This window comes from Chenopodium quinoa, unplaced genomic scaffold (assembly GCF_001683475.1).
Source record: "Chenopodium quinoa cultivar QQ74 unplaced genomic scaffold, ASM168347v1, whole genome shotgun sequence".
NCBI lineage: Eukaryota > Viridiplantae > Streptophyta > Magnoliopsida > Caryophyllales > Amaranthaceae > Chenopodium > Chenopodium quinoa.
Genome location: NW_018744093.1, coordinates 1,604,788 through 1,676,876, shown reverse-complemented (window position 1 = coordinate 1,676,876; position 72,089 = coordinate 1,604,788). Strand labels below are relative to the sequence as shown.

At 41.7% G+C, this 72,089-nt stretch overlaps 4 protein-coding genes across 5 annotated transcripts in view; 3 read left to right on the top strand and 1 right to left on the bottom strand.

The window, feature by feature from the left end:
- Window positions 1-32,014: 32,014 nt before the first annotated feature.
- On the bottom strand, window positions 32,015-32,371 carry LOC110692197. Its single transcript, XM_021869197.1, has one exon. It carries the CDS (start codon window positions 32,369-32,371, stop codon window positions 32,015-32,017), a length of 357 nt encoding a protein of 118 aa, XP_021724889.1.
- Window positions 32,372-42,816: 10,445 nt separating this feature from the next.
- Window positions 42,817-46,311, top strand: LOC110692196 (uncharacterized mitochondrial protein AtMg00820-like). The gene is made up of 2 exons (XM_021869196.1): window positions 42,817-43,023; window positions 45,946-46,311. The coding sequence occupies exons 1-2, from the start codon at window positions 42,817-42,819 to the stop codon at window positions 46,309-46,311; spliced, it is 573 nt and encodes a 190-aa protein (XP_021724888.1).
- Window positions 46,312-59,703: 13,392 nt separating this feature from the next.
- LOC110692195 lies at window positions 59,704-60,642 on the top strand. The gene has a single exon (XM_021869195.1). The coding sequence runs from the start codon at window positions 59,704-59,706 to the stop codon at window positions 60,640-60,642; it is 939 nt and encodes a 312-aa protein (XP_021724887.1).
- An 8,152-nt stretch (window positions 60,643-68,794) lies between these two features.
- The window catches only part of LOC110692124 (NADH dehydrogenase [ubiquinone] 1 alpha subcomplex assembly factor 3-like), an 11,672-nt gene continuing 8,377 nt past the window's right edge, over window positions 68,795-72,089 (top strand). Inside the window, exons 1-3 of one of the 2 annotated variants that reach the window (XM_021869115.1) lie at window positions 68,795-69,062; window positions 69,335-69,620; window positions 70,050-70,166. In XM_021869115.1, the coding sequence (XP_021724807.1) occupies window positions 69,436-69,620; window positions 70,050-70,166 (302 nt within the window). In that variant the 5' untranslated portion in view covers window positions 68,795-69,062; window positions 69,335-69,435. The remainder of the gene's footprint in view (window positions 69,063-69,334; window positions 69,621-70,049; window positions 70,167-72,089) is intronic. The other variant, XM_021869114.1, reaches the window with a different exon arrangement.

Sequence of the window (72,089 nt, the reverse complement as noted above, 5' to 3'; positions counted from 1 at the left end):
GAAATTTTAGGTTTTGATGGAGATTTGATAGATTTATAAAGAGTTGGGTTAGAGAATTTAGGGGTTTTTAGAGAGAGAAAGAGTGGAAGATGTATGAGGATGAATGAGAAAATGAGGAAGGAAAAGGGAAAATCGGTTTTTTAAAAACTGAAATTCGTTGGAAACTTCATCGCGCCCGATCGGGCGGGTTCAGCCCGGTGAGATCGGGCGGAGGAAGCTAAAGCTGGCCTGTTGTTGTTCCTTGCGCTGCGTACCTACTTCTATTCGCGCCCGATCGGGCTGGTAACGCCTTGTCTGATCGGGCAGAGTATTGTTCTCTCTCTTTTTTTTTCTTTTTTTTTTAAAAAATTAACCCCATGTGCCCGATCGGGCGACAACTGCCCGGTCTGATCGGGCATAAAGGGCGAAAATACTTTGCAACAGTTCAAAAAAAAAAACGCAGCTTTTCCTCCAGGTTGCTCTCGCGCCCGATTGGTCTGGCTTTGCCCTGTCTGACCGGGCAGAGAAAATTTCCCAATCTTCACTTGCTTCCTCAAACGTTGCTGCTCGCGCCCGATCGGTCTGGATTCGCCCGGTCAGACCGGGCGGCAAGCACAACGCTTTGTTTTCCACTTTTGATGAATTTCCTTGATACCTTGCTCTCCGAAGCATCGACGTTCTCTGTAAAAAAAAAAAGCAAAAATTTTCTTGCCAAGCTGATTTTCCACTTCACTCTGAAACTCTATGAATTTCTCAAAAGATTCAGATTCGTTCGACATAAGGTAGACATAGCCATATCTACTATATTCGTCGGTGAAGGTGATGAAATATCGATAACCAATCCTTGCAGCTGTACTCATTGGTCCACATACATCCGTATGTATTAGACCTAATAAGTAACTAGCCCTTTCTCCCAATTTGGAGAATGGTTGTTTTATCATCTTACCTAATAGACATTCTTCGCAATTTTCAAACGACACCAAGTCGAATGAGGATACCTTCATGAAGAAGTTTCCTGATGCGTTTGATGTTAATGTGGCCAAGACGACAATGCCACAAGTAGGTTTAATTTGACTCGATGGTCTTAGCTCTTTTAGCGGTATCATTAATGTTATAAACTTATTAGTCTAGAGAAATCACATAAAGACCATTTTCTAAATATTCCTTACCATATAAAACATTATCGAAATAAAACGAACAACTATTGTTCTTAATTCGAAGTTCAAATCCCTTAGCGTTCAATGCCGAAATTGAAATAATGGTTTTGGTAACTCTTGGAACATGATAACAACTGTCAAGTTTTAAAACAAGCCCAGAGGATAAAGATAAACTGAGAGTTCTAACGGATACGGCAGACATCCTGGCTCCATTGCCGACCCAAAGCACGACCTCTCCATTCTCTAGCCTTCAATTTATCCTTAGTCTCTGATCATTGGAACAAAGGTGTGAGCCACATCCGGTATCTAATACCCATGATCACTACTAGAAATATGCTTATTTCCAAGGGAAAGCTTCCGACGGACTTTAATTCCCTCGGAAAATTCAAAAATTCCGAGGGAAATTGACTTTGTAGGAAAAACTCGTTGGAACTGTTCCTTTCCGACGGAATATTCCGTCGAAATTATTGCGACGGATTTGATTTCCCTCGGAATATTGATGTTTCTACGGAATATTCCCTCGGAGCAGTTTCCGACGAAAATATTTCCGTCGGAAGCTGCGATTAATTAAAAAAAGAAGTAACGTTCTGCAGTCTGCACAGAAGCGAAATTAAAAAAAAAAAAATGAAAGAAGAGAGAAAAGGCGACAGGAAGAGGATGAAGAGAGAGAAAGAGGAAGAGGGAGAAGGAGGAAGAGGGAGAAATAGGAAGAGGGAGAAAGGGGAAGAGAGAGGAAGCGAAAGAGAGAGAAAGGGAGGAGGAAGAGAAAGAGAAAGGAAGAAGGAGAACGAGGAAGAGTGAGAGAGGCCTCCACCGCCGCCGCCGCAGGCCCCCTCCGCTGCCGCCTCGCCACCGGTAAGGGTTTGTTTATATTGTTTTTAATTTTTTTACTTCAAACCCTAACCACCACCTTTGAACTAGGGTGTACGGGAGTGTTTTTCCAAGTGGTGAAGTTGCCGGCGAGTCAACCACGACCAGCCACCGCCGCCGTCGCCGCCACCAGCAGGTTGTTTGCTTTTTTCTTTGCTTTTCTGTTTTTTTTGTTTTTTTTTTTGTTTTTTTTAGTTAATCATTCAAGCTTAAATCATAAATGTAGTTCATGCTTTTATTTGGTGTTAATTATTTTTGTTAAATTTGAATATTTGTAGGTTTTGTGTGTTGAATTGTTTTTTTGGCAATTACAAACTCAGATCTACAAGTTAGACATTATTTTAAAGCTAAATTTATAAATATAGTACATACTTGGCATGTTAAATCCTAATGGTGTGTAGATATGTGGTAGGTTATTATTGTTTTTAGTTATTGTATTTACAATTTGTTATATTTATATTTCAATTTGTTGAAATTTTTTAAATGAATGTGTTTGTGTTATAATATGTTGGATTAGTGTAGTTAATTTAAGTATAGTTTAGGGTAATATGTTAGTTTAGTGTAGTTGTATTATAATAGGTTAGTTTATTTTAGGTTAGTTAAATATAATAATGTATGTTGGTTTAGTTTAGTTTAGCTTAATATGATGTATGTTAGCTTACTTTATTTTAATATAATGTTGTTTAGTTTTGTTTAATTTATTATAATGTAGGTTGTTTTGGTTTAGTTTAATATAATGTATGTTACATTACTTTAGTTTAATATATTGTAGCTTAGTTTAGTTTAATTTATATAATGTATCCTATTTTGGTTTAATATAATGAAATTTTAGTGTAGTTTGGTTTTGTTTGATTGGTTTATTTGAATATTATGATATTATGATATGTTAGTTATCTTTAGATAAATTATGATATATTTGTTGGTTTAATTTTGCTAGCGAAGTTTAAGTCCATAACAAAAAAACCTGATACAGAAGCAACAATGTCGTTCTTCTTATCTTCCTTGAATTTGAGGCAATCTCGCTTCCAATGTCCTTCTTGCAGTAGAAACATTCGGAATCGAATTTAGAAGAGGCTACCTTCTTATCCTTGCCGCTCTTAGCAGCACTTGAGTTAGGCGGAAAATTTCTTCTTTTTCCCTATAAAGCTTCTCTTCTTGCCCGAGCTCTTAAATGGCTTGCCTTTTCTCACCATGAGCATGTCATGCTTTCCCTCATCCTTGAGGGTTTGCTCGGCCTGCTTCAACATACCATGAAGCTCGGTGAGGGTTTTCCCCATGTTATACATATTATAGTTCATCTTGAACTAATCATAGCCTTTGTGCAGTGAATGGAGAATGATGTTAATTGCCATCTCGGTTGAATACCCAGCATCAAGCCTTTCCATGTTCTCAAATAATCCAATCATTTTAAGAACATGAGGGCTGAATGGCTCTCCTTTCTTGAGCTTTCTCTCAAGGATCTACCTGTGGGTTTCAAACCAATCAGTTCGGGCCTGCTCTTGGAACATGTTTTTAAGTTCAGAAATTATCTTAAAAGTTGTCTCCTTTTCAAAGAAAGTCTTTTGAAGGTCTAGAGACATAGTGGCTAGCATGATGCACTTAACATCCCGATTGGCACTTTGCCATCGGTTAAGGGCAGCCTGAGTGATCTCTTCATTGGGAGTGTCGGGTATTTCCTCATCAAGGACGTATTTCTTTTGCTCTTGCATGAGAAAAATACGCAAGTTCCTTTGCCAATCAAGAAAATTTTGCTCACTCAACCTCTCCTTGTCGAGAATTGAGCGTAATGAAAACTGGTTGTTTGAGTTATTTGCAGACATGTTTCTACAATTGAAAGAATTTGAAATGAAAAACCAGTCATAAACCAATAAGTTTGAAATTAAAATCATTCATGCAAATTTTCAATATTATTGAGCATTTTATCCACGCATTAACATTAGTCCCTTTTCGGCGAGAATAAAATGATTCCAAGATCCCAAAAATCAAAAAGTGATTAAGCATGCTTTGGCTTGTGTTAACACTTAATATCTTAAGGTAAGCAATCTAATTGCTAATAGCTTCAAGCTACTCTTGGTTCGATAAAATGTCGCATCTAATGCTTTCTTGACACTTTATCTCCATTTCCACGACATCTAAGGACTCCTTACTGATATCGTTGAGCTTAACCAAGACGACTTGTATACCTAGTATACCTTAGGTTCCTAGGGAAGCAGAGATGCCTCGCTTTGGCGTAGCCCATCACTGTTGGGTTTCGTAGTGACCCACACTACGCGGAAAGAAACCCGCCAAGACCCGCCCCCATAGTAAATGCAATTAACAAGCAAAACATAATTAAACACAAGAAAGAATAAAAGATTATACCTTTGACGCGTGCTTCGCTCAACAATGAGCTCTTACTTGAATCCCGAAAATACGAGGTCTCCAACGGGATCGTACCTTCAAACCCGACCCAAGCGTCCTAAGTCTCGATGGTTAGTCGAGACCCGGACAAATAAAACTATGAGTTTTACAAATCAAGGTTTACTCAAATCAAGAGTTGCCTTTTAATTCCACTCAAGGTTGTTAAATTATTTCCCAAATACCCAAAATTTGGTATTTATAGGGAAATGAACCTTGAACTTCATTTCCCAACCAATGTGGGAGAATGAATAATTTTGATAATTAATTTAATTCCAAAATAAATTAATAATCAAATCAATCACAATGCAACAAGTGTCAAGGAGAGAGAGTTAGGTGAGGACCAAAGGCCTGGGGGGGACAATTGCCTTGATCCCCAAGCCATTGCTCCAAGCAATGGTCCCCTCATCCAAAACCGGCATAGGAGGGATGCTGGGCTGGCAGCCAGCTAGTGCTGCCAGCTAGCACCAGCTTGCAAGCCCCGCATCACCCCAGCCAGCATATGCGTGCTGTGCTGGGCGATGCTTGTGCTGCTGCTGCATGCTAGTGCTAGTGCTAGGCGCTGCTAGCTGCCAGCGCTGGCCCTTGCCTCTCTCGCCATCGCACACGCACACGCAGGGAAATCGCACTCATAGCCCCTCGCACTCCTAGTCCCACGCACATGCACAGGCCTTCTCGCACAGCCAGCACACCCAGGCTAGCTAGCCCCTCACGCACGCAAGGCCTGGCATGCATGCTGCTAGCGAGCCACGCATGCTGGGCTTGGTGTTGGGCAATGGTGCACACGCACACGCACAGAGCGAGGCTCGTGTTGCTGCTGCGATGGTGCGAGGCACACACGCACACGCACATACGCAAGTGCCCAGCACTACGATGGCTGTGCTTGGTGCATGTGGCCTGCGATGGCTTGCGATGGCCCCTAGGCACATGCACACGCACACACGCATATGCCTAGCCATGCGATAGTGCTGTGCATGGTGCGTGTGGCCTGCTATGGTGCTGCCATGCCATGCGAAGGCTGCGATGGGCTGCTTTGTGCACCTAGCACGCATGGCGCGCCTAGCACACCATGGTGCGCCTAGGCTTGCGATGATCTACCCTAGCCTAGCTACGGCTATGCTCGTACTTGTTGCTTGTGATTTTGCGACGCTCGGTCTCGACACCCTAGGCTCGATATCCGACGTCCATATTCGTAAAAATCCGTCGACTCATTAGATCCTTCGGATTAATTCGTCATCTCGGATCGGTTGTTCGATTGGGTTCGACCCGAAGGGTTCAGTTAAGATTAAGCTGTAATATTAATTATAACTTAATACTACTGATCGGAAGAGGCCTCCACCTAGGCATTCCGATCACTTGACCTTACTGAAGAATTAGCTCTGTAATAATTCTGAACCCTCTATCAGAATAATACACTTGTTGGAAGGACACCATTCCTTTCAATCACCACGCGCATTAGTCATGTAAGTTTCGTACTTGGAATGGCAAGTTTGACTCAATATTATAGGGACCTAGGGTTTCTATGTTAGTAGATTCAAGTGAACTTAATTAATCATCGCAACATTTGAAATCCTAAACATGCATCTATCATACAATTCGATCATATATAAACACAATATATATATATAATGCATTTGGCAACTAACATGACCCCTTGAGTCTTCAAATATTCAAGGGCCTTCGATGCAACTTCTTGGCTTGTCTTCTTAGAAATGCCATCTTCGAGACATCTCCGCTAATCTATGCAACTACTAGCTGCTACAACTAGGAATAATCTAAATATTAAATAAAAAATTCGCAAAACACAAAGACCAACTAAAGAAAAAAAAGCCCACAAAAAACTGAGTGCTAGCATCCAAGCCATGGGGCTAGGCTTGCTAGGCAACAAGGCTACGACTATGCGTGCTTGGGCGCAGGCATGCCTGCCTAGCACAACATGCTACGCCTTCTGGCACCAGCAGCATCACAGCATGCTACGTATGCTTGCGTGCATGCTGGCACTGGCAGCGAGTGGTTGGGCTTGCTGGGGCTCACATGCCTTGCTGCCTAGCTGCATTTGCGAGCATCTTCCAGCACCATGCACCACACAACAAGCACGCACATAGCGTGCACCCAACCCGCCACACTACAGCGCATCTACAAGACAAGGCAGCCCACTACGCACCTTGGCAGCTACATGTGGGCTGCTTAAGCAGCCTGGCTAGCTTAAGGGTGCATTTTGGGCGGTTTTGCCTCGATTTGCATGCACTTGTCTCGAGATTTTAATTCCCTATTTATGTGTGACATAAAATTAATTCTAAATTTATTTTAGAACCAATTTAGAGCAAAAGTTAAAATAAATCAAGTCCAACTTTTTTAAATTCAACTTTAGTAGTGCACAAGCCTAAATTATTTAAGAACCATTCTTAAATCAATTTAGGTTCATCTTGATGCTACAAAATTGAAGGGCTATGCTCATAATTAATGTAACCAAATATAAATTAATAATGAGATTTGACAAAAATTAAAGAGGTTGGAAAATTAAACCCTTTCATCCAATGAAAAATTTCCAGCACTAACTTGTGTGAAATTGAAAAATTACATCTTCCAATATGAAGATTAATTAAATTTCAATAACAAGTTTTGAACTTTTAGGACTTTAATCAACTAAAAATTGATTAAATCCAAAAATTAGTTCAACATGGAATTTAGCAATCAAAGTTCCAACAAAATAAACAATTAAAGATTGGATCTTTAACATATTAAGGACTTCAAAATTACAAGTTCACCATAAACATTCACACTTGAAGCAATTTATTTGCAAAAATGTGAAAATTTCAAGTTTACGTGAAAAATGAACTCACCAAATTAAGCACCAATTATGACTTCATAAACATGCTTAATAAGGTTTATAATTGCAATAGATTAGTGATGCAACCATACATTTAATCTACCTTTAACATGCCATAATTAATCAAGGTTTAAGATTTAAAACTTTTCATTAAAACGAAAAACCCCTCGAAAAACATGTTTCTGGGTGGATTTTGGCTTCTGGACATTTCTCAAAGAAGGTCAAAAACGATTTAGAACATCGATTCCACCCAAAAATCACTATTTTTGAGTAGAAATCTAGGTTCTTTGGCCAAAATTAGTAAACTACGAGATAAAACTAATTAAAACGGGCTTGTAATCTAATTAAAAAGCAAAACAAGAATTTATATCCATTTTAAATCACCTCAATTAACTATTAAATACAATAATTAAAATGAGCGTGGCTCCGATACTGCTGTTGGGTTTCGTAGCGTCCAACACTACGCGGAAGAGAAACCCGCCCAAGACCCGCCCACTAATTAAAGCAACTAAACATGCAATCACATAATTAACAACATAAGAGAGAGAAAGAGAAAATACATTCTTACCCTTGACGCGTGCTTCGCTCGATTCACGAGCTCTTACTTCAAAGCTCGAGCCACGCAAGTGCTACGGCCTCCTACGGCTCGCACCCTCGACCCGATCTGAATGGTCTTAATCCCGAAGGTTAGTTGAGACTTGACCAAATAAAACTAGAGTATTACGAACTTAAAGGTTTTCTCACTGATGATAAGATGCCATATTGAGTTCAACTCAAGTGGTTTTTCCATAACCCAAAACTTGGGTATTTAAATGGAGACTTGATCTCCCTTCTCCCATCAATGTGGGAGATTTACATTTTCCTCTATTTTATTTTAATCAAAAACAAAATAAAAATGCAAGATCAATCAACAAGCTCCAAGTGTCACATGGAGGGATAGAGTAGGTGAGGACCATTCAAGGGGGGGGGGGGACCAAATCCCCTTGCTCACCAAGCAAGCCCTTGAAATCGGTCCCCACAACAAACCGGCAACGCTAGCACGCACAGCTATGCACACGTACACACAACACGCTACTGCGATGCGTGTGTTGTACGAGTGTGCTGCTTGGTGCGAGGCTACGAAGAGCTGGGACCTAGGCCCTAGCATGCTAGCAAGCACGCATAGCATGCATACGCAACGCACCATGCTTGCTTGGTAAGCGCAGCCTAGCTGCGGCTATGCGTGTGGCTGGGTGCGATGCCCACCATGCTAGCATGCATGCGGTTGGTGCCCTCGCCTAACCTAGCACTCACATGGCTAGGCCAGGCTACGGCTTGGCTCGTACTTGTCGCTTGTTTAATTCTACGTCTCGTCGAATTCTAAATTCGACTTGACTTGCGACGCTCTAAGCTCGACATCCGACGTCTTTGTTCGTAATACTCTAATGACTCATCTAACCCGTCAGATTAATTCGTCATCTCCGATCGGTTATTTGATAAGGGTGCAACCCGAAGGGTTCAGTCAACATTAATTCGTAATATTAATCATGCATTAATATTACTGATTAGAAGCAGCCTCCACCTAGGCATTCCGATCACTTGACCTCACTGAAGAATTAGCTTTCTAATAATTATGAACCCTCTATTGGAATAATACACTTGTTGGAAGGACACCATTCCATTCGTCATCTCCGATCGGTTATTTGATAAGGGTGCAACCCGAAGGGTTCAGTCAACATTAATTCGTAATATTAATCATGCATTAATATTACTGATTAGAAGCAGCCTCCACCTAGGCATTCCGATCACTTGACCTCACTGAAGAATTAGCTTTCTAATAATTATGAACCCTCTATTGGAATAATACACTTGTTGGAAGGACACCATTCCTTTCTGAATTTATGTTGCGTCTTATCCGGAACAGCCCTCAGCATGCCTCCCTGACAGCTTTGCGTTCGACTCCTATCAGCGAAGAGCTAGGAAGTCGAACGTCCATCTTCTTGACAATATCTGTGAAAAGAACAAGTTAGAAAGATGGAAATAAAGTTAAACTGTCAAAGTTACCAAAAATGGCAGGACGAGTACCTTCCGAGAGAGATGGTGGTGCTTGTGGACGCCTCTCCGGTGTAGGATTAGGTGTAGGCTGCTGCTTAGCCATCTTAAGTACTCAACATGCGGAGTCGAGTCATTGCCGACCATTTGGTTAAGGGACAACTTTCCCTCTTCGCCCATCTGGACAGTCTCTTCTCGGGCCACTTCAATTGCTGGTGGCACTGAGGGCTTGGAGGCCCCACTAGGTGTCAGCTGGGGTTCTTCTCCTTTAGGTTACTCTTTGGCAACCCGCGACCTTGCCCTGGTCGCCTGTGTCCCTAAGGGGGTCTTGGACGCAAATACTTTGCGAGTTTTGGACAACCCCTCGTCCTTTGAAGCGGACGCCGACCGCTTCCTCGCTGCTTCTCGGTGGCTGACTGAAAAACAAGGAAAAGTAGTTAGAAGTGCTGGCCAAGTAAAATGGGAAAGCATAACTCTCCTAACATACCAGCTTGGCGAAGGCATCAGCCTATTCACCCCGTCTGAGTAAAAGAGGGAAGTATAATCTTCCCAACATATAACCTCCACCAGGATGAAACAAGCCAGAACGTTCGATTAAAAAAGAGAAGGATATCCTTCAATACATAGCAGATTGGACGCAAAAAAAAAAAAAAAAAAAAAAAAAAAAAAAAAAAAAAGAACTAAAAAGAGTTTGTATCTCCCTAGCCACCTCGTAGCTCTACCTAAGGAGCCGGTAACGCTCCAAATTGAAGTCATTCATATCAACTTTCCCCTTCTACTCTGGATCAAGCTAAGACATGGCTTGTTCTGTTAAAAAAAAGAACAAGGAATTAAATTATATTTCCATTTAAAATTCATTTGGACGATCATGGTATGAAAGTCCACCTAGGGCATAGTTTCGGAGCAGGCCGAATGACGACATGAAGAGTGAATCCCTAAGCCCAGTCGGTCAGGGGAATCCACTTAGGACTGATGGGCACTTGCTTCTCTCCCCGATACACCTTCTTAACCTTAAAGTAGTCAAGCTGGTGGGCATGGTGTGGCTGGACAAGAGGCCTATACCGCCGATGATCCCCCTGTCCGAGCTGAACAAGCTTAGAATTGAACCTATTCATCTTGCGGTTGAAGCTCCTGTCCTTAGTCTTGAGGCGATAGAAGCGCTGCTTCCAATCACGCCACTTAGTTGGCTTATGTAGTACCACTAGGTAGTCCGGACGAGTGTTTAGAACAAACCATCCGTCTAAATCCGCCTTCAGCCGCACCATGTTGTGCATTGCGCGAAAGACTGGGAAGTTGGGGGTGAAGCCCTTCCTAAGGCAAGTCACCAAGTACCCAAAGATGTTGGCCCAGTTGTTCGGTGCCAGCAGGAACAGAGCAATTTGATATTCGTCTAGCAGCTCCTGGACAAATGGATAGAGGGGAAAGCGGAGGCTGACCTCTAAGGCGGCCTTGTAAACATTGAAGCCCCGACGTTGGGCTCCAGGATCTTCAGGATCAACCTCCGAATTAGAATGACTAGGTGGTCGGATCTAGAACTCTTCCCCAAGCTTGAGTAACCTCTCAAAGTCCTCAAATTTATCGTTTAGGAATACAAGGGTCGTATCATGATAAGGGAAGGTGTACGGGTCGTCATAGTTTATTCCAAGCTTACCCTCGCCCGCTCCCTCGATGTTAGGGTTTTCAGCTCCCTGCTCGGCCGGATGTGGTTCAAGAACTCTTGCCGAACCAAAATCAGAGGACAGTACCCTATCCAATTCAGCCGCCTCAGTCGAACTACCACCAGCCGAGCCTTGCCCCGGATCGACCATCACTAGACCCTCAGGTACCATAGGGCCTTTGCCCTAATCTTTCTTTCCTCCAGCATCCGCCTAATTTCCAGAAGGAGGAGCGCTGCGAGGGGGCAGGTCGGCCAGCTCAGCAATGTGAATGCCAGTCCTACGCCTGGCCTACCAGGTATGTTGAGGAGGAGGTTGTTGCAGATTTTGTACAGACGCCCTAGCGTCCGTCCGAAATGTTGAAGGGTGAGAAGGGGACTGTGTTACGCGGATCGTAGGGAACTAAGGGATCCACCAGACTTCCGTCCGGGTTCCTTGGGGCGTCTTTCTCATACGTTTATCTCATACACACCATGTTCGACTGTAGGGACCGAGAAGAATAAGTGGGGGTGAGTTGGTAAGCACTAGAAATGGACCCACTCCATAGAGAAGAGGACTCGTCCCCGTCCACACTAAACTCCTCATGAAGAGAAAATGGACGAAGCCGAGTGTTGTGCCAGTTCGTGTTTAAAAAATAAAACAAGTATGGAAAAGAAAAGTAAAAAGAAAAAAGGAAGTAGTCGGTTACCTCTGTCCGAGTAGAAAACTTAAAGTTTTGAAGATCTTGGATGAAGTTGACCTGAAAACTCAAACTCTAGACCAGAAACCCTAAATACTTGGTGGAGCTCTTGAAGATTAAGGAAGAAAAATACTTTCTCTCTCTAGAAGCACTGACTTCTCTCTAGAAAGTGGAAAAATCCAAAGTAACAAAATGAAGTAAAAAAAGCCCAATTTATAGGCAAAAATTTATGAGGGTAGGACGGTAAAATTACCTTTCCCGCCTAGAAGCTCAAATGGTAAACTTTTGAAAAGTTTAACCTAGAAGCTAGACGGTTAAAAAAACTGTTCCGTCATTTAAGACAGCGCGTCAAAATAGACGGTTAGGTTATTAGAATTCGAGCCATTATTCCGGAAAATACGGATGACAGCTTTCCCTTAAAGCCATTTGGCACATCTCGTCCGCCCGATTTTAAGATTCAAAGTCCACTAATGAAATCAGGTGGACAAGACAAGGTAGCCAGCCCAAAGGAGAAATCCCTTGGGTAGAATTGTCCGTTCCGTACTAATGATAAATGCTCAAAACACCCAAGTACTCTAATGCATCCGGACAAGTAGAATGATTAGAGGAGGCGGCCTGTATGGTATGAGTGACCCCCTCTGAGGGGAAAGTGTTTAGGGTCAAAATACCCCAGACACGTGGTCCAATCCCATAGTTACACGTGGCTCAATTAAAGGGCGACACATGTCCCTATAGGAAGATGACACGTGTTAAACATAAGAGCACCTAAAATGAGATATAATCCTCCCAACGTAAGCAGGCCCAAATCCCGAGAATGCCACAAATCAGCGCCATCTTTGGACACATGCCCTCACCTGATTATGCCACCAATTAGTGCACGTTATTCTAGGTCATTAACCCTAAAGGGGCACACTTTCCCACCCCTATATATACCCTAATAATTTATGATGGAAGGGGTGGATAAAGACATATTATTCTAAGAGCATTGAATAGCTCCAACTTCTCTCTACTTTCTCTCTTTAAACTACTTCGTTTACCTATCACTAACTTGATCGTCGGGGGCGAATATTCCGTCAACCGGAATATTTGTTGTTTTGCAAGGTTTTTTGTCAAAGACCATCCGGCTATATTTACAACCAGTATCCCAAGGGATTCCAAAATACCCCGAAACATTTTCACTAGACAAACAGGTTTATAACATTAATGATACCACCAGAAGGTATTCTTGATTCATTCAACTTAGAGTCGTTTGAAAACTGCAAAGGATGTCTACTTGGTAAGATGATTAAACAACCATTCTCCAAGTTAAGAGAAAGGGCCAAGGACTTATTGGGCCTCATACACACGGATGTATATGGACCAATGAGCACAACCACAAGATCGAAATGGTTATCGCTATTTTATCACTTTCACAGACGACTATAGTAGATATGGCTATGTCTATCTTATGTCACACAAATCTGAATCTTTTGAGAAATTCAAAGAGTTTCAGAGTGAAGTGGAAAATCAGCTTGGAAAGAAAATCAAAGCACTTCGATCGGATAGAGGTGGCGAGTATTTAAGTTATGAATTCAACGACCATCTGAAAGAACATAGTATTCTCTCAGAACTGACACCTCCCGGAACTTCACAATGGAACAGCGTGTCCGAGAGGAGAAATCGAACTCTGTTAGACATGGTTCGGTCAATGATGGGTCTTAGCGATTTCCTATCTCTTTTAAGGGATACACACTTCTAACTGGGGCACTTACACTAAACTGCGCTCCATCAAAAGCTGTCAAAAAGACTCCATATGAATTATAGACGAATAAACCTCCACGATTGTCGTTTCTTAAGATTTGGGGTTGCGAAGCATATGGCAAAAGACTCATGTCTGACAAGCTTGCACCAAAATCTGACAAATGTTTCTTTGTGGGATATCCACAAGAAACAAAGGAGTATTACTTCCACAACCAATTTGAGAATAAAGTATTTGTAGCTCGAGATAGTGTCTTTTTGGAAAAGGATCATCTTTCCAAAATGACAAGTGGGAGGAAAATCGAACTTGATGAAGTTCAAGAAAAAGAGCAACAAAGTCAAACTGACAAAACTAATAATCAAAGTGCTTTGGAAGCAGCTGTTGACAATGGTTAGAGTCAAACCGACAATGTTCAAAGTCAAAATGACAATACAAATGCTCAATCTATTACCCTACGCAAGTCGCAAAGGCCAAGATCTCAACCACACAGATACCTCAATGTTGTCTTAATCGAGAATCAAGGCATCCTAGTTATGGATGAAGATAAGCCAACGACATAAAAACAAGTTATGACGAGCCCCGACTCTGCAAAATGGAAAGAAGCCATGAAATTTGAGATGGACTCCATGTTTGAAAATCAAGTATGGGACTTGGTTGATTTGCTCGAAGGTTACACACCTATCGGTTGCAAATGGATTTTCAAGTTTAAAACCGACAAAGATGGAAATGTTTATGTATACAAAGCTAGACTAGTGGCAAAAGGTTACAGGCAAATTCACGGCGTTGATTATGAGAACCTATTTGCCAGTCGCCATGCTTAAGTCCGTCCGGATTATCCTAGCAAGTGCCGCATATTATGATTATGAAATATGGAAAATGAACGTCAAAACCGCCTTCCTCAATGAGATTTTTGAAGAAACTGTGTACATGACACAGCCGGAAGGTTTTGTCGATCCAACTAATGCTGGGAAGGTATGCAATCTCAAGAAGTCCATTTATGGACTAAAGCAGTCAAACGAAAGTTGGAATCTGCGATTCGATGAAGCCATTAGTTAGTTTTGTTTTATCAAGAATCCAAATGAGTCTTGTGTTTACAAGAAGGTCATTGGGAGTGACATCATTCCTTGTCTTATATGTCGCTGACATATTGCTTATTGGAAACAGCATTCCAATGTTGGAGTCTGTAAAGGCTTGGCTTGGAAAGTGTTTTTCAATGAAGGACTTGGGAGAGGCACAATACATATTAGGCATCAAGATCTATAGGGATAAATCTAAGAAGATGAATGGATTAAGCCAAAGTACTTATATCGATAAGGTACTGGCACGATTCAATATAGAGGAAGCTAAAAGAGGCCACCTACCCATGTCACATGGCATAATTCTCAATAAGAAATAGTGTTCGCAGACACCTGATGAGCGAGAAAGGATGAGTCAGATTCCATATGCTTCGCTTACTAGATCGATCATGTATGTCATGATATGTACTAGGCCAGATGTATTGTATGCCTTGAGTGCTACGAGCTGATACCAATTAGACCTAGGAGAGGTGCATTAGACTGCGGCCAAGAATATCCTAAAGTACCTGAAAAGGAACAAGGATAAATTTCTGGTCTATGATGGGAGTAAGGATTTGGTTGTTGAAGTTTACACCGACGCAAGCTTCCAGACTGACATAAACGACTTTAATTCGCAATCAGGGTACATATTCTGTCTAAATGGAGGAGCGTCAAGTTGGAAGAGTGTTAAGCAAAGCACAACTACAGTTTCTAAAACTGAAGCCGAATTCTTGGCGGCTTCTGATGTAGGTAAGGAGGCAGCTTGGATTCGCAAGTTTGTTGGTGAACTTGGTGTTTTCCCCTCGATAAAGGGACCGATAGACCTCTCTTGCGACAACAATAGAGCTATGCTCAGGCTAGGGAGCCAAGGGAACATCAGAAAGTTAAACATGGCTAGAGGCAATTTCACATGATAAGGGAGTGGAAGTCCGAGGGTGAAAATAGAATTTATAAGATTGGAACGGACGACAATGTAGCCAATCCACTCACTAAACCTTTGCCTCAAGTGAAACACAACAAGCACGTTTAGGCAATGGGAATCAGGCATATTAGAGATTAGCTTTGCTTTTCCCTTTTCGTGTGTTTAATTAATTTTGGAGATTTTAATGTAAAACACAATGTTGAACCATTCGTTTATGGAGTAATTTAATTTTTGCAAATTATTATTCCATTTCTATTTAATTGTGGTTTAGAATCAAATAATGAGTCCATTTGATTTGTGGATATTCAAAATAGGGTTTAAAGACAATGTCTTGAATAAAGAAACACCTATTAAGTGAATGTTGAATATCATATCAAAATTATCCCTAATCAAGGTCATTTGAAAGTTGGACGACTAATGACCACGAGAGGTTATTATGTAGTATGATTTATAGCACCGTTTCTTGTGCTACAAGGACAAGTATGTCATAAATCATTTGCATATATATATTAGTTTTGAACTATGTCGGATTGACCTATGAGAATACTTAAAGAGATTTAATGATCGTCATAAGTATATTACTCATTATGGCTATCGGAACCTCTTTCCTCAACCATGAGTATTGTAAGTTCTGTTGTTAGAGTACTAGTCGGTTTTGATGTTATCAAACGTTTGCCGTACAAGGGGATTATAAAGGAAACACTTGGATGGCTAGGGCCTCTTAGTAAGGGAAGATAACAATGCAAGACTAGGAATGTCCTCCTATTAACAATAAGGAACATGTCTTTGTTGTTTACAATGCCTCTCGAAGAGCGAGACTGTGAAAATGCATGGTCGTGCTTAGACGGATTTTAAAAATCATCTGCTTATTGACAGTCGAACTCAAAATCGAGAAATACTTCTTGACATAATAAGGATGACAAAGAATATTACCTTATAGTTCATAAAGAGACATTAAGTGACATAGGAAACAAGCTATACACAAACTGCACACTTGTCCGGAAGGAAAAGTGGGAGATTGAAAGGAATGGTGTCCTTCAAACAAGTGTATTATTCCGATAGAGGGTTCGAAATAAATTAGGAAAGCTAATTATTCAGTGAGGTCAAGTAATCGGAATGCCTAGATAAAGGCTGCTTCCGATCAGTAGTATTAATGTATAATTAATATTACAGCTTAATCTTAACTAAACCATTCGGGTCACACCCAATCGGGTAACTGAACCGAAGCGACGAATTAATCCGAAAGATTAAATATGTCGATAGAGATTTTGGGAACTAAGAAGTCGGATTCTGAGCTTAGAGCGTCAAAACCAAGCGTCATACGTCGAGTCGATTTTAGGAATCGGCAAAGACGAGAAAAATAATCAAACAGCGTATCGTGTAAAATTACAAAAATAGCGCGAGCCCTAGCCACGCCTCGGATCAAAGGCAAGTGGTTAGCGGCCGCAAGCACCAAAGCACCAAGCCACCACACCCATCGCAAGGCCCAGCTAGGCTGGCTGTTGCGTGCGGGCTGGCTAGGGCACCCTAGTGGGCCTGCGTGTTGGGTTTTGTAGTGTCCGACAATACGCGGAATGAAACCCTCCCAAAATCCGCACACAAATTAATATAACTAATCATGCATATTAACAATCACATAATTGATTAACTAGGAGAGAGAAAGAAGAAAAGACGATCTTACCCATGACGCGTGCTTCGCTCTCTCTAGGAGCTCGTACTTGAAAGCGCTAGCTCCACAAGTGCGTAAGCCTCTGACGGCTCGCACCCTCGAGACCCGACCCGAACGGTCCCTACCCCGATGGTCAGTCGGGGCTAGACCAAGAACTTAGAGTATTAGAATTAAGGTATTCTCTTCTTGGAGATCCCTTAAAATTCTCAACTTAAGTGTCCCTTCCCAATCCCAAATGATGGGTATTTATAGGGAAGGGAGCCTTGAATTCCAATCTCCCATCAATGTGGGAGAGTTGGTTAAAATGCACTTTATTCAATTTATTTTAATTCAAAAACAAATTAAAATGCAAGTGAATCAACAAATGCCAAGTGGCAAGAGGTGAGAAAGGGGGTTAGGTGAGGACCACAAGGGGGGGACCAAACACCCCTTGCTCCCCAAGCAACCCACCAAAAAACCGGGTGTCATACGCCTCCACTCAGCACGCACCAGCTGGCGCCCGAGCTTGGGCACCAAGGCACGCCTAGCTGGTGGCCTAGTACCTTAGTTAGGCCAGCCAGCTTACCAGCGCATGCGAGCAGCCCAGCACGCATGCCTTGCTTGCTAGCGGGCTGCTGCTGGGTGCGTCCCTCGCTAACGATGCCCAGCGTGCTATGCTAGCAGCTGGTGCGTTACTTACGAGGGGTGATGTTCGCCCTTGCTAGCAACTCGAAGCTCTTGCAAGGCATTTGCTAGCCCAACCATGCGTGCTAGTGCTAGCGTGCGTGCGACTAGGCGCACCAACCACGCAAGCATGCTCGGCCAGCAAGCCTAGCACGCACAAGCATGCTTGGCTTGCGGCATAGCCATGCGATGCGGTTGGTGCCCTATGCTAGCCTAGCACTCGCATGGCTAGGCCAATGCGAGGCTACGACTTAGCTTGAACTTGTCGTTGCTTGATTTCTCGTCTCGTTAAATTCTAAATTCGACTCGACTTACGACGCTAGTTTCGACGCTCTAAGCTCGATATCCGACATCTTTGTTCATAATACTCTAATGACTCATCTAACCCTTTGGATTAATTCGTGGTCTCAGATCGGTTACTCGATTGGGGTGTGACCCAAAGGGTTCAGTCAAGATTAAGTTGTAATATTAATTATACATTAATATTACTGATCGGAAGCGGCCTCCACCTAGACATTCTGATCACTTGACCTCACTGAATAGTTAGCTTTTTAATAATTCTGAACCCTCTATCGGAATAATACACTTGTTGGAAGGACACCATTCCTTTCAATCTCCTACTTGTCCTTCCGGACAAGTGTATAGTTAGTTTATAGCCCATTTCCTATGTCACTTAATGTCTCTTCATGAACTATAAGGTAAGATTATTTGTCAGAAGTGTTTCTCAATTTCTGAGTCCGACTGTCAATAAGAAGAGGATTTCTAAAATCCATCTAAGCACGGCCATGCATTTTCATAGTCTCGCTCTTCGAGAGGCCTTTTGAACAACAAAGACTTGTTCCCAATTGTTAATAGGGACACATTCTCAGTCTTGTATTGTTAGCTTCCCTTACTAATTAAGAGGACTTAGCCGCCCGAGTGTTGCCATTATAATCCCCATTTACGGCAGACGTTTGACAACATCAAAACAGACTAGTACTCAAACAAGAGAACTTACAATAATCATGGTCGAGGAAAAAGGTTCTGATAGCTATAATGAGAAATATACTTATGACGGTTTTAAATCTCTTAAAGTATTCTCATAGCTCAATGCGTTATAGTTCCAAACCAATACCTGTGCAAATGATTTATGACAATCATCCCATGTCCTTGTAGCACAAGAAACGGTGCTATAAATCATACTACACACTGATCGTCCATCATTTAAATGACCTTGATTAGGGATAATTTTTTATTAAAATATTCAATGTTCACTTAACAAGTGTTTCTTTATCCAAGACATGGTCTTGATACCCTGTTTTGAATATTCTCATACTTCCATTCCTTTATCATGTGCAATCGCCTCTTGACATGTTTGACCTTCTGATGTTCCCTTGGCTCCCTTGCCTGAGCAATAGCTCCATTGTTATCACAATAAAGGTCTATCGAACCCTTGATGGAAGGTAGAACATCAAGTTCACTAATGAACTTTCGAATCCAAACTGCCTACTTAGCTGCTTCTGAAGCTGCCAAGTATTCGGCTTCATTGTAGAAATCTGCAATGGTGCTTTGCTTAGCACTCTTCCAACTAAACGCTCCTCCATTTAGGCAGAGTATGTACCCTGACTGCAACTTGGAGTCGTCTCTATCAGTCTGGAAGCTCGCGTCGGTATAAACTTAAACAACCAAATTAGTACTCCTACCATAGACCAGAAATTTACCCTTGTTCCTTTTCAAATACTTTAGGATATTCTTGGTCGCAGTCCAATGCGCCTCTCCAGGGACTGGTTGGTATCGGCTCGTAGCATTCAATGCATACGATACATCCGGCCTAGTACATATCATGGCGGCCTTGTACCTTAGCTGGGCATGCCAACTCGCCAGCGCATGCGAGCAGCCCAGCATGCATGCCTTGCTTGCTAGCGATGCCCAGCGTGCTATGCTAGCAACTGGTGCGTTGCTTGCGAGGGGTGATGCTCACCCTTGCTAGCAGCTCAATGCTCTTGCAAGGCATTTTCTAGCCCAGTCATGTGTGCTGGTGCTAGCGTGCATGCGACTAGGCACACCAACCTCATAAGCATGCTCGGCCAGCAAGCCTAACACGCACATGCATGCTTGGCTTGCGGCATAGCCATGCGATGCGGTTGGTGCCCTATGCTAACCTAGCACTTGCATGGCTAGGCCAATGCGGGGCTACGACTTAGCTTGAACTAGTCGTTTGGTTGATTTCTCGTCTCCTCGAATTCTAAATTCGACTCGACTTACGACGCTCGGTTTTGACGCTGTAAGCTTGATATCCGACGTCTTTGTTCGTAATACTTTAATGACTCATTCAATCCTTCGGATTGATTTTTTGCCTAGGATGGGTTACTCGAATGGGGTGTGACCTGAAGGGTTTAGTCAAGATTAAGCTGTAATATTAATTATACATTAATATTACTGATCGGGAGCAGCCTCCACCTTGACATTCCAATCACTTGACCTCACTGAATAATTAGCTTTTTAATAATTCCGAAACCTCTATCGGAATAATACACTTGTTGGAAGGACACTATTCCTTTCACTACACACCATGACAGCCCTAGCCGGGCTTGCTTAGCAAGGCCAGCAAGTAGTTGGCACTTGCAGGTGCTGCTACTGTGATCCGACTGCTGCTGTTGGGCCTGTGTGTGCGCGTTGGTTTGCGGTAGCGGCTGTGGGCTTGCGACTAAGGGCTAGCAGGCCTAGCCTTGTGGCACAACGCTGGCCTTGCTGCCCAAGGCCGGGCAGCTGCCCAAGCTAACCGAAGTGGGTGGGGGCAGCCCCTTGCCTTGTTCTCCGAGGTCAAAGTGGTCCTCCCACCTACTCCCTCTTTGTGTGATTACACTTGTCATTTGATTACTGTTTTATGGCTTTTAATTTAATTTAGAATTAAATAAAATTCTATTTTGCCTTTTTACTAACTAACCCGCATTGAAAGATGATGGGAATTCTTCGGTACAATTCCCTGTAAATACCAATCATTTGGCATAGGAAATTTCCACTTGAGTTGGTGAACTTTAAGGGATCTCTAAAAGCGAGAAAACCTTTGTTCGTAAACTCTAATTTGTTTTGGTCTAGCCCCACTAAGTTTCGGGGTAGGGGCCGGTTCCGGTTCGATAGCGAGGGTGTGGGCCGTCGGAGGTTCTCGCACTTGCGGAACTTGAAGCTTTCAGGTACGAGCTCAACGGTTAAGCGAAGCACGCTTCTAGGGTGAGCATTTTCTCTCTCTTCTTGTTATTAATTATGTGTTTATTGTTTAATTATTTGCATGCATGTTTAGTTACTTTAATTTATGCATGGATCTTTGGGCGGGTTTTCTTTCGTGCGGTGTTGGACACCGTGAAACCCAACAACAATATCTCAATAGTGGCACGTGTTCCCAAATAATATAACAATCCGAACTCAATTCAATCATAGTATATCTCAACTCCTATAGGGCAATAATTCTAATGCCCAAATATAATTAACTCACAACCCAAAAATAATACTCTATATTAATAACCCTAAAACCTCTATAATAATACTCCCTAGAGCCACAACATTAAAAACCCTAGCATAAATAACACAATCAATCAATATGACAATTAAATTATACAATACAATAAACTAATCACATATGTATAAATTTTGATCATACAAATAACAAATCATAAAGTTTACAGACAATAATATGAAATACAATCAATATAAACAATAATATATAATCAAATAACTCCAAGAATTAGGGTTCTTGTGATTACATATAATAACAAAGATAATACAAACATCTCCAAATTGATATAATGTGATTACCTTTCCGACGAATACCAAAACAATGAAACAGTTGAGAACCGAATAGGAAACTATTACTCTAGTACTCCAAGTAGAATGACACGCAAATTACAATTAATGATGAGCAAATTAATTTAATCAATCATGTTGCACGCCACTCGGAACTCACGGCCAACAGATCACAAGAATAGGTGATGGAGTGCTCTCATGAAATTTGTATCAAGGGTACATAATAAAAGGCTTGATGATAAAAGTTGGGTGAATTCATAAATCATGATGATAATAAATATAGGTTGAGGTATTGCTTGATAAGAAAATCAAGGTTCTGATTGTTCCAAAAGAAAAAGTGACGAGCAAATGGCAAAGTAAGAAAATAAATCATAATCATAATGCAGTAAAAACAATTAAAAAAATTAGGGTTTATTAATATTTATAGGTGTTAGTAAAAGAGTCCTATTAAAATTGTAATTAAGGTATAAAATAAAATAAAATAAAATACTTGAAAAGTAACTTTAAAATATCTTATTTTATCCATAAAATATATTAGATGATATTATAAAATATTCCGTGTTGGGTTTTGCAACGTCCAACTCTACGCGGAAGAGAAACCCGCCCAGCCCACTAATTAAAGACACTAAGCATGCAATCACATAATTAAACAAGAAAAGAAAGAGAAAGGAAAATGGCATTCTTACTCTCGACGCGTGCTTCGCTTCTATAGAGCTCGGACTTCAAAGTCTTAGCTCTGCAAGCTCGAGAGCCTCCGACGGAGTCCACCCTCGAGACCCGACCCGAACGGCCTCTACTCCGAAGGTTAGTCGAGGCTAGGCTAAGAAAAGACTAGAGTATTACGAACTTAAAGGTTTTCTCACTTATAGGGAGATGCCTTATTGAGTTCAACTCAAGTGATTTTTCCCAAACCCAAAACTTGGGTATTTATAGGGAAGGGAGCCTTGATCTCCTCTTCTCTCATCAATGTGGGAGATTTGCATTTTCCTCAATTTTATTTTAATCAAAAACAAAATAAAAATGCAAGGCAATCAACAAGCTCCAAGTGTCACATGGAGGACAAGAGTAGGTGAGGGCCATTCAAGGGGGGGACCTAATCCCTTTGGTAACCAAGCAAGCCCATGAAACCGGTCCCCAAACAAAACCGGTATCACCAAGCCACTTGGCTGGCTGGCAACCTGCCTTGGGTGCCAAGGCTGCAAGCTACCGCCTAGCACCAAGGCTGGGCTGCTGGCCAGCATGCCCACGCACATGCGCAACCAGCACGCTACGCAAGCCTAGCGGGCTGCTAGCTGCTGCTGCCTATTTGTTATGGGTGCTGCAGCTATGCAAGTGGCGTGGTTCTAGGTGCTGCTACGCTAGCACGCACAGCGCAGCCAGCTTGCATGCTGCTGCTTTGTGCTGTTCACTAGCAAGCACGCATGCACAACCCATAGCACAAGCACGCATAGCGACCTACTGTTCGTGTGCTTTGCGTTGCATGCTTGCGGTAACAAGGCCCAGCATGCACCTGCGTGTTGCTGGCCTTGCGATGCTTGCGGCAGTGCTGCTTTGTGCGAGGCACTAGCACACCTAGCGCGCCAGCGATGCTGGCCATGCCACACCAGCTAGCTAGCCAGCGCTGCTAGCGTGCAATGCTAGCATGCATGCGCTGCTAGCAAGCTCGGCATGGTGCTTGGCCTAGGCTAGCCTAGCACTTGCATGGCTAGGCCAATGCGAGGCTACGGCTTAGCTCGAATTTGTCGCTTATTGATTTTTCTCGTCTCGTCGAATTCTAAACTCGACTTGACTTGCGACGCTCGGTTTTGACGCTCTATGCTCGACATCTAACGTCTTTGTTCGTAATACTCTAATGACTCATCTAATCCTTCGGATTGATTCGTCGTCTCGGATCGGTTACTCGATTTGGTGTGACCCGAAGGGTTCAGTCAAGATTAAGCGGTAATATTAATTACACATTAATATTACTGATCGGAAGCGGCAATATTAATTACACATTAATATTACTGATCGGAAGAGTCCTCCACCTAGGCATTCCGATCACTTTACCTCACTGAAGTATTAGCTTTCTAATAATTATGAACCCTCTATCGGAATAATACACTTGTTGGAAGGACACCATTCCTTTCATTTCGGTATTACAATTTACCCTCCTTAAAACAAGTTTGGTCCCCAAAACTTAAAATAGAAAAATTTAGGGTATTAAAGTCTACCCTCCTTAAAACAAATTTCGTCCCAAAACTTAAAGTACAAAAATAACTTACATGTAAATTTCAGAGAAAGTAAAAACTAAACCAAACTTTTCTTTATAAATTATATAGATAGAGTTCTAAACTATTAGGGGTATTATATACTATCCCCTTAAAATGGACTTCGTACTCGAACTCAAAGCTAGTCACATAGAAAAAAAAACATAACAAACACAAGCATATAGAGAAACACTACTCGTGAAACGGCTTAACCTAAGTCAATTTTAATCCTAACTCATAATTAACAAGTTTATTCCTAAACCAAAACACGTTGAGTATGAAGATCCCTGCGTAAATCCCACGAGCGATTAGGCTCTGAATACCATTTTGTAACACCCCAATAATTCTTTCTTTAAATTTGTAAATACCTTTAATAAAATGCAAGAGAATTACTGACGTGCTACCGGCACGTGTTCAAACTTTAAGACTAATTCAGAATTTAGCAGCGGAAAAACTAACTCAGTTATAAATAAGTTTCAAAATCAACGGACAAAACCAAATTAAGTCTTACAAGTTGGAACCATTAAGGACCTTATTCAAAACCCAATAAACAAAGTATTAAATAAACCAAATAAGAGTTTAAATAAATTCAAGGTTATGAAAAGAAATAAACTGTGAACAATAACCAACTCTCTGGAAGGATTGGTGTCCTTCGAACCAGTGTATTATTCCGATAGAAAATTCAGAATCAATTATGGAATTAATTATTCAGTGAAGTTAAGTGATCGGAAAGTCGGGCTAGAGGCCATCTCCGATCAATGAGATTAATTATATTAATATCACAACTTTCCTTTGACTGAACCAAATGGGTCACACCCAAGCGTGCGACCAAACTAAAGAGACGAATTAAGTCGAAGGCCTTAATACGTTAAACAAGAGGATACGTACTTCGACGTCGGATTCCGAGCTTAGAGCATTAAAGCCGAACGTCGAACTTTGAGTTAAATTTTAGGAATTAATGAGACGTACAGATAAGTCAAACAACAAATTCAAGTCAATATACGAAGCCCTAGCCTCGCATTGGCCTAGCCATGTGAGGACTAGGCTAGTATGGCTAGCAAGCATGCTATCATGTGTGGCCTAGGCCGCAAGCCTAACAGCACCACAAGCGTGCTTGCTAGGCGAGCGTGCCACAGCTCGCAAGCGAGCAACGCTAGCAAAGCCAACTGCTAGCAAGTGTTGGGCCTCGCTAACAGCTGCTAGCACTCGCCTGCATGGCCTGCTAGCAAGCACGCAGCAGCTCACTAGCAAGCGAGGCTTGATGGTGTCTTGCGGGAAAGGCCTATGGGCTTACGACACAGTAGCCGAGCAGCGCACAAGCAGCCCACCTTTCCGCATGGGCTTGCGGTGTAGCTGGGAGGCCCAACCTGACACAAGGAAGCCTTGACCGACCATTATATTCCTTGGTGCTCAAGGATGTTGACCGATGATGGCTTCTTATGATTGGTGGGTTTGCTGGCTTAGGGAACAAGGAGGCCATGTTTCTCTCCCTTGTGGTCCTCACCTAATCACTCCCATGTGATTGTCATTTGTTGTTTGATTATTTGTTGTTTTCATTTTAATTTATTTTAGAATTAAATGAAAGGCATTTATTTCTCAACTTTGCAAAGTTCCACATTGATTGGATATGAAAGGGATGGAGATGCTTCTCCTATTAATACCCAAGGCTTCCCTAGGGAATTGTTGCAAGAGTTGAACTCTATACAAGGCATCTCCATTGAGAACACCTTATAAAGAGATCCTCTTGTTAGTAGTGTTAATATTACCCTAGCCGGTAATATTAGCCAAGTTTGGGCGAGCGGGTGGACCACGTTGGAGGGGTCGCATTTGAGCCTCTTTCTCCATTCGTGAGTTCGTGTTCGTGCTAAGTGGAAAACACGCATCGAGGGTATGATCGTCTTTTCTTCTTTCTCTCTCTTTGTTATCAATTATGTGTTTATGTGTTTATTTTTTAATTAATTATATGCATGTTTAGTTGCTTTAATTTATGCACAGATCTTTGGGTGGGTTTCCTTTCCGCATAGTGTTGGACACTGAAAAACCATACACTCTCCACTCAAATTCCTACCACCTTGATGCAAGTCCAAACTATGTAAACACCTGTGATAAATCTGCTCCCCAATATTACAAGTGTAAAGATTGGATCATTACAGGGTCATTGAAAGGCGGAGGCCATGACCAAGAAAAATACACACAAAAGCATGCAATCAGCTACGCTGAGTACATACAAGCTACAAATAATAACGAATAATTCCTATCACGCTACTAATTATTAATCAACACACACAATTTTATTATTGACTCAAACACATGACTCAACTATTGACATTACTAAGACTTCTCTAATTAGCTCAGATTATTTCATTTCATTTTATTCATTGGATTAACCAATAGACAAGGTTGTCTCCCCATGCTCCAGTTTGGAACATCAATAAAAGAAAAACTCCATGCCTTCTTTCGGAAACATCAATAAACATCCAATTCAATGGCAGACGGGTGCAACTTTTTGCCATAGCTAGTATGAGATCTCATCTAACTCCTTATAACTTTAAAAAGTATTTGAAAACAAGAGACTCATAGATCAGACGACCTCTAGAAAAGTGCACGGCTAATACCCCGTGTACCCCAACCCGTGTTTGTCATTACTCTAGATGTGCACACTTCCAGAGTTTTATTGCTCATCCATCGTGAGTTACAAGTTTAAGCTTGGTGGTGACTCATTTACAACAGCAATACAACCAATCAAGCATTAATCATTCAAGCAAGTTTAATTTTCCAATTTAATTCTTGAATTATTAGTGACAAACAACATTTAGTATTAACTCTGTAAACTACCTCAGTGTATAAACACCATAAGTGCATAAGGCACCTCAAACTCTCAACCTCGTCTTATAAGATTTAAATTCTTCCTTTACTCATTTCATTTCAATAATCATGAATAGGTAATAATAATGATTCAATCCACATGCTCATGTATTTTTGCCTCCAAGTTCATCTTGCAAGTTAATGCATATAAAATTACTTAAAAGATAACTTAACATACATAAAGTTATAAATCATGCACCTTAAAGCATAAATAACAAAGATATTTATTTTCAAACAATTTCAATCAACCACAAGTTTCCTAATCATGATTCTAAGTTTTCCAAATCCTTAAACATGCCCCTAAAGTCAAGGTTTTTCGTATCCTTGTATGTACCTTGAGTAAACGAATTGGTTGGCCATTTTAGGAACTAGAAATTGCATTCTACAAAGTCCTCTCCTAAACCAAAAAACAATAATTAAATCAATACCCAAGCAAATAAATTTACAGCAATACTAATGTACTTTAAAAGCTTCTAAAAATCATTAAAATGACGTTTTTAAGCCACCCAAACTCCTAAGTTAATGGTATAGAAGTATAAATTATGAGTTCTTATCAAAAAAAATCTTAATAAACACCATTACTTATAAAATAACCGCGTAGAATGGCTTTGTCCTCAAAAACAATTCTCAAATATGAAAATTTGGTGGTAAATCCTAATTGTGAAGCAAAGAATGGCGCAAATTCCAAACAAAAATACATCTCCCCTAAGCTTACTCAACACAAACTCACAAAACTATAAATAAAATGCGTAGAACCTCTCCCCCAAGCTTGAATTGAGCATTGTCCTCAATGCGCATACTAGGGAGGACACTACATCAAAATCTTTTTGCAAATTGTCAATTTTTTTTTTTAGCTCATGCTTTTGTCAACTTTTATTACTTTGTCCTTGCCTTATATAACTATGGACAGCTTTTTCTTAAATTCACATTTGCCTTAAGTAAACACCAAAAACATCAAAAACACAACCTTACTTTCCATATCAAACCATCACCTTCCAACTTATCAAACCAAAATCACAACAAACTTTCTTGGCTCAAACTTCACAATTCTACGAGTGAAAATGAAATAGAAGGGCCATAGGGTTTGTAATATGCTACAAACAAGGAGGTGTAGGCTCAACATGGCTAGCAAGGGGGGAGATGCAAATGAAATTACAAAGAAGCAACAAAAGAAAGCTAAACCTAGAAAAGCAAAATAGTCACCGAAGAAAATGCCTTTGTCCTCCCTAGATTTTGTTCGGTCGCGATCTTAGGTAGCTAGACATCAAGTTCTCGATCTAAGCATGCCTTGGTAAGGATCCTATGCCGCTCATACAAGAAGTGTTGGAGGCTTGAACAATAGAGCTCATATCGGGGTACAAAAACTACCTTGAGGGCTTTAAATCCCCTAATGAGAGCAACACCTTCTTACCACAAACAAGTGAATTTGGGTTCGATGGGCTTTACGAGTTCTAGCACAACTACCTTAGCATAGACATATCCTAGAGTCAACCAATGGCAATCCAAGAACGCGGAAACTCTTAATCCTTAGGAAGAAAGACATTCAAGAATGCAAATCCATTAAGCATAGCTTCCTTTTTTTTTGGAACAAGGAAAGGAAGTGGAATAAAAGAGAAAGTGGAAATAGAAGAGGAAGCAAGCATAATCAAATATATCCCAATCGACAAACAAGTGGTCGTTAGATATCAACATCAACGGCCTCAAACACACTAGGTGTTAATAGCAAACATCCTCAAATCATTCAACTTTCATTAAACTACAACTATCCTGAAGTACACCAAAAGAAATAGAAAAAAGGAAAAAGGAAAAAGGGAAAGATCTCACCAAAAAGACGCCTCGCAAGCATATCCTAGTGATAGCACGCTTCCCAAAAGAGGTGAGTATCTAAAGAAAGAAAGAAAAAGAAAGAAAAAAGATAACCTATATACAGAAAGGGTTAGCACAAATGAGAACAAGATAAAATGCAACCCTCACTTTTTTTTTTTTTTTGTAATTTTTGCTTCACTCCAAACTAATCTACCACTGACAAAATATCTTAATCTCCTCAAAAATCAACATCATCATCAAAAATCATTAAACAATATATATACACATACCTGTACTGGTCAATCGCCACTCCGGCGAAAACCAGTATTCATCATCATCAACAACAGGGAAAACGGGGGCGGACTCACCGGTATCCAGCAAACCGAGAGAAGTGTCCCCAAAGCAGCATCATCATCAAAATCACATCAAAAACTCATCAACAATATCAGTAAACAGGGGCAAAATCAACCAAAGAAAGCAGTCATAGGCAACTCAGCAGAATAAGCAGCATAAAGGTGCAGGTAAAATAATGAAAGATCAGCAGGCAAGCAAGTGAGAAACCCAGCCAAGTCACTCCCTACCAAGAGTATATCTCCTACTCATCAAAATAAGCATGCAAGAGCAAGGGCGAGAGATATACTCAAAGGACGTAGCCTACTGGCCACGAGGGCTAGGCTCACTAGGTGAGCCAGTCTGATGTGGTTGCACGCCATAAGCGAAGCCACTAGGGGGGGAAAAGGCCCCAATCATCGTCAAAGCCCGGCGGCCAACCATAGTGACCCCTGTAAAGATCCTCTTGCCAACTGGGCAAAGGATCAGAAGGAGCGTCCTCAGATTGGGAATACAGAGGAGCGAGGTGATCAGGATGCACGTAGGGGTCTCCTCTAAAGTCACACCCGCCGGGCACACGATAATCGTACTGCCCGTCCTCTAGGAAGCTGCGGAGCTCCCTACCAGGCGCGGAAGGTCCTTGCCAGTAGGGGTAAGTGGGGAGATTGCCCCCCCCCCAAGAAGGAACAGGGCCGTGCTGAGGCGGCCAATTAGGGTAGTTCACAGGGGGAGCAATCTCTCCTCTATCCACAGCTGAGTCATAGAGGGCCTACTGCTGCAGATGGTGGCCCTACTGTGACTCATAAATCACTTGCAACTGCCTAGCTATATCAAATAGCTGAAATGTACCTGTGGGTTGCTGTGCACCCGCCTGCTACTGCTGCTGCCCACTACTAAGCCTCCCCTCCAACTCCTCATGTACCTCATCCTCTCCCTCTATATCGGGCACACGCCCATTGTCTCTCAAGACTCTCCACACATAATCGGTGTCACGGGTGATGGAGGTAAGGTGGGGTTTGGGAAGAAAGCAGTGGTGTTCCCCTCTCACAAGCCAACTGTAATAGGTAGGGTTAGTGGTCGGCAGGATAAAGTCAGACCTACGAAGCTGTTCCAGGTCAAGGTAAATGTCACTGCTACTCTTTACAGGTGTGCAAAGAGGTAGCATATCGATGTGCCCTAACTTAATGGCCAACCTAGTGACCATTGCCCCGCAATGTATGTCTCTCGACCTCTTACCCTTAGCGATGGCTATACAAGTGGTCATGAAAAGAAAGCCCAAGTTAAGCCTACGGGATTGCTCTCCCCTAGAAGCGATCCACAAAATACACACCTCCTCTTTAGATAACTTCCCTAGATCTTGATTGCTAATAACTGAGTATCCTAGTAACCGGTGCAAGATCCTAAGGGCCAGGTGGTACCTCTCACTGGCAATGCATTTCCTCGTAGTGAATTCACTCCTACCAGAAACGTGATGCCACCAACTAGTCTCATTGTAATCTCTAAAGTTTTCATAAAGAGGGCGGTAGATGTCTGCTTCAGGGTGGAAATCTAGGGCTTGGTTGAATTGTTGTAAAGTCATCTCACGTAGAGTGGTAAATGTTGGAATTTAATCTTATAAACATCATTATCCAGATTCAAGGTATCTACAGAAAAGGAGGAGAAGAACTCTAAACAAGGCTCTAAATAAGTCATGAAGGAGGAGTTAACAAAAGATCCCATCCTCAAATTCTCAAAAAGAAACCATAGGTCATCATTTATGCCCAATTTCTCCATATCTCCTCTATGGTAGTGCCTCGAAGGTCTGAATTTCCGCTTTTTCATATCATTGTAAATAGAGTTATGGCTTTTGTTGATGAATTTTAAGGTAGGGAGAGTGTTCAGAGTGTTGGAATTAGGGTTTCGGGATGATTGTCCCAAATTTGTGGTTTTCCTCTTTTTCCCAATCCTCAAAGAACTCATGACTACTGTCTTTTTTTTTCAACACAAGCCAACTCCGGCTAATTCCAACCACAACCTCCACAAACTACAATGTACCTGTTTTACAGAAATAATAATCCAACAACAACCAAATATGTCCACAAATCTAACAGCAATTTTCAATGATAATCAACAATATCCGGCAATATTCAATAATAAACAACAGAACTCCACAAATAATAAGCAGTATCTCAATACTAACCAAAGGTAATCAAAATCTTTGCTTCAAAATAAATCAAAAGATCTAAAGAGAACAATGAATTCGAATACCTTACCCTTTTGTGCGAAAATTTGTTGCTTTTATGGACTTGAAGAACCGGATTGGAGGGATGTTGCTACAATGCTCGTGATTTGATGATGGCGCGATTGTGAGATGGTGAAGGCGCGGCCGCGGTGATGATGATGGTGAAGGAATGACCTTGAAGCTTGTTTGATGATGGTGGAGATGGATTTGAGAGATGGAGAAGTTACGGTTTGTTTGAGTTTTAGGGAGAGAGAGTGTGAGAGGAGAGTTTTTTTTTTTCTGAGAGTGAGGGGAGATAAGGGGTTTTCACGATTTAGGACGTTTTTCCTCTTTTTTTTTTTGTACGGAATTCAACCGGGCGCGCCCGCTCCCGATATAGGCGCGGCCGCGCCATATACAGGCGCGCCCGCGTTTAATGATCACGCGCCCGCGCAGATAAGATCGAGGGTTAAGTAAACATTCTTCAGATGTGACGGCGCGACCACGCCACTTGCAAAAGCTCGGTCTCTCCTCAGTTGCGCACAAACCGCGAACCCCTCTGTTTTTTTTAATGTTTCAGGCACCAGAAACGGCGCGCCCGCGCTGTTTTAAAAGCGGCCGCTTCTTCAACAGTAGCGATCTCTCCTTAGCCGCACTCAAACCGCGTATCCTTCTGTTTTTTTCTTCAATTTCAGACCCCAGATGAGGTGCGCCCACTCCGTGTTTAGTGCGCCCACGCCATTAGAAGATCGCGGACCGCTCCTTTGTCGCGCACAAACCGCGACCCTCCCTGTCTTCTTTTCAATTTGCAAATTGGGATTAGACGAGCCCGCGCCAAAACGTGTGCGCCCGCTCCTTATTCCTTTCGCGGGTCATTCTTTGATCGCGCGCAAACCGCGACCCCTATTACCTTTGGTCCTAGTTAGACCTCTAGCTCTCAAAATATTTCAATTTTGCTTCAACTCTTCTCTTTTCTCTAAAACACATTCGACAACACCTACATCACATTAGATTAAGAAAAGTGTTAGAGAGATTAATTTAAGCGGTTCGAAAGAAAATAGAATCAAAAAGGTTAGAAACCGGGTTTCCTCCCGTAAGCGCTTCTTTAACGTCACTAGCTTGACGCCCTTCACACGAAATCATGGTGACTTGAAAACATCAATGAGTGATACATTTTTCGGCTTCTCAATTGGTTGACCCTCGTAGTACGCCTTGAGACGGTGCCCATTCACTTTCAATGGAGGGTACTTGTCATTGAGTATCTCGACTGAGCCATATGGAAAGACTTTGGATACTTGGAATGGATCGCTCCATCTAGACCTCAATTTTCCGGGGAAGATCTTGAGTCTTGAATTGTAGAGTAGGACCTTTTGCCCTTCCACAAACTCCTTCTTGGAAATTTGAGCGTCATGCCATGCCTTGGTTCTTGCTTTGTAGAGGCTTGCACTATCATAGGCATTCATTCGGAGCTTTTCTAGCTCATGAAGATCTAGCATCCTTTGTTCACCCGCGGCGTGGAGATCAAAATTGATTTGCTTAATGGCCTAATTTGCTTTATACTCTATTTCAACTGGGAGATGGCAATGCTTCCCATACACAAGCTTATAGGGAGTTGTCCCAATTGGAGTCTTAAAGGAAGTCCTATAAGCCCATAATGAGTCAATGAGCTTACTAGACCAATCCTTCCTTGTTCTAGCAATGGTCTTCTCCAAGATGACTTTCAACTCCCTATTTTTGACCTCCACTTGACCACTTGTTTGGGGGTGGTAAGCAAGGCCTCGCTTGTGCGATACACCATACTTTGAAAGAAGCTTGTTGAATGTATGGTGCTTGAAGTGTGAACCTCCATCACTTATGATTGCCTTAGGAACACCGAATCTTGGGAAGATGACTCTCTTGAACAAATTGACAACCACCTTTAAGTCATTGGTGGGAGATGCCACGTCTTCCGCCCACTTGGAAACATAGTCAACGGCAACAAGAATATGCCGGTTCCCTTGAGATGAGATGAAAGGGCCCAGGAAGTCAATTGCCCAAACATCAAAGGTTTCGAGCTCAAGGATCGGATTTTGAGGCATCTCGTCACGCCTTGAGATGTTTCCTATCCTTTGGCACCTATCACATGTCTTCACAAAGGACCAAGCGTCCTTGAACAAAGTCGACCAAAAGAGCATCGATTGCAAGACTTTAGAGGCGGTCTTTTGGGCACTCATGTGTCCACCACAAGGGGATGAGTGGCACATTAAGAGCACACTTTGGAATTCTTCATCGGGAACACACCTCCTCAAAAGCCCATCCACCCCTCTTTTCAACAACATTGGATCATCCCATATGTATATCTTGGCTTCATACTTAAGCCTTCATTGTTATTGAGAAGTGAAAGTTGGTGGTATAACACTACATGCAAGGTAATTGACGATGTCGGCAAACCAAGGGGTTTCCTTGGCATCAAGAGCATATAGCACATCGTCCCTTAAATCATCTTCAATCGGGAGGTCGTCTTCAATAATTCTTGTGCTTCCCAATCTTGAAAGATGATCGGCTACCACATTCTCGGCTCCCTTCTTATCTCTTAATTCCAAATCGAAGTCTTCAAGGAGAAAAACCCACCTCAACAACCTTGGCTTTGCCTCCTTCTTGCTCATCAAGCACTTGAGAGCCGAATGATCGGTGTACACTATTGTCCTAGACCCAATGAGATAGGGCCTAAACTTCTTAAAAGCATGAACAACTGCTGGTTGTGGTGTAGTTCCTTTGCGCATCGTTGAGAGTCTTGGACAAATAGGAAATCACATGTAGCCTACCCTCTTTTCGTTGCCCTAGAACCGACCCGATGGCCTCATCACTTGCATCACACATTAAATCGAACGGTAGTGACCAATCGGGTCCTTGGACAATCGGAGCGGAACACAAGGCTTCTTTCAACCTGAGAAAAGAACTCAAACAAGATTCATCAAATACAAAATCTTTATCTTGTTGTAGAAGAGATGTGAGGGGATTAGCAATTAAAGAAAAGTCCTTGATGAAGCGGCGATAAAAGCCGGCATGACCAAGGAAAGACCTCACTTCTCTCACATTTGTGGGAGGAGGAAGCTTCTCAATCACATCAACTTTTGCACCATCAACTTCGATGCCCGATTGGGAGACCTTATGGCCAAGCACAATACCACTCTCCACCATGAAGTGCCATTTCTCCCAATTGAGCACCAAGTTGGCACTGTCACATCTTTCTAGACAACAAGATAAATTCAAGAGGCACATCTCATATGTACCTCCGCCCATAGAAAAATCATCCATAAAAACCTCCATCTCTTCCTCAATCATGTCACTAAAAATTGACATCATGCAGCTTTGGAAGGTAGCCGGAGCGTTACAAAGACCAAATGGCATCCTACGGTAGGCAAAGGTACCGTAGGGGCAAGTAAAAGTGGTATTTTCTTGATCCTTTGGGTCTATTGGGATTTGGAAGAATCCCGAATAACCATCAAGAAAGCAATAGAATGCATGCTTTGTAAGCCACTCAAGCATTTGATCGATAAACGGTAATGGAAAATGGTCTTTGGAAGTATAAGAATTCAATTGGCGATAGTCAATACACATACGCCAACCCGTCACAAGGCGGGTTGGGACCAATTGTTGCTTGTCATTGACCATTACCGTCATCCCTCCCTTTTTGGGCACTACTTGAACTAGGGACACCCAATCACTATGAGCGATTGGATAGATGATCCCCGCTTCAAGCAACTTAGAAACTTTCTTCCTTACAACCTCTTGCATGGAAGGATTAAGTTTCCTTTGCCTTTGCGTACACAGCTTAGCACCCTCCTCCAAATCAATTTTATGCATGCATAGAGAGGGGCTTATACCCTTGAGGTCCTCAAGGGTATAACCCAAAACCTTTCTATGCTTCTTCAAAACATTAAGCAATAGGGAGGTTTGCTCATCCGTGAGGCTTGCATTGACAATGACTGGAAAAGATTCATTTGCATCTAGGAAAGCATACCTCAAGCCCGAAGGTAGAAGTTTCAAGTCCACCTTCGGTGCTCCCTTACCATTGGAGACCTCTTCCTCTTCCGCTAGGAAGACTTCATAAGTTGGGAGTATCTCTTGGTCGGTTGTTGCTTCCACTTTGTCATCAAGAATCTCCTCATATACTTGCATCTCCTCCTTTTGATCACTTATGTCATTCTCATTCAACAAAACATTCTCAAGTGGATCGTTAGAGGCATGCAATGAGGGTATCGAAATTCATTCATCAAATTTTCAAAAGTATCTACCCTAAAGCATTCATTACTTGCGGAAGGTTGTTTCATGAAATTGTTCAAATCAAATTCAATAGAGTCATTATCAACCTTCAAAGTCATTTTACCTTCTTTAACATTAATGATTGCTTTAGAGGTAGCTAGAAATGGTCTACCCAAAATTATAGGAATCCTCTCATCCTCATCCATCTCTAGAACATAAAAGTCCACCGAAAATGTGAATTTACCAACTCTATGGGGAATGTCCTCAACTTTCCCTATGGGCAATTTAGTAGACCTATCCGCTAGTTGGAGGGTGATGTTGGTAGGTGAAAACCGAGATCTTGTAATTTTGTTGGAAGCTTGCTAGAGAGAATGGCACTACAATTTGCGGTCAAGTTTACGGTTTCAACTTCTCTCTTTCCATTCAATAGGTCTTTTAGGAACTTAGAGTAGTGGGGCATCTCCTTCATGGCATCCACAAAAGGTATCGAAACATGCAAACCTTTAACTACTTCTAAGAACTTTCCAAATTGGGCATCAAGCCTAGACCTAGCAAACCTTTGGGGATATGGAAATTTCTCATTCCTAGGTTGTCGATTTAGGGGCAAAAGTGTTTGATCTTTGTCACTCTCTTTTGTTGGCTCCTTCTCTTTTTGCTTCTCACCCCTCTCATTTTCTTTTTCTAGGACCTCACTCTCTTTAGGTGGCTCATCTTCATCTTCTAGTTCTATCCTCACATTGGAACGTACTCTCCTCATCATTTGACTCACTCTCAAGGACTTTCCCGCTCCTAGTAGTGATAGCATACATAGGTTTCGGGTTGACACCTTGAGTAGGAAAAGATGAAGAAGAAGAGGAGGAGGATGAAGAATTAGGTTGGGCTATTTGAGAGATTTAGGTCTCTAGCATTTTCATATGCGACTTGATTTGCTTCTTTTCCTCCTCTTGGCTTTTATTAAAGCTCTCTTGTGAAAGGAATGGTGTCCTTCCAACAAGTGTATTATTCCGATATAGGGTTCAGAATTATTACAGAGCTAATTCTTCAGTAAGGTCAAGTGATCGGAATGCCTAGGTGGAGGCCGCTTCCGATCAGTAATATCAGGGTACAATTGATATTACAGCTTAATCTTAACTGAACCCTTCGGGTCGAACCCAATCGAATCTCTGATCCGAGACGTCAAATTAATCCGAAAGGATTTAATGAGTCGACAGAGTTTTACGAATACAGACGTCGGAAATCGAGCCTAGGGCGTCGATACCGAGCGTCGCAAAATCACAAGCAACAAGTATGAGCGTAGCCGTAGCTAGGCTAGGCTAGCTCATAGCATGGCTAGGTGCGCCATGTGTGTGCTAGGCGCACCATGGTGTGCTAGGCACCATCGCAGCCTAGGCGCACCCTGGCAGCCCATCGCATGCTAGCGTGGGTGCCTAGGTGCGCATGGCAGCCATCGCAAGCCACACAGGCACTAGGCAGCCCATAGCAGCTAGCAAGCATGCTAGCGTGGTGCCTGGGTGCATATGGCGCCTATCGCAGACAATGGCCGCACCAGGAGCACCATGGCAAGCACTAGGTGTTGCATGCGTGCGTGCCTTGCTTGGCAGCACCATCGCAAGCACCAAGTGCTGGCATGGTTGGCTGCCTGGCAGTGGCGCGCCATATGCGTATGCTTGTGTGCTAGCCTTCGCATGGCTGCACCAAGCATCGCATTTCATGCGAGAGGCTGCGCGCCAGTTCGATGCTAGGCCTCGCACTCGCAGCCTCGCACGCTAGCCTCGCACAGCAGCCGCACTAATGCGTGTAGGTTGGTGCGTGTGCGTGCAATGCCTGGCTAGGTGCTAGGCAGCAGCGCCACGCATGCGTGTACGTGTGCGTGTGCGCATGCCTCGGACCAAGCACAAGCAGTGCTAGGCACTGGCTAGTGCTAGCGTGGCATGGTGCCAGTGCGTGTAGGCATAGGGCAAATGCGCATGATGCGAGGGTCAATGCGGCCAGCATGCGTGGCTTGCTAGCAGCACGCATGCTGGCTGTGCTAGCGATGCGATACGAGGGGAGATGCGTGGTGCGATAAGCAGTGCTAGGCTGCCAGCAGCAGCAGCGCCTAGCACTGGCCAGCACCAGCGCCTAGCATGGCCTAGCACCAGGCATGCGAGGCTGCTGGGCAGCACCATGCTAGCTGGCTGGGCTGGCCAGCGCCATGCTAGCTGGCGTGCTAGCTGGCAGCAGCCCAACATGCCCTTAGCATGTGGCGGTTTGAGGAAGTGGGGACCAATTGGCTTAGAGCATGCCTTGGGGATCAAGGCAATGGTCTCCCCCAAGGTTCATGGTCCTCACCTAACCTTCTCTCTCTATTTGACACTTGTTGCATTGTGATTAGTTTTGTTTAATAATTTATTTTAGAAATAAATTAATTAGCAAAAATGCATTCTCCCACATTGGTGGAGGATGAAAAACCAAGGGATCATTTCCCTATAAATACCAAGCTTGGTATTGGGATTTAACACAACCTTGAGTGGAATTAAAAAGGCAACTCTAAGAAAAGAGCAAACCTTTGATTCGTAAAACTCATAGTTATTTTGTCCGGGTCTTGACTAACCTTCAAGACTTGGGACGCTCGGGTCGGGTCGAGGGTACGATCCGTCGGAGATCTCGTCTTTTCGGGATTTTGAAGTAAGAGCTCCTTGGGAGCGAAGCACGCGTCAAAGGTATAATTCTTGTCCTTAATCTTGTTTGATTAAGTTAATTATTCTTGTTTAATTGCTTTAATTAAGGGGCGGGTCTTGGTGGGTTTTCTTCCGCGTAGTGTCGGGTCACTGCGAAACCCTACATCTTGATTCTTGATGAATGCTTGAAGCACGCCCATCATAGAATTCGGAGCGGCTTCCATTTGAGGAGGAGGTAAGTTGGAATTTTGGGCTTTGCAATCTCACTTGCTCAAAACCGGGAGGTCTATTTTGAGGCCTTCCATTTCCGGAACCCTGATTGGAATTAAAACGTTGTTGGTTGTTGGAATAGTGTTGTTGGTTTTGATTCCAATTGGGCCTTTGGTTTGAGTTACTTCTTCCATTGTAATTAGAAGAGTTTCCCCTACCTTGGCCTTGGTTATCATAACCACCACCACTTTGATTCCATTGATTTTGATTCCAACCTTGGTTTTGATTCCAACCACGGTTTTGGTTTTGAATCCAATTTGGCTGCATTCCAACATTTCCCTCACGGGGCACAAAATTCATGGCATTAACATCTTCAACATTATCATCATTTTCATGGGGAGGGGGACCTTCACTTATGGACATACATTGTTGATAATTATGATCATAGTTTCCACATATATCACAAAACATATAACCGGGGGGCATAACATTGTAATTAGAAGGAGAAGAAGTAGAGGGGCTCATACTATGGCCTCCCTTGGTAGAAGGGGAGGAACTTTGAGAATTTGTCTTCATAAACTCTTCCATTTGCTTAGCCATTTTGGCCATTTGGTTTGAAAGGTTGGTGATTACATTTGTTTGCTCTATGGATTGCACCATACCTTTGCTAGAAGTGGCTTCCCTCTCACCTTCGTACCAATCCTCATAATTGCGAACAACATCTTCTATGATACTCTCCACTTCATCTTCCCTTTTATTCATGATTGGGCCTCCGGCATTAAGGCTAGTCTTAATTTGAGGGGAGAGTCCTCCATAGAATGTTTGGAGAACTTGCCAATTAGGAATCCCATGGTGTGGGCATTGCCTTTGTAACTCTTTTAATCTCTCCCATGCCTCACAAAGAGACTCTCCACCTTTTTGGCGGAAACTTTGAATCTTTGAGCGACCCTCGGCGGTTTTCTTGTGATTGTAAAACCTTCCTAAGAACGCCATAGCTACCTCATTCCAAGTTGTGAGGGAACTGGGGGGAACATCCTTGTTCAACCAATGTTCCGCCGCTTCTATGAGTGAGAACGGGAACATCTTCAATCTTATGTACTCTTGGGAGACTCTGTTGATCTTGATAGTGTCACAATACTTGAGAAACTCTTTGAGATGCTCATGGGGATTCTCAATTTCCCACCGATAAATTACCTCTTCTCTATCATTGAACTGAAATTAGGCTTTATCTCGAAATTGTTTGCTTGAGTGGTGGGGGCTAAGATCTCACTTTGAGAGGCATATGGTTTAGGTGCTCCAAGTTGCTTTAGTGACCTTTGATCACCCATGTTTCCTTGATCACCCATGCTTTGTTGATTATGGTTATTGGCAAATGGGTTGGGAATTGAGCCTGTGGATGGTTCACCCTCCTCACTTGAAGTGGGTGAAGATGGGGTAGGGGAACTTCTCACTTCCTCTTGAAGTGGGTCTTCACCTCTCTCCCTTGCTTGTCTCCTCAATTGGGCCAGAGTACGCTCTAGCTCGAGGTCTATGGATACCAAAGGCTTAGAGCAATTTAGCCTCCTGTGCATATACAAAGCTAAGCAAAAAGTGAGCACTGACAAGATACGGAAAAACAAAAGAACGGAAAAGAACTAGTCTCAACAAAAAAATAAACACACAATGGAAACTGTTTCCCCGGCAACAGCGCCAATTTGACAGGCGGTATTTTAGGTCGTTACTAAGATACCTCTATAAAATGATATTTGCAGTCCTAAACATGCAACTAAACGAGTATTTATCTCCTAATGTTAATCTAGTTCGATCAAGAAGTATGGTGGGTAAAGTAATGACTAAAGGGGATAGAATAACAATTAAAACAAGCACTAGGGGGAAGGATCAAACATGCTATGAATTCAACGAAGTTAGGCATCGGAAAATAGGTTTACAAGTAACCCAAGCAACTCATACAAAGCAATATCAAGAATACTCTCTAATCACCTATCGGGATTAAGAGCTATCCTAGCTAGCATACACTTACACTATCGTCATAAGGCATACAAACTAAGGTCATGCAATAATCAATCACCTAATGACTATTCCTAAATCACACTATCGTCATGATTTAGTTCAAGTCACTCAACCATAACATGCATATGACCATAAACATGGAGTAGCCAATAAGTATGAGCACAAGGAAGGTTTAATCGCAAATATTCCAAATTAACCTAGCCTAACATACATCAAACTCAAAGCACGCCTTCACCAAACCCCTAGCAACAAGATAACTACTCACAATCCATAACCCTAACTACAATTATACTAATCAACATAGTAACTAAGGAATTAATGAGAAAGATGATAACTTTATCAACTAAACCAACAAAGATGGGAACTTTTAAACATAAAAACAAGAGAATAAGTAGAAGAATACCAATAACTTCATTGAATACTAAGTAGGAGGACAAAACCCATTCAAGTTCCAAAAAGCTTCTTCAAAAATTACCTAAAAATAACTAAAGTTTTGGGAAATAGAAAATTGCACTAAGATCCATTGAGAATTTTTCAATATCCATTGGCTAAAAACTAGATCTAAGAGTTTTTACCCTAAAAACTTCTATTACAAGACTTCTTTTTTCTCTTCTAAAGTATGCTGAAATTTAAAATAAAGATTGCTGCTTTTTCTCTCTCCTCTTTGCTGTTTTAATCTGACTTCAGATTTCGGATTATCGCAGAAAGGCGCGGCCGCGCCTAAAAGTAGCGCGCCCGCTCCAAAAATGGGTATAACGGGACTGGGCCAACTCAGCACACACCCGAGCCTAAGATCGCGCCCGCGCCAGAACGCTGGTGCAATGTCTTCAATCCTTGCCCTAGTTCCTTCTCAATCCGAATCACCGGCAATAATCTGCAATTACAAAATAGGAAGGCAAAGCGTAATACAACGAAGGGGAAGGAGAGTAAAGACTACCTAAACCATATAGAAACACATTACACAACACATAGGTACACTACTCAAATTAGGCAAAACATAACAAAAGCACACTAGAATGAACCAAATTACTACTAAAACTACTAGAAAAGACTACCCTAGGAATGACATAAATGTCACTCATCAGCGCCCTGCCGGGCGAGGCAGATAGAAAGAAGCACTCCTCGCCCTGAGGCGTGCCCAACCGGGCGTACGAGAGAGAGTTCACCAGCCGAAGGCGACTCGGCCAGGCGAGATGTCGCCCGATCGGGCGTGTGTTTTTGAGGATTGTTTTGTGTTTTTTACTTTGTTTTAACTTAAGATTTCTACCTTAAGTATTAATACGCTTTTGTTAAGAGAGATACTTACGCCTTTCATTAGTTAATTTCCAGATTTTTAGTTTTAAGCTTTTGATTAATACTATTATTCTCTCAACTCTTTTGGTTTTATGCAATTCATTATTTCCGTTTATTTTGGTAACGATTTCTTTCCCTTTTATTTTCAGTAATATAATTGCTTTGATTAATCATGTCTTGTTTTATTGCTTTGTTTGGTTTAGATTTTAATATGTGTGAGTAGTTTTATTTCTAGGGTTTGTGGGGATCCATAAATAATATGAAGGGGTAATTTTATTATTGTTGATTGTCAATGTTGGATTGATTTCCAATTGATTGATTTAATGTTATGCAATTATATTTGGCCTGGTGTAATTGTATGAGTTATGCAATATTGATTCGAGATTCGAGAGATGACAATTGATGTTAAGGCTTAGTTTCAATAGGTAGGTTAATTTATAAATGGTTAAGTCAATATTCGAGAGATGCGATTTAATGCCGGTAGATTAATTCTGTAATTGTAATACGTAGCGAAAGCCCTTTAAGATCTGATTAATTGATGATTGATTATTGTGTTTTACCCTGGAATATTATTTATTGGTGAATCTATACCCTAGACTTTGATTTATTGATTTATCCTTAGTTTAATTTGCTTTAGTTTATTTATTCTCCCTAGTTTAATTCTCACAAAAATAACTTGGTTAGGAATCAAAAGACTTTGTTTCCCTGTGGACTCAACCCTACTTCCCTATCTGTTTTAGTTAGAAGACTTAGATAATTCTTTTTATTAGGAGATACGACTTTATCCTGTCAGATTTGTCGATTGTCAATTTAATGCAACGGTATTCCCAGTCTTAGGGTGAGAGAAAGTGGATCCACGCAAGAAAGAAATAGAACTTGTTTGGAATGCAACACAACTATTGATGTTAGACCCACGAACAAATATGTGTGAACAAGAAGTCAAGAAAATTTTTCATTTAAAAAGTGTTGCAAATCAATTGCCCGATGCATTTGTAGACACAAAGAAGGTGACAAAATCACATATATCAGCAGAAATGCCCCTACACGTATTGAAATCCCAACTGGTAATAAGGCCATAGAAAATGAATCTCAAGCACGCAGAAAGCGTGGGAGACCACTTGGTTCTAAAGATTCTAAACCAAGGAAATTGAAAAGATTGGATGGAATAGAAAATGAGACTAATGATGATCCCCCCATTAGAAGGTCAAGAAAGACCAAATGTGGATGAAAGTAAAGAAAATGATGATAATCTAAAAGGCGATGAACAAGAGAACAACCTTACGGGGAATGAATAAGATGACAACGACATCGATAACAATGAAATTTCAATGAATTATGTCTCTACCAAGACTCATTGGAATAAAATATGTTATCGTAAATGAAATATTTGCAAATTCCATTGCAATCGACATTGTGTCTAATGAAAATGATGTTAAACCAAGAATAGTGAAAGAATGTTGACACAGGAATGATTGGCCAAAGTGGAAATAGGCAATGCAAGCTAAGTTAAAGTCACTTGAAAAATGAGAAGTTTTCGGAAAAATAGCTTTACACCAACAAGTGTAAAACCCGTTGGATACAAATGGGTATTTGTGAGAAAAAGTAATGAGAAAAATGAGATAGTTAGATACAAGGCAAGACTTGTAGCCCAAGGATTTTCTCAAATTCCAAGGATTGATTATGAAGAAACATATTCTCCAGTAGTTGATGCAACTACATTGAGATTTCTGGTAAGTTTGACAGTCACAAAAGGACTGCAAATGCAATTAATGAATGTAGTAACTGTGTATTCGTATGGGTCACTCGATACAAACATTTACATGAAAGTCCCTGAAGGACTAAAACTACCAGAAAACCACAAGCTTAGACAATTACTTTCCATCAAATTAAATAGGTCACTTTATGGATTTAAATAATCTGGAAGGATGTGGTATAACCGTCTCAGCGAATACCTTATGAGAGAAAGGTCCAAAAACAATCAAATTAGTCCCTGTGTTTTCATAAAGCGATCACAATCAGGATTCGCTATTATTTCATTTTATGTTGATGATTTGAATATCATCAGAACCCCAAATGAACTTGAGAAATCTGCAAAATACTTGATGAAAGAATTTGAGATGAAAGACCTTGGAAAAACTAAATTTTGCCTTGGATTACAAATTGAGTACTTGAGTCATGGTATTTTTGCTCATCAATCAAACTATACAGAAAGAGTTTTGAAAAGATTCTTCATGGACAAAAAACTTCCCAATAGTTGTTCGTTCTTTGAATATGAAAAATGACCCATTCAGACCTCGAGAAGAAAATGAAGAAATTTTGGGTCCGAAAGTACCATACTTAAGTGCAATTGGAGCCTTAATGTACTTAGCTAACAACATAAGACCCGACATAGCTTTCTCTGTGAACTTGTTAGCCAGGTACAGCAATATAATGCACCGACATACAGACATTGGAAGGGAGTCCGACACTTACTCCGATACCTACGAGGGACATAGGACCTTGGTTTATATTATCAACCAAAACAAGATGCTGCTCTCATTGGGTATGCTGACGCTGGATACTTATCGGATCCTCAAAATGCTAAGTCACAAAATGGATATATGTTCACTTATGGCGGCACTACAACATCATGGAAATCAACAAAGCAGACATTGACCGCAACATCCTTAAATCATGTAGAGTTGATAGCTCTTTATGAAGCAGGAGGAGAATGTGTATGGCTGAGGTCAATGATCAATAATATCTAAGAAGAATGTGGAATGAACACAATAACAGACAATCCAACCATCATCTTTGAAGACAATAAAGCATGCATCTCTTAAGTAACTGAAGATATATTAAGGGAGATAGAAAACAACATATATCCCCTAAACTATTCTTCACACAAGATCTGCAAAAGGATGAGGAAATTAATATCCAGCAAATTCAGTCTTGTGACAACCTTGCCGAACTGTTTACCAAATCACTTCCTTCGAAGAAAGTTGAGCAATTAGTTCACAAAATTGGAATGCGACATCTTCGTGAACTATGCTGAAATTAGGGGGAGTATTATATGCAGTGTAATCATTTTCCCTTCGATCAGGTTTTTATTCCACAGGGTTTTTCCTGACAAGGTTTTTAACGAGGCAGTATACCAAACATATAATACAATATCGTTGCAAAGGGGGAGTGTTGAGAAAAATACAAATATGATTGAAGTTCACATGTATGAAGTTTTAACCGGTTAATTAATTTTATTTTTACCAAGTACAATAATATATATTTAGTACAATAATGTGTATTATTATATTTTATAAATTTTGCTATATAAGAAGTTCACGTATTGTGAACAATGTATGTAAGAATCAATAAATAGTTTCTATCACATTTCTTGCTTTATATCCCCTTCACTAATAAATCCTTTACTATCGATAAAATTTTAACATTTTTAACTTTTGGCAATTTTGTTAATTACTACCTGAAAAACAGAGGCGTTGTGAATTATTACCCCTAAAAAAAAGTTTTTAATTACTACCTCTAAAACTGATTAATTCAAGTGATTGCTACCCTTTTCCCTAACCGGCCCCTAATTAGGTGATTTAAACTCTTAATGACATCATTGTCTAGAAAAATCATAATTAGTTGTTTTTAAGCCATGATTAATTAAATAAACCCTAACACCACCTCTAAACCATCACTGCACCATCTCTGACAACCCCCTTACCCCATCTCCGCTCCCACCGACAGCCCCGCACCACCATCAATGGAAGCCAACAGCCCAGTCGAACAAATAGCAGCCCGCAAGAAGCTCTAATCCCACCGGCGCACAAGCTTTCCCCCACCCACGACTGCTCTTCCCACCGCACCACCATTGCTCACCTTCAACCTCTCGCAACACCACCAAAATGCGACGCTACTGCTGCTGCTCCTCCCTTCGAACAAGTCGCCCCACTCCCTAGCACCAAAAATGGCACCTCTAACCATAAACCACCAGCTCGAAACCACCCTAAATGGGATTTAGGGTTTCGTTTATGGTGGTGTCGGGCTGGTGTTTAAGGGTTAGGGGTGGCTGTTTTGGGTGGGGGAAAGGGAGGGGGGTCAATTTAAGGTGGGGGGCCGATTCCGGTGGGGGGGATGGGGAGGGAGGGTTGTTTTTTGGTTTTGGGGTAGGGGTAAGGCCAGCGAGAAGGGGATAAGGAAGGGGGTGGGTTGCGTAGGTGGAGGAAAGAGAGGGGGATTGGAGTCACCGGCGCCCAGCAACGCTTTGGGCGCCGGCAGGGTGGAGGGTGGCTGACGGGAGGGGGCTGGCAATTGTGGGTGGAGGGTGGAGGGTGGGCGGTGGTGGTGCAATGGTGGTTTGGAGGTGGTTCTAGGGTTTAAATAGTTAATTGAGGTTTAAAAGCAACTAATTACAAATTAGCCGGATAATGATGTCATTAAGAGCTTAAATCACTTAATTAGGGGCTAATTAGAGAAAAGGGTAGCAATCACTTGAATTAATCGATTTTAGGAGTAGTAATTAAAAACTTTTTTTATTTAGGGTAGTAATTCACAAAGCCTCTGTTTTTGAGGTAGTAATTAACAAAATTTCTAAGCTTTTTAACAAAACTTGGTTTCCTTGTAAGGATGGTAAATTTACAGTGTTGTCCTGTTATTGGCTAGCTTGTTCTTAGAATAGAGGAAATGCGCCTTTGAGTAATGTGGAAATTTGGAAATCAGTGTGGAGGTTAGATGCCCCACCGAAGCTCCTCCACTTCATCTGGAATGCTATAAAGGGCAATTTAGCTTTATGTCAACGCTTGGCTCAGAGACATATAACGGTGGATGATGTGTGCCAGATTTGTGGGGAGAACTTGGAAACCATTAACCACGCTCTTTTTTATTGTCTGTATGCTAAAAGTGTTTGGGAGCAGAGCAATTTTTTGAGCCTAATCGCCGTATGCACAGCTGACTCATTCATGGATAAATGGGCTACGGACGTTTGCCACTTTGTTGTATGCTGCTTGGCGATGCAGAAATATCCACATTTTCGAGAATGATCGTTCTAATCCAGGTTCCTTAGCTGTAAATTATTGCAACTGGGTGGATGAGTATAGTTCCTATGCAAATAAAGTCTTCAGGCCAGCAGTTCTTCAGCGTACTCGAAGTGCACATAAATGGGGCTGTCCATCAGTTGGGGTGATAAGGAGAATGTAGATGCCCACATTGTTGAAGGTAACTACGCAAGTTTGGGGGTAGTATGCAGAGATGACGGGGGAAGATAGTATTGATTGCCACAAAGAGGATTCTCTTCACTACTCCTGATATTGCAGAAGCAAGTGCGGTGTTGTATGCTGTTTGTTTGGCATGCAGAATTGGTTTCTCCAAGCTGTGGGTAGAATTTAATGCACTTAATGTTGTGTCTGCTCTGTCGTCTAAGAGCAAGTGCAATGGAGGGGATTCACTCTCCTTTAAGCCTTCTCTCTCCTCTTAAGAGGAATCCCCTCCATTGTAGACATAAATGTTAGAGTCCTCTTACCAAGAGGAATATGGTTCTTCCTTTTGGGGAAGAGGATGATGAAATAGGGAAGGGGATTGAAAAAGGTGGGGACAAAAACAAAAAAAAAAAAAAAAAAAAAAAAACCAAAAAGCAAAGTTGAACCAGCAGCTGCAACGTGGCACGTTCCTGCTGGCCATTTAGGCTGGCGGGGCCCACTTGTTGGTTGCACATGCTGACATTTTGTTGCTTTCTCATTGGTTGACATTTACACATGCTCTAATTTTTCAAACGGTAATAAAAAAAACGGTAAGTTATTTAAAAAAAAAAACACCAACGGTTATATTTTTTTTTCTCTATAAAATGAACTTAAATTTGCCATATTTTCAAAATCTTCATTTTCTTCATATTTTCTCTCCTTTTCCTATTAATCTCACTCATATTCAATTTAATTCATTACATTTTATCTTTCAATATGGATCGAAATAATCCAAATTTAAGAAGAAATTTGAATTTTCAACATATTCCAAACTCTCAAAATAATTCAAATAATCTTCCTTTTGATCCAAATATCCTCAATAATCCTCAATTTCAAGCTGCCTTACAATGGTTTGGTAATCAACCAAGACCAATGAATCCAAATGATACAACCCAATATCACCAACATTTTCCTCAACATAGTCCATTATTTCCCATGTCTCAACATTTTACCCAACCTATGGACCATTCTCCGGGAGGAGATGGTAGCACGAATGCAACTCCAACTGAAGAGGTACGAGAAGCGCAACATCTAGAGGATCTTGATGATGTTGTCGTTGAAGTTTCTCCTGGAGAGACTATGCCGAGGAATTCATGGAATGTAGCAGAGGATAACGCACTTGTTTTGGCTTACATCAACGCCGGGGGAATTGTTACAAAAAATACAAAAAGGACTAAGGCTGGATTTTGGGCTGCAGCTTGTAAATTGTACGAACAAGCACGACTTGCAAATCCTGATGAGCTCCAGAAGACGAGGAATACTAAGTCCTTACAACAACGTTGGGATCACATTAATTCGAATGTGAACAAGTGGGTAGAGGTATACAGTTACGAGATACGACATCCGAAGAGTGGACAATCAGATGCAGATGTTGAAAAACGTGCACAGAATGCTTTTGCAATGGCGAACAAAGGTAAACATTTCCATTTACAATATTGTTTTGAAGTTATGCAAAATTTTCCAAAATGGGATCTGAATGAGGTCATGCAATTACCTGCTGAAAGCGGAGGAAATGCAAAACGATCTGAACCAAAATCACCAATTGTTGAAGGTGGAAAACCACGGACTCGACCAGATGGCATAAAAAAGACGAAGAGACTAGCAATGGAATCTGGTTCTTCGTCTTCATCTATAAACCTTGATTCGTTCAATACAACTCTTGCAGAATATAGTGACAAGAGGTATGACTAAGGAGAACGAATGATGGCCTTAATACGAGAGCGAGATGAAGAAAGGAAAAGGCAAAAGGAAGAGGAGATGAAGTTCAAAATGTTAAATATGTTGATGATGAAACCTAACCTTGATGAATTTGAGCTAGAAATGTACAAGAAGCTTAGAGAGGAATTTAGTAATAGGTTCTTATGAAGTTGTTCTTCTTATGTTATTTTAATGTTTTATTTATTTCATGTTCTTAATGTATTAGTTTTTTTTAATGTTTTATTTATTTCAATTTTTTTAATGTATTAGTTTTTATTTTTTAATGTTTTTAATATATGTTTAATCATATTGTAATTGTTACTATTATAATTACTATTATTATGACTGTAATTATTATTATTAGGAGTGGTAAAAAACAAAAAACAAAATTCAGTGTGTAGTCACTTCATGCATTGATATATCTACTTCATATGTCAACTTTTCTGTAAAGCTATACATATCTCTGCAAAGCTATAGATTCTTGTCATGCAAAAATCTAAGCTTCTGACATACATCTTGATTAGGGGATTTTTCCCCACCAATCACCATCTGACAAGTGGACCAATCAGGTTCCGCCATGTGTCCGTCACATGGGCCAATAGGCGCCTGCCACGTGTCAAGCAATGATCCGTCCACTATGGACCAATTACGACACGACACATGTCCTTCCCATGACACCTGGGATAACCGGTCACCTAGGCCCAACTTCCGAGGGAAGCCCAATCAGCCCAAGGTTAACCTAAACCTAGATTGGCACGTTTCCCGAGGTTATAAATACCTCCCTTAATCCTCATTAAGGGAGATTACGCAAAAAACGCAGATTACTCACATTAAACACTCTCACCTAGAGAGACCCAATCACTTTAATTTCCGCATTAATTACTCCTTAATCAAGTACTAACTTGACCGTCGGAGGCGGATCTCCAATCATCCGGAGCATCCGTTTGTTTTGCAGGTACAGGCGTCCGATTCCAGTCTCGGAATTGTAACTCTCCCGCAGGACATTAGAAAACCCCGAAACATCTTGGCGCCGTCTGTGGGGAGAGTACTTCTGAGATGGCATCCACGTCTGTACCGGCTCCTGAAGAGAGGCGTCCCCTAGACGACCCTCAAGTTCAGTCGGACCACGATACTAAGAATGAATTTGAAGTTGAAGCTCACACAGCTTCAGACGGGACCCTAAGGGCCCTACGTACCCGTCATACCGAAAGGAGGGAACGGGAACATCTTCATACAGGAAGCGAGCCAGCAGGCGCACCGCCTGTTCGGCAGCAGCCGACTGATGGGTCTGCTCCCATCACAAGGAACGAACTCATGACCTTCATGAGGGACTTCAAGGGAGAAATTCAAGAGTTGATCAACAAGAAGCCGCCTGCTTTGGACAAGGAGCAGTCGGCTAAGAAACCCTCCACTTCACGGAAGAGGAAGCCAGTTCAAGGGCGAGAGGCGACCCCTCATCCTAAATCTAGGAAGTGGGAGCCACCTGCCCTTGATTTCACAAAATACCGTTTTCCTACTCCAGGAAATAGGAAACATGTTCGTCATATTCAGGCGGACGGGTCGAGGAAAACATACACAGACGCTCGGCTACTGCTAGAGCAGAAGAAGAGTGACCGATTGTCAGAGTCGGCCTCTACTTCAAACTTCCAAGTCAGTCTGCGAAATACCTCGATGAGGCATACTCAGTCGTATCATGAGAGTCAGTCAGGCGGCACCTCCCGTCAGTCCGGCTATCATAGCGACCAGGCGGTACCAAACTTACCGTTTGTACCGCAACAACAGTATTTTTTACAGCCACCTCCGTTTGGTGGACATGCAGCAAAAAATGTCCAACCTATGGACTGGCAGCTACGGTTGCTTAGACTTGGTGAACATCCGTCGGCCTAATCCAAGGAAATTACTGAAGCCGCTCAGCCGGCCAAAGTGAAAAATGTATTAGTAGGCGCCTATGACGACACTACTAACCCAGAAGACCATCTAATGGCATTCACCAACCTGATGTACCTTCAAGGGTTGGATGATCCCACTTGGTGCAAGTGTTTCCCAGCGACTCTCAAAGGAATCGCACAACAATGGTTCGGCAACCTGCCGACTGGTTGTGTAAATAACTTCAAGACGCTTGTTTACTTATTCACCTCCAACTTCGCCATGAACATCCCTGCGAAGAAGACGACCCTTGATTTAGGAACAATTCAGCAGGGCGAGAAGGAGGGGCTTCGTTCTTACATCAGGCGGTTTAACCTGATGAGAATACAGATTCAAGGGTTACCGGATGAAGTAGCCTATACTGACTTTTTTAGAGGTCTCAAAGACGGGTCAACCTTCAAATTTGATTTGGTCCGAAAGAGGGTGGCGACTCTTCAAGAGGACCTTGATTGAAGCGGAAGCCTATATACAGGCGACTGATCTTTGTAGTACGGTAAAACAGTCAGACGGGAAAAGGTCCGACAAAAGAGAAGGACGACACATGGTAGTCCGGTTCCTGGTAGTAGAAGAACTCTCGGCCTACAACATGATTCTGGGACGACCAACCCTGAATAATTCCAAGGCTGTTATAATCCCATCTCTTATGTTGCTCAAGTTTGAGAGGGATAATGGAACAGTCGGGTCCCTAAGGGGAGATCAGAGGATGGCCCGAGAGTGCTATCTCTCGGATGTCAAGCCCACTGTTATGGCCACTATGTCGAGCGGTGGAAAAATAGACCTTGACAATGTCAAGGAGAGTGCGCCTGTTCAAGAATCAGGCGGCAAGAAGAGAAAGGCATCCCAGACAGGGGCCAGAAAAGACAGAAAATAGCAATCATTGGCAGAGGAGCGGTCGGATGAATTCCGCCCTCAGCCAGCTGGTGAGCATACGGACCTGATGTTAGATGACTCGCGTCCTAACAGAAAAATCAAGGTTGGGACGACTGCTCCAAAGGACCTGGGTGACGACTTTCACAAACTATTGAAAGAATACAAGGACATCTTTGCATTCGAAGTCCATGAAATGCCAGGCATTAGTCCTGATCTGGCGGTACATAAACTGGCCGTGGATCCGAAAAAGAAGCCGGTACGGCAGAAGAAGCGAAACCATGGCGAAGAAAGAAGTCAGGCGGCAGCCGCCGAAGTTAAAAAATTACTTGATGCATGGTTCATTCGGCAATGTTACTTCCCAGACTGGGTTGCAAATGTGGTGCTTGTTAAAAAGCCGAATGGCACCTGGCAAATGTGTGTAGACTACACAGACTTAAACAAGGCGTGCCCCAAAGACAGTTACCCTCTGCCTAAAATTGATAACCTGGTCGACTCAACAGCCGGCCATGCTTTGATGAGCTTTATGGACGCCTACTCTGGTTTCCATCAAATTCCTTTATGGGAGAAAGATCAGGAGAAGACGGCCTTCGTCACTGATCAGGGGTTATACTGTTACACGGTCATGCCGTTTGGTCTTAAGAATGCCCCGGCCACTTTCCAGCGAATGATAAACACTATGTTCTTTGATCAGATTGGGAGAAATGTCGAGGCATATATTGATGATATGATTGTCAAGTCTAAACTTCAGAAAGATCATCTGTCGGACCTCCAAGAAACTTTCGCCACACTCAGGCGGCACCATGTCATGCTCAATCCCAAGAAATGTGTCTTTGGAGTTGAGTCTGGGAAATTTCTCGGATTCCTTATCAATCAAAGAGGAATAGAGGCGAACCCTGAGAAGGTGCAGGCGGTCATCGACATGCAGTCGCCTCGTACCATCCGAGAGGTTCAGAAGTTAACAGGTTGTCTGGCGGCCTTGGGAAGATTTCTAAGCCGATCAGGCGACAAATGCCTATACTTTTCCAGGCAATTAAGAAAAAGGCAAGGTTTGAATGGGGGCCGGATGCTGAGGCGGCCTTCCAGAAATTGAAAGTTCACTTGCATTCCTTGCCGAGGCTGGTCAGCCCTTTGCCCAAAGAAGTACTCTACATGTACCTGGTCGTCTCTGATCATGTGTTAAGCGTTGTTCTCCTTGCTGAAAGAGACGGCTGTCAGCTCCCGGTCTACTTTGTCAGTCATGTACTGAAAAATGCCGAGTTGAGGTATCCCTTAGTGGAGAAATTTGGTCTTGCACTCTTCATGGCTGTTAAAAAATTGAAGCCCTACTTTTTGGCACATGCAGTCGTCGTGTATACAGACCAACCTATCAAGCGGCCACTGACCATCATGGAGTCGTCAGGCCGAATGATCAAATGGGCCATAGAAATACAGAGCCTCGAAGTTACTTTTGAGCCTAGAAAAGCAGTGAAGGGGCAAGCCTTTGCTGACTTTATTGTTGAGATGACTCGTCCTCCTGACTCTCAAGTTACAGACCAAGTCTGGAAGGTATATGTGGATGGAAGCTCTACTTCAAATGGTTGTGGAGCAGGAGTCATATGTCAGTCGCCAGAGGGCGACAGGTACGAGTATGCTTTACGCTTCAGTTTTCAGGCCTCACACAATGAGGCAGAATATGAAGCTTTACTAGCCGGAATCCGTATGTGCAAGGCGGCAGGAGCAAGAAAAATAGACGCCTGTTCCGATTCACAATTGATAGTGAGTCAGTACAATGGCGAATACAAAGCAACCCATCCGGCCATGATCAAGTATTTACAGGCGGTCCGACAAGCAGTCGGCTCCCTTGAGGATTTCCATCTGACCCAAGTGTCGAGATCAGAAAACAACCAGGCGGATGCACTTTCAAAATTAGCATCATCCGCCTCCTTTGATACTCCTCGAACTGTTTTTTGGGAAGTAATGGAGAGGAGAAGCATTGAGGAAGAACCTATTGGTATCTTAGACAGAAGCTCAACCTGGATGGATCCAATCAGGGCATATCTGACAAATGGTACCCTGCCGGATGATCATCAACAGGCGGCAGCACTGAAAAAACGAGCAACCAGTTTTGAAATAATAAAGGGAGAACTTCACAAAAGGGGGTACCTTCAACCCTTCTTAAAGTGTGTTACTCCAGAAAAGGGGCGAGAGATACTGGACGATCTTCACTCAGGTTACTGGGCTTCCCATATAGGCGGTAGGACACTTGCTCAACGGGCAAGGCGGCAGGGCTACTTTTGGCCTACTTTAGAAGCAGATGCGATGGAGATGGTGAAAAAATGTGACAAGTGCCAAAGGTTTGGCAAACTAATTCACCGTCCGGCTACTGACCTCACTACCATTCATAGCCCACTACCGTTTTCTAAGTGGGGCATGGATATTCTGGGTCCATATACGCCTGCTACAGGCGGAAGGAGGTACATACTTGTTGCCGTCGACTACTTCACTAAATGGGTAGAGGCGGAGGCTGTAAAGGGAATCAAGACGAAGGATGTAATTTCATTCATTTGGAAAAATGTCATCACTCGGTTCGGGGTTCCCATGTCTATGGTTTTTGATAATGGTCCCCAATTTGAGACGCCTGTTCTCAAAAGCTGGTTGGGTGACCAAGGAATTACACACTACTTTGCATCTGTCGGCCGTCCACAAGCAAACGGCCAGGTAGAAGCCTTTAATAAAATCATCTCAGACGGTCTCAAGAAAAAAATTGAACGAGCAGGCGGCCTATGGGCGGATGAATTACCACATGTTCTCTGGGCCATTAGGACGAATGAAAAAGGGGCGACTGGAGAAACTCCATTCCTCCTAACTTATGGTGCGGAAGCTGTTCTTCCAATAGAACACTACGAGCCGACTCTTCGAATAATGCTATATGACGAAGAGGCAAACTGGGAAGCCATGCGCCTGGCATTAGACTCACTTCCTGAAAGGAGGGGCAATGCTGTCTTGCGCCATGAAATTTACCGCCTGAGAATGACTAGATCATACAACAAAAAAGTACACAGGCGTCCACTCAAAGTGGGGGACTTTGTACTAGAAAAATGGAAGCAGTTGGTAGGGCTAATGAGTCTGGCAAACTAACTCCCAACTGGGAAGGACCCTACCGAATCTGTGAAGAGGTCAGGGACGGTACCTACCGTCTGGGAACACCAGACGAACAACCGTTGCCTCGAACTTGGAATGTAGATAATCTTAAGAAATATTTCTTTTGAATGATGTAAATAGTCAAGGGCTACTTAATAAAAGTTTGCATACTTAATATTCAATTTATTCTTACTTACTTAAGAGGGGCATGCCTGCTGACAAACAGTCGGCTACTCTCCATGTTTAATTTTTATTCTTACTTAAGAGGGGCAGGCCGCCTATACATTTACAGTCGGCTACTTTCCATTGAGTATTTTACTCTATCTTCAGAGGGGCATGCCGTCTGTACCTTTACAGTCGGCTACTCTCCATTGAGTATTTTACTCTATCTTCAGAGGGGCATGCCGCCTGTACCTTTACAGTCGGCTACTCTCCATTGAATATTTTACTCTTATCACCATAGGGGCATGCCGTCTGGACATATAGTCGGCTACTCTCCATAGAAGAGGGCCGACTGGTTCCAAACACACAGCCACCCCCCTTATACTTAACTAAAAATTATCAGGGTCTGGCCAACCCTGTGCCTAAACAGGCGGCTACCCTCCTTTTACTTAGCACCTACGTTCACCAATAACTAACCAAGGCCACAGGCCGAATGATCAGACCAGGCGCCAAGCCAACTGATCCAATCTTCAAAACTAATACGACATGTCCCAACATCATAGCAGGCGACCGGCGGCATCCCTCCGGATGAAATTCGTCGCAGAGAGCAGCTCCTTTTTGGGTGGAACATTTCTCTATAAACTAATTACACGGCACCTATACGACTGTCCCCAAGGGAAACCACGTAGCCGTTTTTGAGACAAGGATAACTCCATCACTAACCAAACCAGTGGTAGCAGTTGACATCTGAGTCAGATGACCGCCTGTATTACTTGGGATAAATGCAGGGGGTACCTCTTGAGTTAATAGCCAACAAACATTGGCGAATCAAAAGGTTCAGCCGGCCTCCGCCGCCTGGTACCTTTACTACTCAAGCAGGAGTGACGGCGACTGAGTAACACCAAAGTTAACTCATAGTCACTCTCTCAAACTTAGTATGGAGCCTAAAAGGTATGAGTCGTCCGCCTGTTTTTAGCAAACAGGGGCTCTCAACCACTACTCCTGCTGGGTTAACAACCTATGAGTTAAAAGCCAACAAACATTGGCGAATAAAGGGGAACAACCGGTACCCACCGCTTGATACCTCTACTACTCAGTTACTTGGCGACTAGGTAACAATCATGTTTACTTGGTCACTCCTTAAAAATTTAGTATGAAACTAAAAAGGTATTCATACAGCACCTGTTCACACTAGATTAAATATGGCGGGGAACAGTCGGCCTAGACGGCCTAAAGTCTCTAGCCTAAAAACATGACAAGTAGGAAACCACTTTCCTACTTGGTTAATTTTATATGACAAAACCGCCTGCCTAAAGGGGATCCAGTCTTTAAAATGGTTCGAATACCGATTGGATAAATGGTCGACTGATCGTCTAGCCTGGAAACAGACGACCAGTCGTCCAGGGGCATAGGCGGCGTGACTAACTATCTGTACCTGTCTGCAACTATCGGCCATGTAAAACAGTCGGTATAGTGTACAATTGGATATCAGAATATTCAATACTTGAACAAATTTGAAGCAAAACAAAAATATTCATTAAAAGGAAGCCGGTCATTAAAGACCGGCAAAATATTCAGAGCCCCGGCCCCCTGGCCGGGTAAATACAAACAAACGGCACGCAGGCCGTGGAAAGAAGACATAAAGCTTAAGAAGGGGGCAGATCTTCAATATTAGCAGTTGCCGCCAGGTCAACACTCTTCTTGCTGGACTCGGCTTCAGCTGCATCCTTCTTTGATGCATTACCCCCAAGCGGCACAAGCGCCACTACCGGCTGCTCCTCCTCCTCCAACGCCTCTTCCTCAGCAGCCGCCAGGATCTCTTGATTATATCTATCAGAACACTGGCGGTACGTTTTTTCCCATGAGGCAAAGTCGGCATTGGGGAAGAGGCGGCCCCAAGTCATGCGCTGGATTTGAGCAGAGTCTTCCATCATCTCCCGGACCAGCTCTTTCTTTTCTTGCTCGGCCTTTTCCGAGAGCTCCTAAGTAAGACTCTTCTCCTGGGTCACCAGGCGTTCCTTTACGCTCGCTAAGGATTTCTCCAAAGTTTCGTATGAGGACATCTTTTGGCGAAGAGGTCTCAGCTCGGCCTTGAGGTTGTTGATGGTCGCCTCCAGCTCGCTATTCCTCTTCTGGGCCGCCTCTAACTGAGCCCGGATAGCGGCGGTAGCCTGCGCCTGATAATAAAGAATATCAATGGTCAGAACTTCATTTTGGGCAATTTGAAACATTGCCTTATCACAGTCAGAGGCGGCCATAGCTTTTGCAGCCTTTACCTCTTTGTTCTCGGTCAAGCGGCTTGCGAAGGCCGTTCACTCGGAGCAGGGCCTAAGTAAAAAGGGGAACAGGCGTCAGTTTCCAAACAAAAAGAAAACAGGCGTCCTGGAATTCAAATACTCAAAAATATGCTAAGTATACCTCAGCAAGGACCCTTGCAATCCCGTCTAGGTCAAGGGTGCCGACACCCCTGACCGCCTCCCTTTCAGCTGGAGGAATGGCCTTGATCATAGACTTGGCCACCTCGACCAAGTCAGGCTCCTGAGGGCCGGCTGCATCAAGCATAAACAAACGGATTAGACCTAGTAAAGAAGGGAGCAAGTCTAAAATTTACAAGGACAATTTCATACTTCTAGGTGGCCCAGCTGGAGTTTTAGAAGAAGTGGCCGGCTGTTTCTCAGCCGCCGCATGTTTCCTGGCAGAACCAGGAGAGCTCGCAACAGTCGTCCTCCGGGCCTTGGGGTCCGGCTGTTGGGAAGAAGAAGCTCTTGGAGCGCCCGTCTAAAAAAGAAGAATAAGAGTCAGTATATGCATAAACACAACTCCAAAAAGAAGGTGAAAGGTTCGAAGCCCACCAAGGGTGCCCCCTTGTTGGGGGAGTCAGTTGAAGACTGTTGCATGATGGAGGCCCGCAACATGGCCGCCGCAGTCTTGGAGGCGGTAATTTTGCTCATGGCGTCCGCTGCAAAAACAAATAGCAAAGTTAATAAAAGTCATAACAAGAAATGCACGGAACAACAGAGTATTCGACAGGCCGGCTACCTCTTGAGCACCGACTGCTGAGGCCACAGGCGGCCAAAAAGTACTCGTCGTAGAGCCATTTGAAGCTCGGGACGCAGTGCAGGGGTACTTGCTCTCGTACCCCTGAAGTAGAGTTCATCTTCGACTCTACTTTGAAGAGTCCTTTATCTAGGATCTCTTTCTTAGCCTTGGGGGGAACAGGCGGCATGCTGCGGCCGCCTGCAAGAAGGGGCGGATTCCTGTTCCACCTGTTGAAGCGCTTGTTCAGCTTTGTGTCTGAACTCTCAATGATGAGGAAGGTGCTCCGCCAGTCCTTCCATTTTTTTGCTTTACCTCTCGTCATGAGGTAGCCCCTGTGGCTCGTCAATTGATACCAGCCGGTACCGCCTGCCTTAGGGGTCCGGCTGAGGTAGTTCATGTGGGCGAAAGCCTCGAAGCTCGGCTCCACCCCGTGCAGTTCGCACCCGGCCACATAGCCGAGTACGTTGACCCAGGAGTTTGGGGCTAACTGCCATAACCCCAACTCATACCCATCCAAGATCCGCTGAACAGCCGGATGTAGTGGGAAGCGCAGCCCAACCTTGATGGCCGCCTCGTAGCAGCCAAAGCAGGCGCCATCATAACTGGTACCAGCCGGCCATACGACTGTGTCTTCTGGATCCGGCACGAACACTAAAAAGTCGGGGGCCATTGTGTGGTTTGCGATAAAGCTCTCCACTTTCTCTTGCATGGCCGTGATCCGGCCCCGAGGTACCGTGCAGTAGTAGGGGGTATTTTGCTCTCGGTGAGAGGCGGATGGCTCCGCCCAATTGTCCCCCTTCTCAACTGCGTGAGAAAGCCTCGCCTCTTGTAGGCGACTGTTTTTCTCTTCTGTGTCCAAGGAAGCATGGCCAGAAGAGCTAGACTCGGAATCGTCCTCTGACGAGTCCGAAGAGGACGACTCCTCCCCTCTCCCGGAGGGGCCCGCCTTCTCTCCTTTAAAAGGAGCAGGAGAGAATGTAGAATTGTCAACTGTAAAATGGGAAGGGGTCACTTTGACTCCTCCCTCAGAACTGCCGGCTTTCAAGTCGCTTCGTTTCACTTCCACATCTGGCGCCTGGTCAGATGTTTCACTAATCGGCACCTTGTGGGAGGAGCCGTCTGAGTTTGAGATCCTGGCAGTCTTTTTTGTTCTGGCCATCATGCTCTGCATAGACACAGATACAGTCGGACTTTGTATAAAGGGCAAAGATGGGTCCAGAAAAGGGCAGGCGGCACTCCTAGTCCTAGATTCAGCCGTCCCCGGTGACCGGCTAATCACTAACCTAGGTCGTGTCGTGTGCTTCTGTGGTGCCATTTCAAAAAAGAATAAAGTAAAGAGAAAATTAAGAGTAAGAGAACCGACGGTTACCTGAACGAGTGACGATTGATAAAGTTCTGAAAATCCTTTGCAGTCGGCTTGTCAGAGTAGGCGGTAGGCAGAAAGGGTCCAAAATGTCAGAGCAAGTTCAGGGGTCCGAATGTTCTCTCACAAAGTTTTCAAGTGTGAAAATGACCGAAGTCAACACTCCTTTATATAGGCGAAGTGAGAAGGCGAAGGGTCACTTCCAGAATTCAAAATTTTGGCGGGAGAATCTCTCGGCCTCTCGCCGAGTGACACCTGTAGCAGGCCGTCGCCTGTTACAGGGCGATACCTGTCACAGGTAACACGTGACCAGTCACGTGCCACCTGTGAGGGGCAAATGATTAGGGGATTTTTCCCCACCAATCACCATCTGACAAGTGGACCAATCAGGTTCCGCCATGTGTCCGTCACATGGGCCAATAGGCACCTGCCACGTGTCAAGCAATGATCCGTCCACTATGGACCAATTACGACACGACACATGTCCTTCCCATGACACCTGGGATAACCGGTCACCTAGGCCCAACTTCCGAGGGAAGCCCAATCAGCCCAAGGTTAACCTAAACCTAGATTGGCACGTTTCCCGAGGTTATAAATACCTCCCTTAATCCTCATTAAGGGAGATTACGCAAAAAAAACGCAGATTACACACATTAAACACTCTCACCTAGAGAGACCCAATCACTTTAATTTCCGCATTAATTACTCCTTAATCAAGTACTAACTTGACCGTCGGAGGCGGATCTCCAATCATCCGGAGCATCCGTTTGTTTTGCAGGTACAGGCGTCCGGTTCCAGTCTCGGAATTGTAACTCTCCCGCAGGACATCAGAAAACCCCGAAACACATCTCAAAATTCAAATTTTGAAATGTGTTACCAAAATATTCTCTTGCATTATTACTTAGTTCATGTGGATCATATTGTCTATATATTGACCAGTTTCATTCACATATAATTCTATCATTGTCCTACAAATACTAACATTCAGTTTTATACAAATATTATCAAAAAATTGTAAAATGAATTTTGATTCTAGTTCTTCTACTTCTAGTGATGAAATATACGATTCCATGTTGTTAGATTTTATTGAGGAAAATCGACAACAACAAGTGATAGAGGATGCAGTAACATATGTTATTAACACCGATGTAGAAGAACAAGAAGTTCGTGGTTCACGACGTGAAAAAATGTCAAGGTGGATCGTTCCAAGAGATAGTGAAGGAGCACATGATCGGTTAGTTACAGACTACTTTAGTGACCATCCATTATACGGCGATGAAAAGTTTCGACGTAGGTTTCGTATGCGAAAACCTCTATTCATGAAGATAGTGAATACGTTGAGTGCAACTGATAGATTTTTTCAACAACATCCAGATGCCACAATGCGACTAGGTGCTTCTGGAATTCAAAAATGCACTGCAGCAATGAGAATGTTAGCATATGGTTGCCCATCTGATCAAATTGATGAGTATCTAAAACTTGGGGCAAGTACGACAAGAGAATGTCTTATACACTATGTTGATGGAGTGATTCGTGAATTCTCAACAGAATACCTGCGGAAGCCAAACGCGGAAGATCTTGTTCGTCTCCTTAAACAAGGGGAAGAAAGGGGTTTTCCTGGCATGATGGGGAGCATCGATTGTATGCATTGGGAGTGGAAAAATTGTCCAGCTGGATGGAAAGAAATGTATCAAGGAAGATCTAAAAGGGCGACGGTGATCTTAGAAGCTGTTGTTTCTTGGGATTTATGGATTTGGCATGCCTTTTTTGGCACGCCAAGGACATGCAACGATATAAACGTTCTTCAGCGTTCTCCCATCTTTGACGATATTTTAAATGGTCGAGCTCCACAAGTTAATTTCACTGTGAATGGAAATACCTATAACCAAGGATATTATCTCACAGATGGGATTTATCCAAAATGGGCAACATTTATTTTCGCTATTACTGATGAGTGACATTTATGTTACCCTTAGGGGTAGTGTATTGGTCTCTTTTCTCCTGTTTTTCTTAGGTTTTCTACCTCTTTTCTCCTCTTATGGCTTCCTTTTCTTTTATGGATGAAAAGTATGCTTATTTGCGCTTGTTTTGATAATCTTTATGCATAATTTTATCATCCCCATGCTCTCGTGATCTTTGCTATCTTTAGCAGGTTCCATGACGGTCCTAAGCACGGTAGGAGGCCCCTTGGCCAAGTATGGAGGCATGGACAAAGACAAGAGGAGCAAAAGGGAAGAAGAGGAAGCAAGAAGAGGAAGTTCAAGAGGAGGTGTGACCACACCTCTAAGAGGTTCGGTCGAACCTAGGTGTGGTCAAACTTTTGAAAAGTTCGACCGAACCTCCAAGGCAGTTTCAACCAAGTTTTCAGCATGTTTACAGGAGGGGTCGAACCAGGAAAGTTCTACCAAACAAGGATCAGGGAGGTTCGACCGAACCTACCCTGAGTTCGGCCGAACCTACCCTGAGTCCGACCGAACCTACACAGAGTTCGGTCGGACCTTTTCCCGTTTCAGCTGACTTTTTGCGGAGCTTCCTAAGCAATTTTGTAAAGGGTATAAACAGATTTTTTTTACTCATTAAAGAGGGGAGAGATTTTTCAGTTTAGAATAGTTTTTAGGTTAGTTTTAGGTTTTAGAGAGAGAAACTCTCAAAATTTTAGAGAGAGAGTGAGGAGCACAATGGTTTTCATGGATTTTGGATAATCAAAGGAGGAATTTGATGATTTGAAGATCTCCATTTTATATCAATGAGCATTTCTTACTCTCTTCTCTCTTTATGCTTTATTAATTGCTTTGTTAATCATGTTTGAGTAGATTTCCTTCTACTAGGTGTTGAGTGAAGCTTTGTTATGGTTAATTGAGTTATTTGAGATAAATTTGATGATAATTGTGTGATTAAATTGATTGAATTGATGTTGGCATGTTGTTTGTTTTAGATTGGATTGATCTCCCATGATAGCACACTTAATTGCATATTGGTTCTAGTTTGACAAGGGATTGTGAATTAGAATTGATATATTTGATTGCATTTTGGGTAATTTTCTTCTATGCACCTAGTCAATGAGGGATCTAGGCTAGGAATTTGAGAGATTACTTTTGAGTGTAGTTAATTCTCATTATAATTCTTTCTTTGCATGATTGATTATCAAATGGATTCTCATTAGCTTATTAATTGTTCTAAGTGGATCTTTTCCCCTAGTAGACTTTATCATACCTTGTTCTTTATATGTGTTTTAGTGTAGTTGTAGTGTCCACTATCCATAAACCGATTTCGGCGTAGCTTAAGCATTAGATCGAGAACAATCCAACATTACCGTTCCTTGTGGTTCGACTCCGAACTTACCACTAGACTTGTTTAGGGGTTAGTTTTAGGATTTATAAATTTATTTGATTGAGTGTGGAATGTGCGACCGTTCTAACGCCCCGTCAAAATGGCGCCGTTGCCGGGGAACGGTGTCAATGCTTGATTGTTTTTGATTGCTTGAGTCTAGGTCTTTGTGTATACTTTTCTTTTTATTTTATTTTTTTTTAATTTTTGCTTGTTTTTGTAAAAAAAAAAATGGCAAGTAACTCGTTTCCTCAATATGACAATGAGCCTTTTTGTGAATATTTCAATAGACTTGAGGGATATTTGTATTTTTATTGTTGTAGTCTTTGGGAGGCTTGTGAGATTTGTTATTTTGGTTTGAATGAGCAAACTAGGGATGAAGTTGAATGCATGCATAATGGTGAATTTAGAGCATTATCAATTGATGATGCTTGGGATTTTTATGTTTGGTTTGCTTGGGATGTCTATAATAAGGGTAATCATGATTCTATTATTGATATGCAATGTGTTGATACTTCTAATATTAGCATGAATTCCCATGATTTGTTACATGATCCATTAAGTGAACCTAAAACACATGATTTCAACTCTATTTCCTCTTTTGTTCATGATGATGAGGTACATGCTCAAGTTGATGCTAATGGTGTGTTTCAATATTCTTCATTATTTACCATGCCTTCTTGTGATGTGCTTCGTTCCCTTAATGATGAATCTCATGTGTTTGATTGTGCCCCCACTCCCCAATGTGATGTATATGCTCATGATCTTAATGTTGATTTTTCCAATCTTGGTTGTACTTCTTCTTCTCTTGTTGAGCCTCAACCTTCAATACCTTTTGAATCCCTTATTGCTACTTTTGAATCTCAAATTAGGTGCATTGAGCTTGATAATGAGCTTGGGCCTAGTAAGGAAATGATTCTTAATTCTATGAGAGGTCAATTAGAGATAATGAAAAAGAATGAGGAGCGTCTTGAGGAGGGAAGGAGAAGAAAAGAAGAGTTAGAAAGCCAATTGTCACCCTTGATGCTTGTTTGTGAAAAATCCCAATTTAATGTGTGTGTTGAGGATGATGATGATGATTTTGAGCAACCAAGAGAGTGTGAGGATCCCATTGGTGAGCATATGAGTGATGGTGAAGGAGTTGAGAATGAAGAGAGTGTTGATTTTGAAAATCCTAACCCTTTTTCCCATCTTGATGAGTCTCAAGTGCATGATTGTGATCCTTTTATCCATGAGTATTTGGATTCATTTAAGGTTATGTCTAATGTGTTTATTGAGTGTCAAATGAAAACCCATAGCCTTTTGAGTGAGTTCATTAAGAATGCTTCATGGGAGAGAGACCATTTTGAAATGAATTTGCATCCATTCATGCATGGCTTTGAGATTTTAGGCTTTAAGGAAGTTGAGGGAGTTGTTGTTCATGATTGTAGTGAAGGGGATTATGTAGTTCCTCTTGGAAGTTGGATGTTTGAGGGAGATCATGATCATGAGTGTTCTTCTTTTGAGGATTCTATGATTGATTTTCATGCTCAAATTGGCGATTTGAGGAATGGTGGTGAAGAAGAGACCATTTGTAAGACCATTGCTCCTATCCCCTTCTCTCATGTCCCTTTTTCAAGAAATTTCAACCATATCCCCTACACTCCTATATCCCTTCCGTCCTTTGTTAATGAGCCTATTGGGGACCCCCTTGCCTATGAAGATTTTTATGTCCCTCATTCGTCTTCAATTGAGGAAAAGGGTGATTTTGCCACCCAAAAAGATTTTTGTGAAGAGAGTTTGCCTTTCTATTCTTCTTCTTATTTTCTTGAATTTTCTTTTGATTCTTCTTCTTCTTGGAAACTCCCTCTTCACCTTCTTTTGCGTGCACTAATCTTGGTGCATGCCCTTCTTATATCATTTGCTTACTTGTTATCTTATGAGATGTGTAGTAGTGCATTTGACAAGCTCTTGCGATCGTTGCAATATTATTTACTAGAGCGGTCAAGCTTGGACCTTAAGCAAGCCTTTCTCGGGAAGTAACCCGTGTTTTATTGCTTTCATTTTCTTTTCTTTTTAGAATAGATTTTCTCTCATGGAAATGTTTGTGTGCCTTTTTCTAGGTACATAACTTGATATACTTTGGTGCATTGATTTGGATCAAGAATCAAGGAAGTTTGGCACCACAATTGCTATCATATGGAAAACAAGATTCAATTCTTGAGAAGAGTGGCTTTGAAAATTTTAATTGGGTCATTTGCGGGTATATACACCCACCTAAAATCCGGTATTATCCTTCCTTGCTCTTCCTCTAATGATTTGTGACTTGTTGGACATATGTTGGTTGGTTGGATGACTTTCTTTCTTTTCTCCTCCCATGGATTCTTTGGTTTAAAGTTTGAGCATGTTGCCTCATTCAAGCTTGGGGGAGGGTATTCTATCATGTTTGGTGGAATTTTGATTCATATATGCCATGCACATTTGTATATGCATTTCCATTTTCTTTATTTTGAAAATTCCAAAAAGATTTTGTTTCTATCAAGGCAAATTTGCAATGTGTTTTCTTTTGTTCTTGCTTTGGACATAATACTTTTGGACTTGTATTCTTGAATGTATTTCTTCCTAAATTTTAGAGGTGTGCACGGTTTGAGAATGTGTTAGGTTGACCCTAGGATATGGTATGCTAAGGTAGTTGGCTAAGAACTTTGGGACCATGAAGCTCTAGTTCACTTGCTTGTGGTAAGATGGAGTTGCTCTCTATAGTGGATATGAAATCAAGAGTTAGTTATTGCTATCCCTAGTGATGTATAATTGTTCTAGCCTTCATCATACTTTGTTGAGCGGCATATTTGGATCCTTGGCTATTGCATTCTCGTATCTAGAACTTGACTTTTAGCTCCCATGATCGCGACTGAGCCACTTTAGGGGATGACAAAGACATTTCTCTTTTTATAGGATTAATTTTCAATTTTGGATTTGGTTTGCAATTGCCCCTATTACTAGCCCATTTGAGCCATATACATTCTTTTCTCTAACCTTAATACAAGCCTTCCAGCCTTAGTTTCACTTTAAATCCTACCTTTAGTTTGTGAAGCAATTTTGTTTTGGAGCTTGTTTTATTGTTTATGGTGCAAGTTTAGAATTATAAGTTCATTTGCAAAGCAAGTATGTGTTGTATATAATTTTTTTGCATAAAACCAAATACATTTTGAGAAAAAGCCGTCCAAAGTTAAAAGAGGCAAGGACATTTAAAAAAAAAAAAAAAAAAAAAAAAAAAAAAAAAAAAAAGAAAAAAGAAAAAGCTTGGAAAAAGGAATTATTGAAAAAAAAAAGTAAAGAAGAATGTAAAGCACAAAAAAAGAAGGGGTTTTGTTATTGTTGTTCTCCCTGTTTTTGTTATTTTGTGTTAAATAAGCTTGGGGGAAAGTTATTTAATAAGCATACTTGGCACTTTTGTTTTGGAATCGTTTGGATCTTGTGGAAGAAGTTCCACCCGTGCTTCACATAGGTTTACCACCAATTTCAAGAGTTCTCCGCACCTTTACTCTCCTAGCTTATATGTTAATACCTTGAAAGTCCTTTTGATCCTAGAGGGTTAAGTCATTCAATGATGGCGGGAAATAGGAATCAAGCCTATAGAGCGAGTTTGCATAGCCAAGATGTCGGGTAACCTTCTCAATGTTTTTAATTTCTTATTTATTTTCCGGTTTCTTCGTGGAATCATGAGAAGCTAACTTGAAAGTGGATTTGAAACTAGTAGAGAGAACGTGGTTCGATTGGTTGAAACAAAAGGTGGAATGTGTTTCCTTTAGTTCTCTATGCTTAGCATATGTTATGTTTCAATCAACCTTGGACATCTTAGAACATGCATACCTTTATTATTTTAGAAAGATTGACATTCATTAATGTTTGTTCCATCATAAAAGTCCACTCTAGAACGCTTGTAACTTTTCTCTTACTTCGATTTATTTTATTTTATTTATTTATTGCCTTGCCTTGATTTTTGTCAAGAGTTATGGGTTAAACTCTTAGGACACCCTTACGAGAGCTTACTCGTCCTCTAGAGCGATCTATGGGGTTTAAAGTGCTTGATGCATGCGCTAAATGCATTCGTGATTCCTACGAAAGTGAGTTAGTGTATATTCTTTCTCTTCTAGTTTTATTTTTTTTAAAAAAAAAATATACATCGTTTTCCGTTGTGTTTGTTTTGTTTTGCTCGAGGATGAGCAAAAGTTAAGCTTGGGGGTGTTTGATGAGTGACATTTATGTTACCCTTAGGGGTAGTGTATTGGTCTCTTTTCTCCTGTTTTTCTTAGGTTTTCTACCTCTTTTCTCCTCTTATGGCTTCCTTTTCTTTTATGGATGAAAAGTATGCTTATTTGCGCTTGTTTTGATAATCTTTATGCATAATTTTATCATCCCCATGCTCTCGTGATCTTTGCTATCTTTTGCAGGTTCCATGACGGTCCTAAGCACGGTAGGAGGCCCCTTGGCCAAGTATGGAGGCATGGACAAAGACAAGAGGAGCAAAAGGGAAGAAGAGGAAGCAAGAAGAGGAAGTTCAAGAGGAGGTGTGACCACACCTCTAAGAGGTTCGGTCGAACCTAGGTGTGGTCAAACTTTTGAAAAGTTCGACCGAACCTCCAAGGCAGTTTCAACCAAGTTTTCAGCATGTTTACAGGAGGGGTCGAACCAGGAAAGTTCGACCAAACAAGGATCAGGGAGGTTCGACCGAACCTACCCTGAGTTCGGCCGAACCTACCCTGAGTCCGACCGAACCTACACAGAGTTCGGTCGGACCTTTTCCCGTTTCAGCTGACTTTTTGCGGAGCTTCCTAAGCAATTTTGTAAAGGGTATAAACAGATTTTTTTTACTCATTAAAGAGGGGAGAGATTTTTCAGTTTAGAATAGTTTTTAGGTTAGTTTTAGGTTTTAGAGAGAGAAACTCTCAAAATTTTAGAGAGAGAGTGAGGAGCACAATGGTTTTCATGGATTTTGGATAATCAAAGGAGGAATTTGATGATTTGAAGATCTCCATTTTATATCAATGAGCATTTCTTACTCTCTTCTCTCTTTATGCTTTATTAATTGCTTTGTTAATCATGTTTGAGTAGATTTCCTTCTACTAGGTGTTGAGTGAAGCTTTGTTATGGTTAATTGAGTTATTTGAGATAAATTTGATGATAATTGTGTGATTAAATTGATTGAATTGATGTTGGCATGTTGTTTGTTTTAGATTGGATTGATCTCCCATGATAGCACACTTAATTGCATATTGGTTCTAGTTTGACAAGGGATTGTGAATTAGAATTGATATATTTGATTGCATTTTGGGTAATTTTCTTCTATGCACCTAGTCAATGAGGGATCTAGGCTAGGAATTTGAGAGATTACTTTTGAGTGTAGTTAATTCTCATTATAATTCTTTCTTTGCATGATTGATTATCAAATGGATTCTCATTAGCTTATTAATTGTTCTAAGTGGATCTTTTCCCCTAGTAGACTTTATCATACCTTGTTCTTTATATGTGTTTTAGTGTAGTTGTAGTGTCCACTATCCATAAACCGATTTCGGCGTAGCTTAAGCATTAGATCGAGAACAATCCAACATTACCGTTCCTTGTGGTTCGACTCCGAACTTACCACTAGACTTGTTTAGGGGTTAGTTTTAGGATTTATAAATTTATTTGATTGAGTGTGGAATGTGCGACCGTTCTAACGCCCCGTCAATTACCTCCCCACAAACCCCTAAACAGAAGTTGTTTACAATCAAACAAGAGAGTATTAGAAAAGATGTTGAGCGTGCTTTTGGTGTGCTACAAGCTCGATTTGCAATAATTAGACATCCGGCTTTGGCACGGAGTGTCGAAATGCTATGGAAAATCGTGATGGCGTGTATTATCATGCACAATATGATTGTAGAAGATGAGCGCGATAATTACATGAATTATTGGGATCCAACGGAATTTTCCACCGAACAACCTAAGAACCTAGCAGGATCATCAAGGAGAACAGCAACAACTTTCACCGTTACCCCTGGGCGTTATAAAGATCAAAATTTAGCTACATTGATGGCTACATGAGATAATCTTCGTGACAAACAAATTAATACATCTTTGAAGAATGATTTGCTGGAACATATATGGGTTAGGTTTGGGAGCACTTTCGTCAACTCACCTTAAAAATAAAACGTATTTATGATTTAGTTTCTCGTTTTTCAATTATCGGCTTTTAATGTATTTTTATGTTTCCGAATTTCATTAATTGTCTTTTTACATAATGTATTGTAATGTTCCATATTAACTATTTTATATGGATGACAACCGTTCTATTTACTAATTATGCATTTTAAATTATCATTAATTGTACATTTTTGTAATATATTAAAATTGTCATTAATCTAATTATATTAAAATTTACAAATATCTAAAATAGAAGTTGGTTAATAAATAGAAAGGAAGGGGATTCATGAATCCCCTTTGTTGTGGGAAAAAATAAAGAAAGAGGAAGAGGAAGAGGATGGAGATAGTGGAAAATAATGTGGAAGAAAGAGAAATGATGTGTCAAAAGGAGAGAAGGAAAGAGAAGAATTAAGGGGATTCATGAATTCTCCCATTAAACATGCTCTAACAGCCCATGCCTAGCCCCTATTTCCACTATTTTTGATGATATTTTTGCTGGTTGTCAGTTCCTAAACAGCTGTAAATTTACTCATGCTAAGCGTACTTGTAATGCGGTAGCTCACTTAGTGGCTCGGGGGAATACTGAGGGAAATTCGAAAGTCATCCGGTTTGGATCTTTCCCTAGTAGTATTCTGTACTTGGCCAGTTTGGATCTTTCTAATTAATGCAATGTGGCTGTTTTCTTAAAATAATAATAATAATAAAAAAATAAATAAATAAAAAAAAAAAAAAAAAATTGTATTTTCTCAATTTTCTTTTCTTTTCTTTTGTTTTCCTCCCAACCAAAAAGGCCGTAGACGTTTATTTGCTGGTCGCTCGACCCCTCCCTCTCTCTCCTCCATTGAAGCGGCATCTGAGCTTTCCTTCCTCCATTGAAGAATCTTCTGAGGTAAGATGCTTATTTGTTTGATCACCGATTATCAATTTATTAATTAAGGGTTTTGTTTCACAATATCGTTAAATTAACTGTCAGACTGTCAGTATAGTCAAATCAGGATTCTTCTAAGCTATATAAATTATATTGAACTATTGTTAAGTATTTTTGAATTATAAAATGTTATAACAGCGATTTCGTTGCTAGGATTTCGCTATTCATATTCTTGATCGTGAAAAAATTTATGCGATATTTGAAGCCTAATTTGATAATTGAGTCAAATTTAGTTGTTGATGTATTGCAGACTTTTATTTATGTAACCCTTTAATGGGACTCTGGTGAACCTTAGCTGAGACAACCTTCCGAAGCTTAAAGTGAGAAGACGGAAATGGCGCTAAGGCAGCTAGCAGCAGGGGGGAAGACGCTGCCATCTCTGTTGAAAGTCTTGAGAAAGGATATCTCAAAATCCCATCGTGTCACTGTACCTTTGCCTTCACTCCGTCGCACTTTCTCTCTATATGATCAGATCAATCTAATTGATAATGTTCCTGAGGACCAACTTCGCTTTCAAGGGTAAATTCTTCCTTTATACATTTGTAAAATCCTGAATTTGATATATAGTTTATTTTGGTTTCTTTTATATTTCAACATTTGATTGATACCATTTGATATGCAAAAATATGGTTTGGCGTTTGGTGTTTAATATTTTGGACTTACCTGTTATAATTCGAATATTTTGGTTTGTTGTGTTCGCTGCAACTTGTTTAACTTAAGTTCAGCAATTAGAGTAAAAGGGTTGTGTGTGTTCTGGGTTATCTATATCAAAATTCAAATGTATGATAATAATTGCATTATCAAGTAATTTACCAATCGCGTGATGTTCGGGTTGATTATGCATTTATGCATTAATGCTTTGTATAGTTTGAATTTCATGCATGGTTTTTTGGACATCAATTTTGATTTAGCTCATGGCTTTTGGTATTCATTGCAACAATTTGATAGGTTTGACGAAACTGGATTCAAAGTAAATGGGGTCAAGTATGAAGGTAGCTTACTTTGTCTTGGGAATTTGCTAATGTCATGGACCCCTAAGAACTTTGCAGATATTACCCCTGAAAGGTACTTGCTTCTTTGGTCGCACTCTATGCTAATACAATTTTCAGTTATTTGACGCAAAAAGTAGCTATTTACAATATCTTTTTCATTCAACTAGATGCATAAGCTAGGATTGTTTATTTGCCAAGTTGTTTTGATATTGAACACTCAGAATCAAGTATTAGGTTCTAAGCGCTACTTGACGTTACTGGTTTTGTAGAGAAATTGCTCCCAATACAATTAGTTTTTTTTTGTTTTTTCTTTTTAATCAGACTGACATGATTTTTAAGATATAGAGGTGTTAGTAGTTTAGTATAGTGGTGGCATAGCTCTGCTGCAGTTTGCCACTTGCTTGGTGTTGGTGGAGCTGCAGTTTGTTAATGGGTGGAGGTGGTAGCACAGTTCTCCAACTTATGCTCTGATGGTAGTTGCTCACCAGCCAGCAATGTAATTTAAAATTGAAGAACAAAGGGAGTTGGTCTGGGAGGTCTTTTAGAGTTAGGTTTCTTTTCTTTAAGTAATATGTACTGATGATGGGTGATGATTGATTAGAGATGCTGAGAGAGTAAGAGAACGGGTCCTAGGTTTCAGTATATGCTTTCTAGTGTTCCTTTTGTTGTTGTACTTTATTTGTTGGGTTTTTGTCCTTTTTGATGGGTGACCTATTACTCCTTATGTCCCTAAAATATTGCCCCAAAACACTTTTTTTAAGAAGCTAAGTGTAAATTTGTGCACTTGGGTGGACAACTATTTATGAGGATATACAATCAGGCGTTGTGTTCTTGCCTTTTGGGTGGCAAGGGCGCAAGCCTTGTGCAGAAACGAAGCAGCGTCTAGATCTCAAGGGGCGCTTTTATCTTTTGATGAGAGGTGACAGAGTGTAGGTGGGCACAAGGGGAACCAAAATACGAGGTTTTTTTTTTTATAGCGTCCAGTGAGTTTGGGGTGCTAATATGCATGCGACGACAAAATAGCTATTAAGGTCATACAACACAAGTAAAAGAGGAAGGCAATACTTGGTAGAAAGTTTTTGGATTTCATTAATCACTTGCTCCCTAAAGAACTTCCTTTTGCATTTACAATGTTTTTCTAATAGATGTTGGGTTGGCAAAAATAATAACTGAATATAAAGCCTAGAAAATGTAAGAATAAGTCTACAAAAGTATCTAAAACAGGAGGTTAGATTCTAACACTGGTACAAACATTGGGGGATAGAGGGAGTAGATTCTCTAAAGATGGGGAAAACATGTTATGGGTGGAGGGGTTTGGGGAACTTTTCCTAACTTTCTTAAGAAAGGGAGGAGGGTGGAAATCTAGTCTTTCTAACTTGCACTTGAAAGTAAGAATAAGATAAACTCAACATTTAAGAAAAATTCAAACCAAATTGAATATGTGCATTATTTATAAGACAGCCACAAGTCCTTTAGTGGAAGGATAAATCGCGCAGGATCTTCTGAGTGTAATATACAATTGTAATAACTTGCCACATAAAACCTCTTATAATTAAGTTGACAGTTGCTTGCAAAGGAATTCTTTTGCTCTTTATCTTTCTATCTTTCTCTTAAGTCCCACATCAATATTTACACTTTTGGTTTGCATTTGTCCCAAATTGGCTTTTACACATTTGGGGAAATGTCCCACTGTTATTTTAAGGAAAATTCTCAGTGGTTAGCCCCAAATTGAAATGGTGACCCTCTTGTTTTTCTCTTTACAAATGACTCTAATTAAGATTTTTATTTTTTATTTTTTTATTCTCATCTATTACCTCGTTGGATTAGTTTTCAATAAAATGTTAACTTAGTTAAAGTGAAGGAAAAATTGTCAAAAATTAGCCAATGCACGGTCAGCTCAACGCAAGTCAATCATTTAATTGATTAAGAATACCTTTATGGGACATTTTATTTAATGGGCCAAATAACATACAACCTGCCAACAAGTCAAATATAT

Coding starts and splice junctions, on each gene's coding strand:
- LOC110692197 (XM_021869197.1), bottom strand. CDS start 32,371: ATGCTAGATCTTCATGAGCTAGAAAAGCTCCGAATGAATGCCTATGAT.
- LOC110692195 (XM_021869195.1), top strand. CDS start 59,704: ATGAATTTTGATTCTAGTTCTTCTACTTCTAGTGATGAAATATACGAT.
- LOC110692196 (XM_021869196.1), top strand. CDS start 42,817: ATGAGAAGTTTTCGGAAAAATAGCTTTACACCAACAAGTGTAAAACCC. Junction 43,024..45,945: donor CAACTACATTGAGATTTCTG/GTAAGTTTGACA, acceptor GCTTGTTCTTAG/AATAGAGGAAATGCGCCTTT.